This window comes from Staurois parvus, unplaced genomic scaffold, assembly GCF_062004578.1.
Source record: "Staurois parvus isolate SC_StPar_1 unplaced genomic scaffold, SC_StPar_1.0 ptg001432l, whole genome shotgun sequence".
Taxonomy (NCBI): domain Eukaryota; kingdom Metazoa; phylum Chordata; class Amphibia; order Anura; family Ranidae; genus Staurois; species Staurois parvus.
Genome location: NW_028319228.1, coordinates 9,858,364 through 9,930,452, shown reverse-complemented (window position 1 = coordinate 9,930,452; position 72,089 = coordinate 9,858,364). Strand labels below are relative to the sequence as shown.

Below are 72,089 nucleotides of genomic sequence, written 5' to 3'. Positions count from 1 at the left end.
CTGTGTCCCTCAGTAACAATTCTGTGTCTGTCCCTGAGTAACAATTCTGTGTCCCTGAGTAACAGTTCTGTGTCCCTGAGTAAGAATTCTGTGTCCCTGAGTAACAATTCTGTGTCCCTAAGTAACGATTCTGTGGCCCTAAAGTCTCTTTGGCCCTAACTCTGTCCCTAATACAGAGAGGTCTGTCTCTCTTGAATGACCGGAGGCTAATGGAGAATTCTAAGATGGCCGCAATTTATAGCTCGACCATTACACAGTGCTGGCTGGCTGGCTGCTGATTGGCTAATGCGATCACATGTCATGAATGAATGCATTATGGGTCAGCGCGCCTTGTCTGCGCGCCTTCCCAGAGGTCCCCGCTCCGTCGCCACACATGTCGCCGCCATTTTTGGAATTTTTCCTAAACGAATTCCACTTTGCCAAGTTCGATTCGCTCATCTCTAATTATAATGTAATGGGAATTCTATGCTCACTCAATAACGTCAGCATCTGCTCTATAATATATTGTTATACAGTATAACTGTGTACTATCAGTAAGCTGTGATAAGCTTTATATATCACAATCCAACCTTAGCCTTTGTTGTCCATTTTAATAACTGATAATGTTATTCTACATCACTGAATAGTCAGTCCTTATATATAGAAGGATGACAAAAAAACAAAAACAAAAAAGCAACAACAACAGAACAAATCACTTAAACACTGCTGATAAACACACTGTCTCCACATGGATGGAAAGACTCATTATTTCCTATGACAGAAAGTCTCTCTCCCAGGACAGGACATCAGCAGGAATTTTATTTGGTAGTAACGGAGGTTTGGACTTGAACTGTGTATACTATCACTTAGGTCATTTCAGCTACTTGAATTTAGCATTAGCTTCCCTTGAATGATTTCCAATTAGTTCATTCAAGTGAGAAGCCATCACTCAGGTTAAGGGGCTAGATATTAATGTAAATGTCAACCTTGACAGCACCTATGACCAAGGTCCATCTTGGGAAGGCTAGCTTAGGAGTAGTAAATTTCCCATTTATAAAAGTGGACCCGTTTTTAAAAGAGATGTGCCCATCCTCACTGCCATCACAGAACTGATGAACACACCAATCCTTCTCTTTCCTTCTCTTCCTGATATGAACAGTTTTAACCTCATTGGTAAAGAATTGCTTTTATTTTCCTAAAGCAGTCAAATAGATTTCCCAACATGTAATCATGTTGGGAATCACCACAGATCTACACAGATAACTGACCACCTAGAATGGTAGGTCAAATATTGCATAAGATGGTGGCTGTCTGTGTGGTCTTGATACCTTTATACGCTGATGACAGACTCCATAGTGGAAACACCTCTAGACAAATCGTTTGCGACAAAACTCCTCCAGAACATCCACGGTAGTCAGTCTTTGAGATCTGTTATCTGACACAAACAGCTTGTGCAAGACCCCCAAAATATAGATGAACCGAAAGAGTTTTGAACACAGGAACATGACAAACACCTCTTAAACTCAAAGTCTCAGCAACCAAAGCAAGTAATTGGTTGGAGTTATTTTGAAAAAGGTTGTTCTTCTTGTAACAGAATGTAAAAATTAACAAACTATTATTGATCAATGAGGTTCATGGCTCAGATAATTTGTACAGTACATATATGGTATTGTAAAATGTTGTATCCTGTTTTTCCAGCCTTTATTATTATGGCTTACATGAATAGAACCCCAATGCTCAAGATTGTGTTTCAGTTATGTGCTAGCATTTTATGCTGTGGTCTATTTTTTTTTCCTTAATACTAATACTTCTATAGGACCAAAGCATGTTAAGAGGTATTCTGGGTCTCCAAAAATGTTTGCTGTCGTAGGTCTAGCCTTTCCACAATTTGCATGTAAACGTGCACATGACTACATCAGCTGATGATCAGATATATATCACAAGTTACATATCGTATGCTTAAAGTGACAATTTTGTGTTAGGTTTACACACTCTATAATGAGAAATATGCTGTTTTGACTTTTTTGCAGTGTTTTATAGTGTCCAATTCCTTAAATAAGCAGTAAAAAAAATAGTGTGCACTACTTTGATTCAGGTATTTTATAATGGAAATAAATTAATTTACTGTTAAAATATCATTGATGTTGATTGTAAGGAAATGCAACAAATCAAGGCAGAGAAGCATACTAGGCCAGACAACCTTGCCACTAACCCATAGAAAAGACAAAGAAGTCCAGTTTTGAAATGTGACGGACTGAAAAAAATGAACATTTTGACTTTCATGCCAAATAAGTCTTTGCAAGGAGTTTCATCTGAACACTCACAAACACACATACAAATGCAACGTGCAAGGCCATTATTATACTAGTGTCATGATCTGGGTAATATATCTGCCAGAATGTGGTTAATGTACTGTGCATGAAATAAATGAAGCTAGATGCCAGTCTGAGAAAGGAAACATAAAATACTTCTTTTAACTGATCTACATATTCCATCAATACATTAAAGGAGTAACAAACCTAAAAAAAATCTATATCCTTGCAGGGTTTGGAACTGATATGTTGATTGCTCTTATTATATACTGTATGTATCTTACTATTACAATATTTACATTTTAAGTCACAAGAACAAAAATATAATCTGTATTTGTTGTTTTTTCACCTTAATTCTACCAAGGCATGGTCACCTTCCGATTGTATCATCTTGATTTATCCCTTGTAGAGTTTGTGTCAATCCTTCACCAGAAATATGTTATTTAATAATGGCAATATTGCGTCACCATAACAATTTCCAAATTTAGCACATTAAACCTTACCAAGGTAAACAAAAGAGACATAACTTATTTTAAGAGTTTTTTTGGAATAAATACATCTCAAAACTCTGTCATGACACTGCAACTATATTTGTATCAATACAAGATTCTTACACACTAAAACATGAAAAGGAGGTTGGCAGGAATGGCTCACATAGCATATCTAACAATGGAGTACTATAGGTCCTTTTCTATTCTCTCCACCTTTTACCAGGAGATTTTGTTAATTTATTGCAATTAAAAATTATTGCATGCTCACCAACCTGGTGGTTTTTTCCTTGACGTGCCTGCTCCATTCACTGTAACTGACAGGGAGAGCTTTAGTTCAGCTTAGAACAGCTTTACAAGGACCACATAAAAATGATTGCATATATAAAATGAATGCTTGTAGCTCAGGCATTTTATGCATATCAGATTGATAGTCCTGTTGTCCCTGCTCTGAATGCCACCTTCACAGTGCAACTGGGGAATCCTGCTGGACCTAGGTTGAAATTACTAAGCACTGGGAGTTCCTATACACAGAGTGTTTTAAACAATTAAGAGTTCATCTTTCTTGGAATGGCCTTGTCTATTTGACTTTCTTGAAGGGCCATACAGTTCATTTTTTTTTAAAAGTTACTTAATAATAGAATGTTACCTAATATTAAACATTTACATATTGTAAAGTGCTGCGCAAACTATATAAATCCTGTATAATAATAATAATTTACATAACAAAAACAATAATATAGTCTTAAAAAATATATCAAACTCTTTTTTGAACTCTCTTCAGCTAGGAATCCAAATCTGAATTTGTAGTTGCAGCCTGACAGGTCAGAGTGCACTGATCAAAATCTAAGAGGGAAGACACTGTCTGCAACCTGTGATGTGCAGTTGCAGGTGAAGTGTTACTGATTCAACTTGCCCTTCATTTTTGGAGACATTGTTTTTCTCACATCTAAAGAGCTCCTACATGTCACACATTGTTGAAAGAAAAACTGCAAGTAAAAATGCCAAGAAAATAGAGACCAAGATATAAATGAAGAGGAGACCTACAGATTATGTACCAAGGACCAGAGTAACAGCACAGGAATAATTTGATTTGTAATGGAAATTACCTTAATATTAACTCAAAAATAAACTTTCAGTTTAAATCAGCTAAATACTGTATATAAAAAGATTATCCAAAACAAGAAGAGTTCAAAGTTTCTTTCTTTAGAAAGCAACCACAGTCTGCATAGAAAAATATGTCCTGAAAGCATGCTATAGAAAAAAAGACCACTACTATGAGAATTAAACCAGTGTTCTTCCTGCAGTGATACCACTCTCCCCTTGTATGTCAGGCCTCTGCAGAAAGACCACTACTTCCACACAGAAAGCATCATAATGACAGGCATTTCTATCCGGGATGTGACTGCAACCTATAGAAAAGTAACTTTAAGACTTTGAACACCTTTTGTTTTTCAGTACCCAGAATATGTTAGGCTGATTTAAACTGAAAGTTGGTCTTTTTTTAAAGAATGGGTTGACAGCTAAAATCATGCCTTTTGGTGAGAGGGTACAGCAAATCATTGTTACGGAAAGCCTTTAAGTCGGATAGGACCTGTCTACTGTTTAAAACTAAGGAAGCCGATAGTAATTTTACTACTGTAAAATTTGTCACTAGATTTTCCTCACAACATCAGGACTTGTATAATGTATTGCAAAAAACATTGGCACATGTTACAAGATGACCTTATTGTCTCTAGATACATCAAAAAATATCTCGAGATAGTATTTAGTAGAGTACAGTCCATACGTGACACTCTAATTGAGAGTCATCACTCACCCAGAGTGCATAAAGATAAACAACTCAAAGGTATATACCAATGTAACCAAAATTACAGGTACCAATGTGGTACCTGTAATTTTTGCCCTTGGGTTGTCTATGGCATCCAATTTCTTCTCCTTAATAGGGATATGTTTACCCCCAAGTTCTATCTGGATTGTAACACACAAGAGGTAATATGCTTGATGATGTGCCAGTGCAGATCATTCTATGTGAGGGAAACTATCCATCACTTTAAACAAAGACTCAATGATCAACTATATTATTTTTCCAATGGGAAAATGATTACACCAGTTAGCCTACACTTAGATCTGCATCATGGTTTTGATACCTCAGTAGCATCTTTCTTAGTCCTACAGGTAATTCCCCAGAGGGGGTAACTGAGATAAATTCTGCAAAAGGAAACATTATGGATAGAGAGAATAAATGCCACCAAACCTCCTGGACTGAATGAAATATTATCATACAAACCTTTTTTGTGATTAGTAAACTCCCTATAATGGTCAAATTGTTTTAAAACTCCAACAAGATTTGTTGAATGTAACTAGAGCTATATATGCTCAATGGTCCCAATTTGTATACTGTTCTTACATTTGAAATTATATAAATATAGAAGTCCATATGCATGGGTATTTTGTATTTTACTTAATTTTTCTTTAATGTATTTTTGTATTTGCATTTATGGTTATGGTAATTGTATTTGCATTATAGGGGATGGGAAGGGTTAATGCTGCCGATCCTTGTTTTGAATGTGTGGCTGTAAATGATGCCCCTCCCATTCCATGCTTGTACTGCTGTAGCTGTGCATGGTTTTGGGATGGGGGTGCGGTATATGGAGGTAGACACTTGAGGGTGCTAGCCTAGGTTGTCAGCCTCATGGCTGCGGTTGCGGGATCTCTCCGCTGGCTGGTATGACTTCCGCATCCTTCGTTTGAGAGGGGACTGAAGTGCACATGCGTGGGTGGGGTCTGTGTATGTGTGGTGTTTTTGGCCAGGTGATGTCACACGCCTGCACCATGTGGGTGTGTGCGTTTTCCGGTTGAGGCACATATATATATATGGGGGGACGACGAAGGGGGATATAGGATGGAACAACAGTAAGAGACAGCACAGAGATACATATCCCACTAAGAGCAGTGAAGGGGTAAGCAATTAGCTTTAAACCCATATGGGTATGGTTCTGTTCAGTCTGATTTTTAATTACTTCTATTTGATTACAATCGTAGATGGATGTCAATGCCTTTGGGCTAATATGAAGGGGGCCTTTTGGCAAAAAATCTAATGGCTATAAATCTTTTTGAAGACTTTGGCAATGCTGTTGATTATACAGTATAATAAGTGAGCAATCGTTTTTTTTATAATAGCATGATGCATATACATTTATGGGTTATAATAATGATTAACATCCTAGGGGTAATGATTATGGGGAAGTTCTTTCTCCCCCCCCTGGTTACCAGTGATTGGTACATTTAAAGAGATATATATTATATACACTATATTTCAGCAAACAGCTTTGGGTATTCAAATGATGCATGTACAGTATCTATATAGATATGAATATTTTCTGTTGTTCTGCTCACACACTTTTGACGGTTTCGTTATAGATGTGCCCCTGCATTTGAGGGTAGGACATGCCATTGACCTGACTATCTTCACCTTGTGTTGTATACTCACATTGGTATATTGTAAGTAAACTACTATGCAGGGGTGGACTGACCATTTGGAAACTGGGGCACTGCCCGAGGGCCAGGGGTCAGTAGGGTGCCCCATGAGATGCCCCTGGTACCTTTTTCATAGGCTTTTTTGAGTGTGGGCAAGGACACAGGGGCCCCATGATCTCCTATTGCCCGGGGGCCCCATGAGTTGTCAGCCTGCCCCTGCTACTATGTACAGTAGAACTATGTTGAAAATAACATGTTTTCATTGAACCTGAGTTAATCTTTTTTGTATCTCACTTAACTAGACATTATATTAAATCTCCTGAAGATGCACTCTGTGCAAAACATGTCAAGCTGAAGGTTGTACCTATAGGCTGTGGCTTCCCCAAATTGTATGACACTTTGTGGAATGTATTGATGACGAAAAATCCTTACCTTCGGCAGAAATCTGCACACTACAAGAAAAGTATAATACCAATCTGATAATCTGTTAGTGAATTTTTTTAAAGAGAATGCAATATATTGATTGTACTCTTATGATGTTCTGATTTTTGGAATAAAAATTGAATTTTAATTATTTGGTCTAGTTAAATGCCTAAAAAGTCCATCTTCTCTTTCCTTTTAAAATAACAACCATTTGAAAGGGTTGAACTTAGGGGGCCTGCCTCTAATGAAATGTTTAGTGTTATGATGTTTAAAGTTGATTGGGCTATAGGTATACGTACTTGTCTGGCACTGGGTTGCTTTTATCAACTAATTTCTTTCAAAGACAGAAAGCCGACATTGTAATTCCTAAGATCGCCATGTATGGCTAGATAATTGAAAGGTTGCTACCATCTAGAGCAGGTCCTTTCAAATGTTGGAAGCAGTTTTCATTACACAAATGGCTTGTGCTACACAATAGTTACCCTTTAACCAGTTTAATAATGGGGACTTTTACTCCCTTCCTGCCCAGGCCAATTTTCAGCTTTCAGCAATGTCACACTTTAAATGACAGCTGCACAGTCATGCAACACTGTACTAAAAGGACATTTCTATCATTTTGTTCACATAAATAGAGCTTTATTTTGGTGGTATTTAATCACCACTGGGTTTTCTTTTTTGTTTCTGTTATAAAATTTAGCAAATACCATAAGTCATCTTTCTTCATAAATTTAGGCCAAAATGTATTCTGCTAAATTTTTTTGGTAACAATAACCCAAATCAGTGTATATCATTCAGTCTGTAGGAAAGTTATAGAGTCCAGAAATTCAATCCTGATGTTCTGATGGACAATTTCATTTCTTGAGACCCAAAAACACCAGGACAGTAGACATATCCCCTAAATTACCCATTTTTGGAAAGTAGACAGTCCAAGGTATTTATTAAGAGGCATGGCGAGTTTTTTGAATTTTAATTTTTTGCCACAATTTTTTTAAAATTTAAGATTTTTTTTCTTACATATAATGTAGTACAGCATCATCATATAACTGGTGTGGTGGTGATCAGGGACACTGACCCATGACAGTATGTAAAAAAGAAACAAAAAAATGTTTTAAATAATTTTTTTATTTTTTTACATTTTTTTTCCTTTTTTGTAATCATATGACATCCACCCAGAATGAGAGAGATCTCGGGCATCTGTCATTTGTCTATAGCCCAAGTGGGAACTAGTTAAATAGCAATCCATGGTGGATCACTTTTCAGAGGCTGTTTTAAAGGCAGGGAGCAGGTGATATGTCACCTCTTTACTGCCTGTTTTAACCCTTAAAAGCCCAAACTACCATGCCGCAGCCATGTGCATTGCACAGTTGCTGGGCAGCTGCAGCACAACCCCATTCACTTATACACCATGACAGGGGAATCACTTTTGCTTTGCATAGTGGCCACACTATGAGCATGCCCCTTGTATGACTGCATTGCAATTTAGGGGGTGGGTAGTAGCAGAGAGATAAAAATGTGGCTCAACAGGGTGTTTTTACCACCACCCCTCTCCCAACTGAAAGTGTAAACTAAGTCAAATAGATTTGTCACCAGCATCTTTCCATCTATGGCCACCTTTAAGTTAAACAGGCAGAGCTGTATTTATGAAGCAAGCTAAGTGTCTCTTAGAAACTGCACAAAACACTCTGTTCTTATGTTTCCTGATCACGTTATGAGCAAGAGGTAGACTCCCTTGGTTAATGACAGACTAGCAGAATATAGCTAAAATTTTCATTAAATTCTATACCAATTACATTTGCATGGAAAAGAAGAGAAAAGAATTGCTGAAGTGATATCTCCGATCCTTAATGGAAAATTAATAAAGTACAAACTTTAGAAACACTGAAACACCTTTGTTGGAACTTAAGATAAAATAGCACAAAACTCTTCATAGCATATTTGAACCTGTTGAGGAGAGAGGGTTTATACAGCTGCATTACATTCTGTGTTCCATTACATTACTTTGATACAATATATCAGTGCCTAACGTGGACCGATACCAAATACACTAGCAAGGAAAAAATCAAATGATAATCCTAATTTGGTTGCATCATGTTAAAGGCATGGACATAAAAAAAAAAGAAAAATACACCCATATAAAAATACATTGTGAAACAGACATCCATATTGCATGTTTGAGTGGTAGCCAGGGGAAGACTGACAACTCATGGGGCCCCCGGGCAATAGGGGATCATGTGGCCCCTGTGTCCTTCCCCAAACTCAAAAACGCCTATGAAAAAGGTACCAGGGGCATCTCATGGGGCCCCCTACTGACCCCAGGCCCTGGGGCAGTGCCCAAGTTTCCAGATGGTCAGTCCACCCCTGGTGGTAGCAACAACCTGTATTAGGATAATTCTCTAATTCAAAGTGACCTTTTTGTGAAAAATGCATACTAAAAACCTCTGTTGTCTATAAAAGAAGACTATAAATACTGACTTTTCTTGATGCCCAAACCACCCACCACCATTCTATGAGTTATGAGTTCTAGGGGTGTTGATCTGGTGGATAACCACAGCTTTTCTTGTTCCTTCTGATGAATTATAGTGATGTAGAAGTCACCAGTGAGAGGTGCAGGGAGAATCTGCAAGCAGACAGCTGGAAGCAATGGTTTTTCCACCTGACATCATGGGCAAAGCACTCCTGACCGGTGTGGTGTGCGGCACTGTTGGCATCAGGAAAGGTGAGTATTTACATTCTTTGCTTACAGGTAATAGAGGTTTTATTATTAATTTTTCAGACAAAACTGAAAAAAGAGTACCCCTGATGTTTTAATGTAATTGCATTTGGCATCAGATCTGAGCAAGACAAAGAGGTCATTACAGAAGGGGATTATTTTTTTCTTTCTTTCTGTTGGTGTGATGTAAATGCATCTACATCTCTATTCTGAAGCAAATGACGGGTCCTTTTTCCAGAGGCCTCACTTCTAAATTCTCATTACCAATAAGTGTTTCAATCAATGTGGCTCTGTAATCAGATTGCTGAGCTGAAACTATTGTTTAATGTTTTGTGTATTTTAAATCGACTATTCTCTTTAATCAATAATAATTATATTTCTCCTGATTGTGTTTAAAATAGATATTGATAGAAAGAAAAGAAAAGGCCAATTCCCTTTACATAGCTCAATGCTACCTATGTTTCGGGCAAAGTTTGCAACTGTTTGTTGCAAATGTCAGGAGTTCGGTGAGAAAACATACTTCAAAAGGTCACCTGCTTCAAATGTTAGGTCTTTCATGTATAACATATTGTTAGATTTCAAATATAATTAAAGTCGGAAACTTTTGTTGTATTATTTTTTTTTTAATTACCAAAACAATGAAGGGGTCTATAAATAACAACCAGAACTACATTTTTCTTTTATTTCCCTTACTTTATCAGCTGGATTTATAATTCAGGCATGTTTTATAGATCTCTCAATTACTAAGTGAACTGGCCAATTTAAAGCTGATCTCAGGGCTTCAAGTGCTCCCCAACTACACCCTGCCCCTTGTAATTACCCAAACTCTTGGTCACATTATAAACCAGGTCCTGAGCCTTCTATCATCAAAACTGCAAAGTTCTTCTTTAGGTGTCCATGTTGATGTAGGGGATGTGGACACTTCTTATTGGCCTTACAGCAGTGAGCTCTTTCAAGCTCCAGAAGAGTGCATGACATGCTGAAATCACAATGAGTAGAACTGGATCAGCTCCCAAGAGGAGATGCAAACAAGAGACATGTAATGGCAGATTTAAGTGTATGAGAAACTATTTTAAAGGTTCCATAAACCTTTAATAAGGGAAGGACATATATGGAACAATCTGAATCCTATAGCAACCTATCATTATTCACTTTTTACTCTTTTGATATTGGCAAATTCAACTATAATTAGTTGAATTGAATTGCCATATTTTATTATCATCCTTTATAGTTATTATACATGTAGCCTTGGGTCAATATCCCACATACTGCAGTCTGGTTACGGGTGCAGGAATCACACCTGTTCCCTCACCCGCAACCACCCACAACTGCATAGCATTTCTCTTGTGAGACGTGCGGGGGGTGCCATTCATTCTGAATGGCAGCCTCACGCATTTCATCCTGCAGCGCGATCACTTTGACAATGTGGTTCCCGTCCAGGTGTGGCAAAGCAGCCAATTCAAATGAATGGGCTGCAATGGTCACACTACTGTGAACTGGGCCTCAATAAACCAAAGAATGTTATCTACCTAATTATGATTTCATTTGAATCTTTCACAAACCCATGTGTGCCAGTCGTGTTAGATATTGTAACATGCTTCTTCTGGTAACATGGAGCTTTTCTGACTATGGTGACATGGCTGTTTTATAACAGTGGTGTCATGATATCATTATTCTGATTCCCATAGCAACACAAATATTTTATTCTTGGTAAATACTATGACTGCAGCAATAATAGCTAGAGCTATGGGATGATATTTTGCTGCAACAGCTTGTATGCATATTTAAGATTACATGTCTGGTCACTTAATGGGCAGAGATTAAAGGTGGTGGACATTCTATACATACGAGCTGCTGAGTTGTGAATTTAATTATCTGATATACTGGCATGGAATTTTTAACAAATTAGAACTCAGTCAAGCTTACATTGAAAGGATGGACAACATATTGTACAGTTCCCACATGGAAGAAAAATATATTTTAAAAATATTCTTCCGATTAAAAAAACAAATTTTGAATGCTACAATTCTGGCCATATTCAATATATTTCAAAATATATTTCAATAAATATATATATATATATATATATATATATATATATATATATATATATATAATATATACTACATGGTGAAATGTGTTTTTATTACAAAACACAGTATATGAAAAATATTTTTAAAAATAAATTTTAAATATACTGTATGTCTTTAAAAATACAAATCTGCATTTTTGGAATGCATTTACAAATATATGTAAAAATATATGTTAAAATGACTTTTTTATATGTTAAAAAAATCTGAGGAATATATTTAAAAAATATATATTTTTTAAAATATATGTTATTTTAAATATATTCTTCAGATTTTATTTAACATATTTTTACATATATTTGTAAATGCATTCCAAAAATGTAGATTTGTATTTTTAAAGACATACAGTATATTTGAAATGTATTTTTAAAAAATCTATTTCATATTTTTTGTAATAAAAACACATCTCAACATAAAGTATATATATATATATATATATATATATATATATATATATATATATATATATATATATATAAATTTATTGAATATGGCCAAAATTGTAGCATTTCAAATATGTGGCAATATATTTGGGAACAGTATTTTTAAATGTATTTCAAATATATTTTTCTCACATATGGGTTTACATATTTACAAACCAAACTACATACAAAAAAAACAATCATTAAAACATCAACATTCCATGATACATTTATTTAAAGTAAGCTGAAAACATCAATGTATATAAAAGAAAAATGTGTATAGAAAGCACACTCTAGTACCTCTACTTAACTTTCCCTCTCTTGTTTGCCTATGTACACCCTGCAAGAATCTCTAAAAACTATCCACATCACACCCTTGTATGTTTGCACATAGTTGGGGTTTGTCATATTTGCTTTAAGACATTTGGCAGGAACATCAGAAATTGAATTTTATTTGTGACATTTGCCATCTTGTAGTAAAAACACTGGTATAATGGTAGCCATAGCAGTCCATGCAGCTGCTGTGGGACCCAAGGGTGGAAAGAGGGCCCCACTAGGGAGCTTGCTTGATGTTTCCATTTCAGAAGAGCTGACATTGGATACATAGGATCATGCTTGTGCTAGTCAGAGATCTCCTGTGCATCCACTCATCTATGAGCAGATTTATTGCCTTCAGAGGTTCTTGTCATCCTAGCCAGCACTTTGCTATTAAAACTGTATGTGCAGTGGCTAAATGGTTAGCACTTCCGCTTAGCAGTACTAGGGTTGTTAGTTCAAATCCCAGCCACGGCACCACCTGCCTGGAGTTTGCATGTTCTCCCTGTACCTCTGTGGGTTTTGTTAGGGATCCGGGTATGACCAGAAATGTGTGGACTAACACAGGGAAACACAGGCTCCAGGTATAGTATAAACAATACAATTTATTAAAGACTAAACAATACATAAACACAGTGCAAAACTAAACATAAACACAGTGCAACCAAACCTCCAACAGATAACAATAACAACAATACTAAACGTAGTCGGGCAGGCCGGGTCGGTAGCAAACGGGCAGGCAAGGTACAAGGAGCAGGTGGAAGCGTAGTCAGGAATAGCCGAGGTCAGGCCAGGCAGAGTTCATGCAGAGTCAGGATTAAAGCAGAATCAGGATCAGGCAGGAAGCAGACAGGATGCAGGTACAGGGGCTCATGGGAAACATACACCAAGGCCCTGATCACAGGCCTGGCCATTCCTTAAATACACCTGCTGTAATCAGCCTCAGGTGATGGCTCATTGCAGGAGTGAGCCTCTGGTTGCTGAGAGCACCCGCTGGCCAGCCCTGGTACTGCAGCCCACAAGGCAGGTGCGTCCCACCACCACTGGCAAGTCCATTCCTGACAGGTTTCCTCCATGTACTCTAGTTTCCTCCCACACTCCAAAGACATGCTGGTAGGTTATTTAGGTCCTGTCTAATTTGGTCCTAGTATGTGTATGTATGAATGTGAGTTAGGGACCTTAGATTGTACACCCCTTGAGGGTTAGGGATTGATGTGAATGTACAATATATATGTAAAGCGCTGTGTAAATTGACAGTGCTATATAAGTAACTGAATTAATAATAACCCACTTTTCCTGAGGCTGAAAAATCCCAGAGTACCTTAATTTCAGAGTGATTAAAAAGTGACAAGAAAAGTTTGCAATTCTTAAAAAAAGCCACAGTTTAAAGAAATTTGTATTAGGTTTATAGAGTAATTGTGCACAGGAGGACAAACAATTATGTAATAGTACAAACTTAAAATTATACTTTTTTTTTTGTTTACAGACTACTAAACTACGTTGTTCAGCACTCACTGGCTGGTTTTGGAAAAAGGGTCATTTACAGCAAATCCCTCTTATCTTATAATCTTAAAATCAGTTGATGCATAATAATGCTGGTGAGCTACTGAATAGCTAACTGGAGAATTGAGGTTAAAAGTGAATTCCTTTACAGGTGCTCTTCTCTGGCAACTTTTATTATCCCTATTAGTATATTGACTATGTTAACAACTCTCCTGCTGCTGTCCTTGATTTAGATATGCTTTATGTTAGGATCAATTACACTATTGTCCCAAATGACATGACATGTTAAATCTTGACATGTTTGGTAACTATTTACTCAATGCAACCCCCATCTTTTATATGTTACCAAAAATAGGGTACTGCATTGTGTGTGTTTTCACTAAAATTAATTTTATTATATTAATTCCTTAAAATATGTATTTGATAAACAGTTGCACAAAAATCATAAAACATTGCAGCTGCTATCACTTTATTCCACAAAGCCTCTATTCTGCTCATGTTTAATGTTCTGGTGGTTTTAAGTCATTTTATGGCTAAAAATGCAGATCTTTACATGTGCGCGAAAAAATGCTCTAGAGCAGAAGTTATTAAATTTACAATATTTAGCACAAATTACTTATAAGACCATAAACACAGTACCGTAGTGTTTGCATCACTTGTACAGATATTGGGTACATATAGGTAGTGGTAGTGATAGAAAGGATTATTGTTACTTAAATTGGGCAGGGCCCTTAATTTTGGTTTTAAATGCTTTTAAAACTGCACTTCTTCACTAACCGTCTTTGTAAGGGATCATTTCTTCATCAATGTAATGGGGCATTTTTCCAGAAACCATCAATATTAGGGTGCACTTCTCTACTGACCAACAATGTAAGTGGTACCCCTTACTGACCATCAATTTAAATGGGCATTTTTCAACTGACCACCAATCTATTGACCAATAATGTAAGTAAATAATTGGTTGATAATGGTCTGCATTTCTTTTTTATTGTTGTTTGTTTAATTCAATGATTATTATTGAAAATATTTTTGTTGTATAGAAGAGGGCGGCTAAAGATCCACCAGGTGCCAAGTGAGCAATGTCAGCCATTGTTCTGACCTCTTAGCCTTAGGGTGTATTTATATTTGTTTAAAAATATTCTCCTTCATTCACTGGAAGTGATTAAGAAGATTAAGAGGGACCCTTTACCTATTCCAGGCTCCATGCACACTGGCTTAACAAAAATGCCAATGCTCTTGGCAGAAAAAAATACGCAAATTTAAGCAGCTTTTGTACTAGCATTTAGGTGCGTTCTGCCAGGAAGACGCAAAGAGCCTCAATGTGGCTCCTAAATGCAAACATGAGATATATTCATACAGTGGGCACACATCTGTACATTGTGTAAATTGGATATTATATAAACAGAACTAATAATTATTTTTTTCAATGACAAATCAATCTATTGACCTAACATAGCATTTATTGAGGAGTTGTACTGTTGCTGTTGGAGTATAAATTTTTTTCAAGTGGGAGTTTTATTTTCAGCTTTATCCACTTGTTAGTGGTGTTGACATTGAGTATGTTATAGTGATGTTACATGTTTTAAAGTCAATAATTACATATGGTATTGATATGAGATATGTGATTTGTGAAATAAGTCTCTAATCAGCCATTTAAACATTTTAGGTATATGATGTTCCTGTGTTAGTTTTAGTGATGCATCAAATGCAGATAGCTATAATAAGAATAAAGAATTACATTTCTAATACTGGTTTACTTTACTCTGTTTCCAAACACTAAACAGTTATTGAGCAACAGCCATGATAGAAGCAGTCATAAGAATTATAAACATCCTGGGAAAAAAAATGTGTTTGGCCATGAAAAGACCATTGGCACATTAACAAGCATAAGTAAAGAGCCAAATATGTGAGTCAGTCCTGGGCATCGGACGATTTGTTAGCGCCATTCTGGATGATGATTTATGACTTTGCCTTAAGTGGAAGATCTCTGAGACTCTGCAATCTGTTGCCTCAGTGCTAAAGTCAGTCTAATTAGCTATCTGGGTGGATTCTTCAAGATGGTACACCATCTGCTCTTACTAACAAGCAAAACAATCATATTGAAAGGGGATGGCAAAAATAAATAATAATGAATCCTGAAGGCCAGTTGGTAAAACAGGTCAAAACTGTTAAACTACAGGATACAAATGACTGCAGCTGATTGCTAGGAAGAAAGGCAACAGGTGTGACATATGGAAGAATGGGTCAGGAACTCCAGTATATTAACATTTGATGCCTAGACATGAGCCTTAATGAACTTGAGGAGGCTTAATAAATTTTAAAAAAGATAGAATGAATTTAGACATTGCAAGCATGTTGCTATATTCAATAAATGTTAAATGCCACTTGAGTATGTTAGCTTTTAAAAATCTTATCTATCGGAATAGCTTATGAGGTTTTCTTTGTATATTGCATATAAATAAAGATAAAATGTGTTGAAAGCATTTTATCATGTATTTTCAATCAGTTATATTTGTTGCTGCCCATGTGTTAAATATTTGCTTCCTGTTGTATTGCTTCTCAGTTTAGTGCAAGCAATGTTTTGTGTTTGCAGTGCCTGAAACATCAAACCTTTGTTCTATAAGTCCTAGTGACAGGTGAACAGAGATTGCCTAACACATTCAGCTCTGTTTCCGGCATCTTTTATTACAACTGCTAGTGCAGAATCTACCACTATGAGCCCCCTTAATAATTACATGATAGGCTGTGAAAAAACACATGTCCATCCAGTCCAGTGTGTGTCTGTGTAGCTTACATTTTCTGAATTTGTCAATATTCCTAGCTGATATCACTACCTGGAAAAAAAAGTGCCATATTTTTTGCTCTGACCCCCTCCACATTTTCAGAATAAACCTCTTTACCTAAACCCTAATTTGTATCCATTTGTATATTTACTTACTTAACTTACTTAATCATTCGTCGTAGCTGAGGTCCTCCAGCCCCCTTATTAATTTTTGTTGCTCTTTGTTGGACACGTTCTAATTCCAGGACACCTATTCTTTTGATTGGGGGCCAAAACTGATATGCATACGCAAGATGTTTTGGAAAGGGGTAAAAGAATGGATTTTTCCCACACATAAATACAATTTTAATGCATGTGAGTAGTCTGCTTACTTTGGTAGCAACAGCCTGCATGTTTTTTATTAAGTCTGTAGTCCACTATGACCCCCAAATCTTTTTCCATGACTGATTCTACTAGTGTAACCCTGCCTATTAAAAATTGTGACTGCGAGTTCTTAGAACTGCACAACTGCATTTTTCAACATTAAATCTCATAAGCCAAGCCTCCACCCAATCCTTATTTTATCCAGGTCCTTTTGTAATGTTGCTAAATCTTGTGTAGAAGTACCTATGTACAGCACATAATTTTAGACCATCAGCACATATAGAAATTGAACTGTTAATTCCAAACTCAGGGTTGTTTAGAAACAAGTTTAACAGCAAGCCTGGTACCAAGACAGAATCCTGGAGGACACCACTCACATTTGTCCACTTAAAAGTCATTTTGAAAAAAGTAATCCTCATGTTCCTAACCCCAGAAACCACTAAACAGCTCATCCACTCCCTCATCATATCACAACTCGATTACTGCAACTCTGTCCTCACTGGCCTGCCACGCCACAGGCTATCCCCGCTTCAGTCGATCCTGAATATGGCAGCCAGACTCATTCACCTTACCAACCATTCCGTTTCCACCACCCCCCTCTGCCAATCCCTCCACTAGCTTCTGATTGCACAACGGATCAAATTCAAAATCCTAACACTGACGTACAAAGCTGTCCATCATACTGCCCCAAATTACATCACCGACCTAATATCCAAGTACCACCCATCACGCACACTCCGCTCCTCTCAAGACCTCCTTCTCTCTAGTTCCCTGGTCTCCTCCTCCCATGTCCGCCTCCAGGATTTCTCCAGAGCGTCACCCATCCTCTGGAACTCCCTACCCCAATCCATCAGACTATCACCTACTCTCCGCTCATTTAGGCGCACCCTGAAAACCCACCTCTTCAGGGAAGCCTACCCCACCCCCTGCTAATTGCCGATCTCTTCCACTCTTCCTACCACTCCATCCCCCACAGCTATCTCCTCCTGTACCACTATCCTCTCCCTCCTAGATTGTAAGCTCGAAGGAGCAGGGCCCTCGAACCCCTCGTGTATCACATTGCATTGTTATTGTACTGTCGCATGTTCTGTCTACCTTTGTAATGTACAGCGCTGAGTGAACTGTTGGCGCTTTATAAATACTGTATAATAATAATAATAATTTACCAATACACTTTTTCACCCATTCTTTATGTCTGCTTTTTATTCAAATACGTATCCTTGTCTCCACTCTAATAGACCTTAGTTTATAAATTAAGTGTTTCTGGGCCATGATTTCAAATGCCTTTGCAAATTCTAGAAAGTTTAAGTATACGACCCTTCCGTTTATCTAAGTTACTTACTTCTTCATAGAATGTTAAAAGGTTGGACTGACAAGAGGGGCCTTTAGGAAATACATGTTGATTGTTATCTATAATAATTTTCAATAACAATTTTCCAATGGAAAATAATCAAAATTGCAGAAATTACAAAAAAAAATACATTCTGTGCAAAATTCAGTCAGTGATTCTTATTAATGACATTTATTATAAAAAGTTCATCAACAGTTCAATATTAATGTGAAATCTTCAAGTCTGATATTTCACTTGTGACCACAAATATATTCACTGCCTTCCCCTACACCACAGTGCTCACAAACCGCTCATCTAAATAATTTTGACCTACAGTATATGTAAGGTCAAACAATGCATGTGTTAATTTTCAGCAGCTGTCACTCTGGTGCATACAATGTCTTCTCTGTGCTTGATCTCCCACTCCTCCTGTCCACTAGGGTGCCTGTCTCTTTCTGGGTGCTCTTTCAGAGTAATTGTGTGGGCCCCTTTATTATTATTATTATTATTATACAGGATTTATATAGCACCAACGGTTTGCTCAGCACTTTACAAAATGAAGGGAGACATTACAGTTACAATACAATTTGGTACAAGAGGAAACAGAGGGCCCTGCTCGTAAGAGCTTACTTTGTTGCATACCCATACTGCCATAAAGACTCATTCCATTAGCATGTCAAAACAATAGAGGATAGAACATGCCTCCAATAGTGTAGTATGACTGTAAAAATGCTTTATTTACTGAAACCGCACTCACATTCTATTAAAAATAAACTGGCATATCATAAACTGTACATGGATACCACTGTGGCTTGTAATGACATCACTTCCTGTTCGAGATCCCACCCTACGTGTTACATCATGGGTCACATATATCTATACTGTATAAAATGTTATGTATTTTATAAATATATATATATATATATATATATATATACACTTTTTAAAAACATTACAGTTTGAAAACACTTCAGATCTCAATGGGGAAAAATATCATGCTGGATATCTATACTGATATGGATTGGGAAATGTGTTAGGAATGTAAGGATGCCCCATCGTTTGATAGAAATGAAAATTATCAACCTACAGAGGACTGAGTTCAAAGACACCCTGAAAATCAAAGTGAAAAAAATGATGCAGCAGGCTAGTGCACTTTGCTGAAATTTAATTGTAGCAACTCAAAATGGTACTCAGTAGTTTGTATGGCCCCCACTTGCTTGTGTGCTGACTACATCTGGGCATGCTCCTAATGAGATGATGAATGGTGTCCTGGGGTATTTCTTCCCAGATATGGACCAGGGCATCACTGAGTTCCTGGAAAGTCTGAGGTGCAACCTAGTGGTGTCAGATGGACCGAAATATGATATACCAGAGGTGTTCTACTGGATGTAGGTCAGGCGACCATGGGGGCCATTCAATGGTATCAAATCCTTCATCCTCCAGGAACTGCCTGCATACTCTCACCACATGACGCCAGGCATTGTTGTGCACCAGGAGGAACCCAGGACCCACTGCACCAGCATAGGCTCTGACAATGGATCCAAGGATTGCATCCCGATACCTAATGGCAGTCAGGGTGCCATTGTCTATCCAGTAGAGGTCTGTGTGTCCCTCCATGGATATGCCTCCCCAGACCATTGCTGACCCACCACCAAAATGGTCATGCTGAACGATATTACAGGCAGCATAACATTCGCCACTGCTTCTCCAGACCCTTTCACATTTGTCACATGTGCTCAGGGTGAACCTGCTTTCATGTGTGAAAAGTACAGGGCAGCAGTTGTGGACCTGCCAATTCCAGTGTTCAATTGCAAATGCTAATTGAGCTCTTTGGGGCAAGGCAGTGAGCACAGGGCCCACTAGGGGACATCGGGCCCTCAGGCTACCCTCATGAAGTCTGTTTCTGATTGTTTGGTCAGAGACATTCACACCAGTGGCCTGCTGGAGGTCATTTTGTAGGGCACTGGCAGTTCCTCCTTGCACAAATGAGCAGATACTGGTCCTGATGATGGGTTAAGGACCTTCTACAGCTTTGTCCAGCTCTCCTAGAGTAACTGCCTGTCTCCTGGAATCTCCTCCATGCTCTTGAGACTGTGCTAGGAGACACAGCAAACCTTCTGGCAATGGCACATATTGATTTGCCATCCTGAAGGAGTTGGACTGCCTGTACAACCTCTGTAGAGTCCAAGTATTCCCTTATGCTACCAGTAGTGACACTGACCCTAGCCAAATGCAAACCTAGTGAAAAACAGTCAGACAAGATGAGTAGGGAAAAAAATGTCAGTGGCCTCCACCTGTAAAACCATTCCTGTTTTGGGGGTTGTCTCATTGTTGCACATCTAGTGCACCTGTTGTTAATTTCATTAACACCAAAGCAGCTTAAACTGATTAACAGCCCCCTCTGCTACTTAACTGACCAGATCAATATGCCAGGAGTTTAATTCACTTGATGCTATAGTCTGATTAAAAAGTGTTAGTTTTTTTGAGCAGTGTATATATATATATATATATATATATATATATAAATATATTCACATTACACACAAACAACAGTTTTTAGATTTTTTTATAAACTTATATATTAATATATCTTAAAGAAGACACACAAATTTAACCCAACCTTATCCCATTAAAAATCCATTAAAAATGTTTTTGGTGACATTTCCCTGTATAAGGTTCTGGGAAGATAAGCATCTGGGACAGCAAGCCTTTCAATCACTTCACAGCTCTGGGGTATCTCACAATCTGGAACCTGCTACCTACTTGCCATTCTTAAATTCTTTATATATTTATGAAACGTCCTGTTTCATTGTATTTAGTATTTGCATTTCTCAATATGGAGGATTATTTGAGTTATGATAAATATTTACTAATACCTTCTATTAGAGAAAGGATGTATTATTATCTATATCTCTATTGAGGATATTTTTTTATGGAAAGGGGAAGGTTGTTTTTTTGGGATAAGGTAAGGTATACATTGGGTTAAACTTGTGAATCTTTGAGTCCTTTTGGTGAATATTGTTTACCACACCCTTAAAGCACTCACACTTCTCTTTGCGTTCTTTGTTAATATGTGGTCCCATTTAGTGTCAAGCAGAGCAGCTTGTTGAAATTGTTTTGTTTTTTTTTTTAATTAAGATTTTTACTGGTGGTCACATGTCTCTCCTTCCTCTGATATACATTATATATACATTACATTTTATTGGAAATCACCAGCTCTAGCAGGAATTATTTTTAACTGGGGCTTCTACCATTTATCCCATAAGCATTTTACTAAAGTGTGTTCAAGAACTGGCAAGCCTTAGTTAAATGTGCTGTATTATTTGTCCAATCAGTTTCTGGGTTATTGAAATCCCCCATAATAACAAGATTTCCCTGTTTCCCTGCTAATTTTATTTTTGAAAGTAGATTCTTCTCTTCCTCCTCAATGTCGGGCAGCTTGTAACATACTCTCAGAACTAATTTGCTGTTGCTGTTATTGTTACTCATATTCAACTTCAGCCAAAAAGACTCTACAACATCACAGCCCTCATTGCTGATATCTTCGCTTACACTCACTTTCAGATGGAGTTTGTCATATAACCATACCTTTCAACCTCTCCTTGTCACTTCTCAAGATAATGTAATATTTGCAGCTTAGCCCTGTGAGCAGTCCATCAAGGTTTCAGATATTTCCACAAAGCCAAAATTCTCCTAAAATAGTAGTACCAGCTAATCCATTTTTGGCAGGCGTTTGGTATTTGTGTACATGTCTTTGAATTTTGTTTTACGTAGAATGTAGCATTTTATTATTTATTGTTTTCATATTACAGTTTGTAAATGGGAGACTTCCTACATTAGTTTTATGTAATAATAATTCCCTTCTGTCTTGTTTATGCCCCACACCTCTATATCCTGTACCTTCATATATATATCATGTGTGGGCTGCTCATGATGTATACACAATGCTTGGATGCTTAATGATAATTAAACTTTGTCACAGTTTAAAAATGATAATATAAATACAATATACTTTAGATATGTATACTAAAATAAATATGCATACATGCACATACGTATATACTTAGGGGTTTATAAATATTTTCAACCAAGATTCACACAACTATTTACCCACCATTCACACATATCTCTAATTGGATTTGATTGTTAACATACTGTATATGACTCTTGGGTGTAAGTTGTGTGAAACCTAAATAGACTTAATGCTATACATTTACCTAGTGTTATAATTTATTATTTACATTTCCACAAACCTCTTTAACTTTTAATTTTGTTTTCTATGCATTTTATTGAGTTTATAAAGTTTTGGAAATATGATATACAATTAAGGACTATGGGAACACAGGCAAAAGTGTTTTTTTAACTACAGGAACCAACTGTGAAAATCAAGACATGGACTGAACAAGTGTATTATTAGTCAACAACTACTATTATATGTCACAAGAAGCAATTGTAAGTGGTATGATACACAATGTCAAAAACAACTTAAGGTACATAGTGTTCAATTAAGAATGTTTTATTTCTTACAGCAGACCACATCCACCTACAAGAATGCTCTCACAAATAAAAGTACCAATGCTCAATTATAGTACTTATAGGAAAGGGAAAATCTCTTAGAAGCATCTCTTGTTAACTGACTGTATCTGATTACAGAATACAGAGATTCCAACCTTGTATACAGGATGTATTCTGAAAAAGTTTATCCAAGCTAGGTTATACTAAAGCTGGATTGCTCAACTGCCATTTTAGCTCTGTGTATGTTCAGTAGGGATGAGGCTAGCATTTGCTCTGATTCAAGGTTTACAGCTAACTTTACCTGTGCACAGTTCACTGAACAGGAAAACTTAATGGCCAGATTTGACCTGTGTCCCTGTCTGAACCCCTGGCTTCTAGCCAGAAGTCATTCATTTAGTGGTGGTATTGCTACTGCTGCTAGATGACAGTTTATTGTGTGGGGTACAAGTATCTTTGGTTGCTAAGATGCAAGTGACCACACAGCAACGGTTGGTAGGATGCTGGTGACCTCCTGCATTCTAGCATCCAAGGAGCTGTGCTGGCTGGGCAAATGTGAACTAGCAACCAAATACATCATTGACTGGTAGGACACCAGCAGCCACATAGTCATTGTAAATGAAAAAAACAATCTGTGTCCCCATTCCATACCAGACCCTTATCCTATATAGGGGTCTGGTATGAATTTTGAGGGAAGACCCCATTCGCAACACTATATAGTGATGTGGGGTCCTCCCAAATTCAGTCAGGTAATGTCACAGTCCTGAAGTGGTTATACTGGGCTGATTGTGTTTGGGTGAGTAGTGCTGGAAGAATCCAATGGAAGTCTTGCACATTTCAAATGCCTGGGTATACCATAGCTGTTATTTAAACCAGGGGTAATTGTTGCCCTCAATTCCCAAATCCATTTTGTCTCTTTTTTGGAGTATGATTTGGTCAAATTACCTCCTCTAGAACTGAGTTTAACAACCTCCAATATCCTACACTTCAGTGACCTATTGTTTCCATTGTGAGTCAAACACATGAGTCTTGCTACTCATTCTTTTAAATGAAAGGTGAAGATGTCATGTAGTGATTTTGCAACCTCCTACGAACTGTATGGATGGTGTTGCCTATAAAAATGGCACCACAGATACAACCTAAAACATAGATTACCCCAGATGTGTTACAATTAGCTTGCTTTCTGCATTTCAAAATTAGATAATGTAAGGTAATCACCCTCAAACATATATGTGCAAAAGTCACAGGCACTGCATCTCCTCAGGCCCCAATAACTCCCATAAAGGGGGGGGGGCTCCAAGATATATCACTGTGGATAAGCAAGTCACCCAAAGAATGGACTTTCCTGTAAATACATTGCAGATACACATAGTGTATTCATGCTATGGTATACCCAGGCATTTGAAATGTGCAAATCTTCCCTTGGAGTCTTCCAGCAATATTCACCCATACACAATATAATCTTTTGGAATAAGAGGTCTCAGCGAGCCTCAAGTTTATGACTTTTTTGCGATACTTTAAAATTTCATGTGCACTAGTTAAGAACCAGGACATGTGTGACAAGTGGTTCAATTTCAACTATAATTTGGGACTTTTCACACATGAACCCAGATATCTGTGAACCATTGCTTACTATATACCTGTTTTAGGATTAAAATATATTATATTGTTTTTAATTTATACTGTATGTGATACTGGTCAATAATTTGAAGGACTGTTTTCCTTTCTTGGGGGTTGCTTTTTTATTTGCTGTTGCTATGGGTTTTTATAATGACCCAATTATGGTTTTAGTTGTGGTATTTTGGTGGTTATGTTTTGTAGTTTGTTATACATTTGATACACAAATAAAATATATGATTTTATATATGATGCCAAATTGTCCTCTGTGTCTCATGAGATATATCAGTGGTCTTGGGAGGGTTTATAGTTTAATAGAAGAGGTAGAGCCCTTGTCAAGTTTTTTTTTCATTTAAAATATCAGGTCTACAATGTGAATTGTTCAAACCAAAAACATCCAAATAATTGGGTCAAGGTCCATTTAATTTTAGCATGGTGCAGTAGAAAACCAACATTCTTTGAGTTTTTATATTGAGTAATTTGGCTCAATGCTTTATTTCCATACCAGGCACTAAAATGTGTTCCTTGCTCCAGCTTTTGTACTTGTGTGTACTAGGCTTAAAGACAAAAAGGGAATGCATTGTAACACCAATTAGACCATTTCCAGTGAGTTTGTTTGCTAACCTGGATGTTTGTTATAAAACTGTAAACTATAAGTACAGAACATCCTATACAAAAGAAACATCAGACTGAAGTCAATGGATGACTCAAAAGCAACAGGATTTTACTATATTATATATGCAATGCTTTATTTCTGTAGATTGAAAACATCTGTTTTAAATAAGGAATAATATATTTTACTACAACTCATGTAATCATAGATCTAATTATATGCTAATCAAATTATTTTCATCAAATTCTGCCAAACATTTAATTACATATTGCCAGTATTCATTTTAAATGATCACATTATCTGAAGGCACAAAGGCTTTGTAGTATATGATTTCATGTCAACCTTGGCATAATGTATGTTAGCAGAGCCACATTCCACAATTTGTAAAAAGAAGAAGCCTTCCTTTAAGTTGTTCTTTAACTTCGGGAGACAAAGAATTAAGCTGTTGCTCCTTGACATTGAGAATGTCCTCATGTGCCTCTTTGAAGACTTCTGGACCCAATGCTTCCTCTACTCTTTGTTTCCAGGCTTCAAGCTTTGGCATTTGCTGAAACACAGGGACTCCACTTGCAACTACCTACAAAACAAAGAACTGCTGAATCAATGTGTACTTTTTTTAAACTCTGTCACTCTACCCCCCCCCCCCCCCATCCTCAGTCTTCAGTATTCTGCAAACGTAAAAAAATATAGTTTCATACAAATAGTAATAGTTAATTTATTATGAACCCCTACAATAGCTGATGTCCCAGTCCTCAGTACTCAGTAATGATGGAATGTAGATGGATGCTTCTAGCAGACTCCACATTCCATCATGATGTATAAGTGATGATAAAAGCTATAGTGGAAGCTACAAGATTGGGCAGAGACCACTAAAAAGATTGGCTTTGGCAGACTAGTTGTCAAGATATGGTGTTTTCATCACATTACTGGAGTTATGCTTTATGGTGCTGCCCCAGGAAAATGTAAATACACTGCTCAAAAAAATTAAAGGAACACTTTGAAAACACATCAGATCTCAATGGGGAAATATGTCATGCTGGATATCTATAGAGATACGGACTGGGTAATGTGTTAGGAATGTAAGGAAGTCCCATTGTTTGATAGAAATGAAAATTATCAACCTACAGAGGACTGAATTCAAAGACACTCTGAAAATCAAAGTGAAAAAATGATGCAGCAGGCTAGTCCATTTTGCTGAAATTTCATTGCAGCAACTCAAAATGGTACTCAGTAGTCTGTATGGCCCGCACATGCTTGTATGCATCCCTGACAACATCGGGGAATGCTCCTAATAAGATGACTGATGGTGTCCAGGGGTATTTCCTCCCAGATCTGGACAAGGGCATCACTGAGCTCCTGAACAGTCTAAGGTGCAAACTGGTGGCATCAGATGGACCAAAATATGATATACCAGAGGTGTTCTATTGGATTTAGGTCAGCCGAGCGTGGGGGCCATTCAATGGTATCAATTCCTTCATCCTCCAGGAACTGCCTGCATACTCTCGCCACATGAGGCCGGGCATTGTCATGCACCAGGAGGAACCCAGGACCCACTGCACCAGCATAGGGTCTGACAATGGGTTCAAGGATTTCATCCCGATACCTAATGGCAGTCAGGGTGCCATTGTCTAGCCTGTAGAGGTCTGTGCATCCATGGATATGCCTCCCCAGACCATCACTGACCCACCACCAAAACGGTCATGCTGAACGATGTTATAGGCAGCATAATGTTCTCAACCGCTTCTCTAGACCCTTTCACATTTGTTACGTGCTCAGGGTGAACCTGTTCTCATCTATGAAAAGCACAGAGAGCCAGTGGTGGACCTGCCAATTCTAGTGTTCAATGGCAAATGCCAATCAAGCCCTCATGAAGTCTGTTTCTGATTGGTCAGAGACATTCACACCAGTGGCCTGCTGGAGGTCATTTTGTAAGACTCTGGCAGTGCTCATCCTGTTCCTCCTTGCACAAAGGAGCTGATACTGGTCCTGATGATGGGTTAAGGCAGTGTTTCTCAACTCCAGTCCTCATGAACCCCCAACAGGTCATGTTTTCAGGATTTCCATTATTTTGCACAGGTGATTTGATCAGTTTCACTGCCTTAGTAATTACCACAGCTGTTTCATCTGAGGGAAATCCTGAAAACATGACCTGTTGGGGGTCCATGAAGACTGGAGTTGAGAAACACTGGGTTAAGGACCTTCTACAGCCCTGTCCAGCTCTCCTAGAGTAACTGCCTGTCTCCTGGAATCTCCTCCATGCTCTTGAGACTGTGCTGGGAGACAGAAGGAACTTTCTGGCAATGGTACATATTGATGTGCTATCCTGGAGGAGCTGGACTGCCTGTACAACCTCTGTAGGGTCCAGGTATTGCTTCATGCTACCAGTAGTGACACTGGCTCTAGCCGAATGCAAAACTAGTGAAAAACAGTCAGAAAAGATGAGTAGGAAAAAAAATGTCAGTGACCTCCACTTGTAAAACCATTCCTGTTTTGGGGGTCGTCTCATTGTTGCCCATCTAGTGCATCTGTTGTTAATTTAATTAACACCAAAGCAATTGAAACTGATTAACAACCCCCTCTGCTACTTAACTAACCAGATCAATATCCCATGAGTTTAACTGACTTGATGCTATACTCTGATTAAAAAGTGTTCCTTTAATTTTTTTGAGCAGTGTATCATAAGGTATTTAGCAAATGTCATTAGGGTTTTCTTTAGACACATTAATTAGGCTTTGCCAAAGTCTTACTAAAACTGAAAAGCTCAGTTTCATCCCATTTTTTTTAGTTTTGGACACAGCTGCCAAGAGATAGATACCTATCAGGTTTTTACAGTGGTCTATGCTTTCCAGCTGAGATACAGACTGAAACTAAATACATTTTTCTCAGTAAAATGAGGAAGGGTTAGAACCTCTATCAAGCTAATATAGTATGCATCCTCCTATTCTGGCAACAATAAATTCTTTAATTTCTAATCCTGCTATCACAGGAACAATAAATGGGTTAGTTTGCCTTTACTGCACCTTCCTGATCAGTTTTAGTTTTTAATGAAAAAGTAACAACCTCAAAATTCCTTTACATGTGCAGAAATATTTAAAGGTTTCTCACCAAAGAAGAAACCCCTATTGTGGGGATGCCTGTAAATTGATTTCCAGGTCTCTACAGGTGCTTGAAAAGCAGCAAGACAATCACATTAGTAGGTGGATAGCAAATATGAGGGCAGTTCAAAGTAGGGCTCTGTTTTAATGGAAATGTGTTCTGATGGGAAAAAGACTAAGGGGTCTGTCTGTAAAAATTTGCTGGATGAATGTCACAAGCAGTAATGCATTTTCTCAGTATTTTGTCTAATAAGTTTTTTACTTTGATCATTATGCCCGTCTAGTAGCTATAATATGTTATTTTCCTGGAATACCTTGATCATTAAAATACCATATTATGATTGGAGCTGATGATCTAATCACATTAGACAAAATACAAGGATAATTTATTATGGCTGGGCAAGTGCTTGTGACATTTGACCAATTATTTTTTGATACAATGACCTAAAGAAGTTTGATCATTTAGAAATGGCAGGTCAGATTTGTTTTCTAGCACCCTCACTTTTAGCTAAGATTATGTAGAATTGTCTAAACTGGTTAAGTAACGGCATTTAAGAATGACCTTTTCATCAAAATGTATTTTTAATTAATGTCCACGCATAGTGATCAAGCAGAGGAATTGCTTTGTCCAACAATTGTTACCCTCTAAACCCAAATGAATCTTGCTTGGATGTCCCTCACCTTACTACACAATTAATTGTAATTAGGGATGAGGATGAGGTCCAGTCCAAACTTTTGCACTTTTGGCCCCCTGTTCAGGAGGAGTCAAAAATCATAAATAGAAGTGGTATTGCTACCACTTCTATATGTGACAGTTTCCCGCTGTCACTGTTTGCCCTCATTGAGTCCCTAGGAACAGCTGAAGCCACTGGGAATCCCAACCCTGCAAAGGTGCAGGGATTGCCATATTTCGTCAGCAGTAATGTTATCAACATCTCTTTCTCATCTCTTATATAAGTGATGAGCTTTTCTTGTTATTGTGAATGAATAAGGGTACTATGTAACTCCTACTCATTCAACAAGAGCTTTTCTTGTTATTGTGAATGAATAAGGGTACTATGTAACTCCTACTCATTCATTATCTGCCCCCCCCCCAAATTATTAAAGGGGGCTTGCAGATTCCCACAACTACCAGCTAAGGTTGTGGGGAAGAGACCCTTGTCCTGATCAACATGGGGACAATGTGCTTTGCCAGGGGACATCACCCCTGGTAGACCACCCCCCATGTTAAGGGCTTGTGACTTGATATGGTTCAAGAGGAGGGCCACACACTTTCCCTCTCTCTCTTTCCTAGCCAGCCAAGCTGCATGCTTAGATTAAGGGTCTGGGATGGATTACCTGGGGGCTCTCACAGTTTTTTTTTTGCATGTTGTAAAATCTATGCCAGACTCAAAAGGTATGTATTTTAGGGGAACTTTTTTTTTGGGGGGGGGGTAATTTTTTCATTCATGCTGTAGGATCCGCAAAGGAATACAATTACACAGTTTAAATTGACAGGAAATTACGCTTCATTGCCAGCATCTTAAAAAAAAGGGCACAGACCCCTACAAAGGTCCCCAAAATACATAGCAGACCATTGTAGATGATTGTGTGCTACTTAAAAAAAATTAAGCTTAGAATGAAATGGTATGGTCAGCAATTTTAAACACTTTTTTCCCTATGTAAATGTCAGTATTGCTCCAGCGCGTTCTGTACATCATAGAGATGCACCTCTTCACAGGCAGAATTGAGGCACTGGATAGGCATGCTATTTAAAGGAATTGGGCTCCTGGACAAATGGAAACAATAAAAAATGTTTTTGCATTTGTATATGCTCCCCAGGGCAGTGCCCCCTCTCCCATACTAATTTTTACACCCCCTTACCTATTAGCCTAGCTCAGCTCCTATTGATTTCAGTGGGGTTCCAGCTTGACATCCACTTTTTTTCAAGCTTACTAAACCTTGCTAAAGCCACACTCAGGTCAGTGTGGCTCATCTCTAAGGGCTCTTTCACACAAACCCAGTCTGTGTCCATCAGCAGGGGATCTATGAGCAGATCCCCTGCAGAATCAGAGCAGAACAGGATGGATTTCTCTTTTTTACCTTGAACCCTTTACGTTTGTCCCATGGACACTAGCATCCTCTGATTCATCACGTTTAAGTCCAGAAATATATTTAAAAAAAGTTGCAGTTTTTTTCCTTTTTTCCAGGCCTGGATAGACTCAGAGGTAGGCAAATATAAATGGGCACAAATCCAATTACATCTGCCTGTCCATAATAGATGCATGAAGTTTCTAATCAGGCTCGCCTGGAAAACTGACAGGCAGACCTAAATGGAAAGCCCTTGTGAATGGGCCCTAATTGTAATAAATGTGTTCTGAGCAAAGTTAAATTAATAACTATAATGATTACGTCAATTTTGGGGGGGGGGAGATTTCAAAAGGTTGTTTTTTATGTTTTTTCAGCTGTCACACTAATGACACAGGATTTCTAGAACTTTATAGGGAGAGAGAAAGAAATTCCACTGCTCTGGTTCATTCAGTTGTGCAATTTGAGTTATTGAGATATTGAACTTGGTGAACAATAGGTGGTAAGGAGACTGGAAAATATGTGACAGAAGTCTAAAGTGTCACCCGCTAGATATATTACTATTTAATATTTACCTAACCCAAAAACATATTTTTATCAAATCTATTTTTTATTCCTGACTCAAATAAATAAAACATGTGTAAAACCACTATGCATTCCCTTTATCACATAGAGTAGACACCCAAGATTTGAAGATGAAAGTTCTTGAGCACAGTTCCTTGTGCCCACAAAACATTTACCTACATTCCATTTTAGAATTAGGAGCTTATCAGCTGCTGATTAACACTAATGATCCAGAGTCAATCAGTGTGGTTCCCAATCATGTAATCACCATGACTGCCAGCCATGGTGCACACATGCTTCTATATAGAATCAAACCTACCAGGTGTCACTGCTTCTCACAAGAAGAGACCTGAGGCTTCTGCTGGGCGCCATCATCTTGAATGTAACAATAGCAGCCCCAGACAAACTCAGAGCAGTCACTCAAATGCTCTGTAATATTCATCTGCTATGTGTTTATGTTTGGAGCTCACTGAACAGTCTCTCATTTATCTGAAGAGAGGATAGAAAGGCTGATAGCTGTACTTTACACAGTAAAGATACATTTATTCTGCTCTGAACATACAATAATCAGTTCATGCTTACGTTACATTTTTGTTCACTGTGCTCCAATGGGCACTTCCTTTTTATTAGTTTGTAGATGCACAGATCACAGATTTTGCCTAAAATCTTTACATTTTATACAAATTAGTAGCACAAGTTCCTGCTATCTGGTTATATAGGACCAGGGAGAGAAATTAGAAGCAGGAGCAAGGACAGACAGTAGTTCATGTGGGTAATAACAGAAAAAAAATATTTATTTTTAACCAGTTCCCAACAGAGGTACGCATGTATGCGGCCTCTCGGTGGGTGGGCTTTAACACTGAGAGGCTGCATATATGCTTCCCTATGTAAACATTTTCCAGAGCTGAGAGGGCACTCCCTGCATGCTCCCAGCACAGTAACTGGGTACTGGAAATCTCCCTATGCATACTTGCAAACGAGAACTTTCCGATCATGTGAGCGCTGTGACTGTCAATCACAGTGGTCACATGATCAAAATGCCTGTCCTCTTAAAGGGCCTAGAGGTGGTGGCTTGAAGGGGTTAATAAAGTGGGGAAGTTATTTAGGTGGTCAAAATTAGTGTAATTAGTCAAAGAATTACTAATAAGTTTGACGCTTATTGACATTACTAAATTTGGCATCTACATCTCTCTGGTCAGAAAAGTGTTAAAGTAATAATATACTTGTATTGACATTATCTCACCTGCATAATCTCCACAATAGCCACAAGATCTGCCAGTGATATTTCATCACCAGCAAGAAAAAGTCCATCCTTCAAATATGTCTCTTCCAGATGTTTCATGACAGCAATGAACTCAGCAAGGACCTGGTTTAGTTTATCTGCTTCAGCATTCCGACCCAGAATTGCTGGAGTCATACACTGTAAAAAGAAGTATGCAGGTTTTAACTTTTTTCCTCAAATTTATATAAGTATACAAAGTATGAAAGTCCATTAAATAACGAAAAGTATGAAATGCTGATACCTTTTCTATGTCAAAGAATACCTATACTGAAAGAAATATTGAGTGAGCCATATTCTAGTGCTCTCAGTTGGGGTTGCCTTGCTCTGTTGGCTTCAAGACTTTGAGATGCTGACTAGGTGTGAGCTCAAAGTCCAGTTTAAACACAAGTTTGGACTGAACTTTGGCTGGTCAGACATTTTTTATGAACACCAGACTTTTTACCCATTTGGCAACAGCTGAACATCATATATAATTGCAGTGTTTCTACCACTACTATCTATGAGAGCTTCCTGTGAATGGTTGCCAAGAAAATTGTAGGTGCCGACACCTGCTGAGTCCTTAGGAACTGGTGGAGTCAACAGTACCCATTTATTTACTGGCTGGGAATCCCTGGTCATGCACAAAAAAGGGACTGGGATATCTCTGACATCATTGTCCAAATATGGCTACACTACTGCACTACTAAAATCTCTGCTCCCTGACAAATGAAATAAAAAAAAAACTGTTTTGCTTGGATGCATGTTCCCATTGGAGGTGCTAAGCCCCAATGTCATTTGTTTGACAGTCCCTTGTCTATTAGCTTAGAAAATAGCCATTACTGCTTTTTACTATTTAGTTCACATTCACTTCAAAGGGGTTCGGACTCTACACCCAAACTTTAGCATTATTTGCTGAAATTGTCTCCAACCAAACCTATTTATTTTCAGCTCATCTCTAACGCTGACCTGGTACAAGTATGCAGAACAAGGATTTTAATCTGCATAGTTTTTCTACATCAGTAAATGTAAAGCAGCTTCTGGATCATCTTGAAAGCAGGAAACTGACAGCCTTCTTACGTTCTCATACATATTTCCCTAAATATTCCTAGCTAAGGGGATTGAGGCAAATGGGGCTTTTTTTTCACGGGAACACCTCCAGCACTGGATGTATGTAATAGCAGGGAGTGCTGGGATGTGCTGGAAGGTCTTTTGATGCTGGCTGCTGGGGGATCTATTGTCACTAGTGGGGATACATTTTTGTGTGGTGGTCTATTGTTGCTAAGTAGGTCTATTGTTGATGGTGGGGGGTCTAGTGTTGCTGGGGGGTCAATTGTTGCTGGAAGGGGTCTACTGTTGAGAGAGGGGTATTTGCTGCTGGTTGCTGGACAGTCTATTGATGCTGGGTACTGGGAGATCTGATGTTGCTGTTGGGGTCTATTGTTGATGACTTTTTTTTTGTTATTTTGTTGCAGAATCCATTATTGGTGGGGAATCTATTGTTGCTGTGAGGGTCTGTTGTTGCTGGCTGCGGGGAATCTGTTTTATTGCTGGTCTTGTTATCATTTAAAAATTCCATGCAAATTACTTAGCACCACAAAATTATACTTGGCTCAGTACTCTCTAAAAGGAGTGGTACTGGAAGGTGGGTAGAGGGTGGAACCAAGGGACAGTGCTCGGAGGTGGGAAGCGGAGACATGAAGTGACTAAGAAGTGACTAAGAAGGTTGGAGTTTCTGCACCTATTCCCTGGAGGCAAGTATTTCTTGCTAATTATCAATCTATATGCACAAGACTTACAGTATTAGTACTTATTCAAGATTGTATGAATCTATGACATTCAGAGAGAATATGTGTGGGTATGTGCAGTCACACCAAATGTAATTTGAGCATGTAAATGGAACCATGATTTTATATTCAGACTTTAACATGGGCTGTGAAGGACAATTTACTAGTATAGGTCTATGCACCAAAAAAAGTAACAGGAAGAATAGTTTGCTAAAACAACCCCAATGCAGCATGCTATTGTGAACGTGAAATTGATACAATTCACTTATCTTGTTACAAAAAAAAATAAGATCCTTTCACCCGCAATCTGTGGATTGATGTTTCCCCATACATTGCTCCATACTGGGGATACTTTATTCTGTGTCTTTCTTTTGAGGGCTAGGTGTCAGATTGACTGTCACAGACTCTGGTTCCCACTAACAATCAAGAACTAATTTAGTTCCAAATTATATGAGTACTAGTGATAGGTTCTAAATGTCTAGTGTACTAAATATGCATAGGTTCAATTTGTCTTCATATCCTCTGAAATTTGCATATTTTAATATGAACCCTACTGAGGTTTATTGGAAGTGAATATTTTAAAATCAATTCTTTCAATTTTCAAGCCTAATAGGCAAGAGATTGTCAAAGAGCAAGAGGAACCTGAGGGTCATGTATCAGTGCAAAGTTCATTTTCTATGTTGCTATGACACTGGTGACCACCTGTTTCCTATAAACCAAAAAGGATTTGTGGCCTCTTGCATCCTAGCAACTAATTATATTGGCAGCTCCCACACAGGAAAGTTGTCATTTGGTGGCAGTAGTATACTACCACTATCTGAATGACTCCCTAATGAACACTATGTTATCTCTGACATATTGATCACAGGCTATCACAAAGTAAGCTTTCAACCTATACTGTAGATGGCATTGCATACTGAAGATGAATGTGTGTCTTTGCTTAATACTGTAATTTTTAGATACAGTTATAGTATTTTAAAAAGTTAACTAAAATATGCATTTGTTATCCTGTAATGGAAACAGAAAATAATTATTATTAAAATAGTGTACTAAATAAAACCCTCATACATCTTTAAAAAAATATAAAAATGATTAAGATGGGCAGATTAGTCAAGACAGCCAAAACATGGTGAAGCTGCTATATATGTACTGGACACCTTGGCCTTAACCACTTCAATACCAGGCTACTTTTACCCCCTTCCTGCCCAGGCCAATTTTTAGCTTTCAGTGTTGTCACACTTTGAATGACAATTGCGTGGTCATGCAACACTATACCCATAAAACATTTTTAACACTTCTTTCACACAAATATAGCTTTCTTTTTGTGGTTTTTAACCACCACTGAGTTTTAAATTTTTTGCTAAATAAACAAAAAAACTCAAACATTTGAAAAAAATTATTTTTTGTTAATTTCGGTTATACAATTTTGCAAATAAATAAAATGTCTTCATAAATTTAGGTCAAAAAGTATTCTGCTACATTTCTTTGGTGAAAATGCCCCAAATTAGTGTATATTATTTAGTCTGTAGGAAAGTTATAGAGTCCGTAAACCATGGTATATATATCTGACAATCGATTGATCAATCCTGATGTACTGTACTGATGGCCCATGTCTTGAGGCCCGAAAACACCAGAATAGTACAAATACCCCCCAAATTGTCCATTTTTGGAAAATACATACTCTAAAGTATTTAGTAAGAGGCATGGTGAGTTTTTTTGAGGTTGTAATTTTTTGTTACAATTTCTTGGAAAATGTAGAAATTTAAAAAAATCTAACTTTTTTCTTATTTACATATTGTCACCAGTCCAGTACAGCGTTATTATATAACTGGTCTGGCGGTGATCAGGGACACTTACTGGTGACAGTATGTAAAGAAATAAAAATAATAATAATATATTTCTTTTTTTTTTTTCTTTTTTATTACACTATTTCTTCTTTTTTTTACTATTTTTTTTTTCAACATGTGAGATGGGTAAAGAGCTCTCATTGTTTGAACACTGTTTGTGTGGAAGTAAATTATTGTGTGGAGTAAATTAAATGTTTTGACTGACATTCTACGGTTTAGCCACAAGACGTCACTGTTTTTCTAACACAGCCTCAGACTGCTTAGATATTTGTATATTCATGAAGAGATGGAGTTTTCACACAGAGTGGAGAGAGAACAGGAAGGAGAAAGAGAAGCCATATTTTGGTGCATGGTGAATAAGGGGCCCTGTGAGCTGAGAATCTGATGACATCCAAATGTGAAAGCATCCCTCAGTAACCAGAACTGCAGCTAAGTGAAGCTGATTGTGTCCAAGACCCTGATCCTGTTCAGAGAAAGGAAGATTGCTGCCAGGAATGCTGATGAAAGCAGAGGAACTAAGCAGCATAAACTGCGATACCGCATGCTTGTTGGAGATACATTTGTTCTGTTCAGAGTCACCAGCGGATGCAAAGCAAACCCGGGTCAGTAAGATCGTGCACGCACCTCATTTCAGTGTTGGTGCCTGGAGACTGAGGCCAGGCCTATAGTTAGTTAGTTAGGGTCTCTGTTTGTGTCAGGCCACAAGTGTTGTTACTGATTTTTGGAAGGACTCCACAACTTAAAGTGACATTTCACATTGGAGAGCTGATAAAATCCCACAAACTCAAGCCAGACTGGCGTTTTGCTCAGAAGGAATACTCAGGCACGTGCTACAGGACCAGTTATGGGAGGGGGAATAATGTAGATTTGTGTAAGGTTGTAAGCTGTTGTGCTGCACCGCAGGCTAGCCCATACCGTACACCCATACACTGATTCCTGCTCTTTTAGGGTAATAACAGGTAAGGTGTGGCAGCTTATTAGTGCCCACCAGTAGGTAAATTACTACACTTTCTTCCTTCATCCATCAGGAGGCGCCATGCTGTGCAGCACAAGGGTCTCAGCCTTTGGGCTGGGTGTATGTAAATTTATTGTATGTTTCCAGTATTTATGGTTGTGTTTATCTGCCACATCTAAGTAAAATTCTGTTGTGGCAAAAGCTGGTGTTGAGGTTGCTTTCCTCGTTCGTGACTTCACTGTATCCTGGGGAGCCCACCCCGGTACATGGCTTACAAACACACTGTGACCAAAGCAATACAATTTTACCATTCTAACATTGAATTACTCTGGGCAAAAAAGGATTCGGTTTTAAACATGGGCAAGTTGATATTGTTCTATAACCTGAAGACCATTCATCCATGAACTTGCTCATTACCCCAGTTCCTTAGAAATCATAATCTGCCATATAGCTTAAAAAATGTAATTTGCGGTTTAAGAAAATTTACTCTTAATTGTATATGTGCAATCTGAAAGATTATGACATTCAGGTACAGCATAAAGTGTTACATAACTTTGGAATGTTAAAAATCTATAGTACTGCCAATGTTAGCAGTTACCATCTTTGCTGTGTGGTTTTCAACTGAAGTCTATGACCACTTTGGATTCTATCTTGAAAAAGGACTCTCACCCAGTTCCTGCTTTAAGGTGGTTCCATTGCTTGCAGGATTCCATGGAACCACCTTTGTGTGCTTATTCCTATCTGGAACTGTAGTTGTGTGTACCTAGTGTACATCATTTCTTCACACATTTAATAGGAGAAGACTGAAGTGGCAAGCTCCTCCCCTGCTCCTCACACCTCCATCAGCTTGAGCCTGCACTACCCAAGCAACTGGTGCCTTGTGATGGGTTCAATGTGTGCAGTTCTCTATCCAGAAGTTCATGGAAGTGGTGAAGAATGCTCTGGAGCTGAGGGGCAGTTATGGCTGTTGACCAAAAATTATAGTAAAGAAAGTACTGTAATTTTTTTTTACATCATTGAAAAAAGTGGATTAAAAACATGATTTAATACTACTTTTATGGATGAGGTCTACACTATGTAGACCTCTCACTCATATTATTTCCTATGCTGGCTTAATGTTCTTAGAGCTTTTTGCTCGGGAAGGGCAACAAAGAAACTATTATACAGATTATGAGTATTATTTGTTATGCTTGCACAAATATTGAGACATTAGAAAAGTGTTTTTTTTTTAAATAAATAGCCCCTTAAGTGTATGTTCACTGAGTATAGTAAAAATATGAAGCCGTGTTCAAGTCTAAATAGTTAACCATGTGCAAAGAGAAAAATAAACAGAATTTGTACTTGCATGTGACTTAAGCTGGTCATAGATTATTATTATTATTATACATGATTTATATAGCACCAACGGTTTGCTCAGCGCTTTACAATATAACGGGAGACAATACAGCAACAATACAGTTCAATACAAGAGGGTTAGGAGGGTTAGGATTCCTGCTCCTTGGACCTTACAATCTAAGAGGAAGGGGCTGGTGGTACAAAAGGTAGTAACTGTGGGGGATGGACTGGTAGAAGGAGTAGAAGATTCCATTATTAGCTGAGGGCAGGATAGGCTTCCCTGAAGAGATAGGTTTTCAGAGATTGCCTAAAAGTGAGCAGAGTAGGCAATAGTCTGACAACTTGGGGTAGACAGTTCCAGAGGATGAGGGAAGCTCTGGAGAAGTCCTGGAGACGAGCATGGGAGGAGGAGACAAGGGAGCTAGAGAGCAGGAGGTCGTGTGAGGAGCGGAGAGTACAGTTCGGGAGATATATAGATGGATCAAAATACGGCCAGTTGAGCAGGGACCAGCCAAATTTAATTCCATCTGTGGGCAGGATGGTTGTACAGAAGTTGATCTCTCAATCGATTTCTGTACAACCAGCCTGCCAAGTTTTATGCACCTGATCATTTTATGTTTTTATTCAACCAACTTGTTGGATGAAAAAAATAAAAAAATGTATATATATTGTGGGAACTCGCTTCAAAGTGGTAGAGCTTCTTCAAAGCACAAAGCAACTCGCTTCTTTTTCAGGGCCTTTTTGCCCAATTTTATTAAAAGAATGTCCCGTAACATAAAGGTTTCCCGCACAGGGGTATCCACCATCAAACAAAACAATGATTCAGCCTCCTGGCTTACACTCAGCTTGATGTCTGCCTCCTGCAGACTTCTTCAAGAATTATGGCTCTTGCTCACAGCTGGCCACTAGCACAGAGCTAGTCTCTAGCAGCCCCTTGCTGCTTTTGGCTTCCACCTCTCCTAGGCGAAGCCCTCCTGACTCCTGTCTGCCGGGGTGGAGCCCAGAACCCTGGTCCTGACTCTATGAAGAGGCCCGCACACACCTGTGCAATCAGTCTCCTGGCCATTTCCAAAACCTGGTCCCAGGATTGGAGATTTCATCCCTCCCAGATCTCTTTGAAATCTCCAGGCTCCAGATCCCAAAATGGACCGTACAAACAAAGGAGGACAGTGAAAAGCCACTTTCCTCCGTATCAAACACTTACCCTGGAGCCCCTCAACCTGCCTCGTTGAGAATCCTGGGTGACAGATCGCCCTACTGTCACAATATATATATATATATATATATATATATATATATATATATATATAGTATGGCCTTCCTTATTCTTTGAAGTGAACACAGCTTCACTTTATCCACAAAGATAAGTGAACAATTGCTATAGTTTGGTAATTCTTTAACCTCCCTGGCGGTATTCCCGAGTGTAGCTCGGGGTAACATTTCAGTACCAAAAGTGGTAACCCCGAGCTACACTCGGGAATACCATGCGGCACTGCTCCGGCATGTGTTCTTCACTTACCTTACCCTGCGCTCCCACGATGTGTCCCCTGCAGCGTCCCCGGCCATCTCCTCCGGCCGATGCCGGCATCCGGCTTCTGTGTCCTGTCCCTGTGACGTCGGGACGTACGGGCGCCGCCGCCGCCGCCGGGAAATTTAAAAATTTTAAAAAATGTCATTTTTTTTTTTTTACATTTTACATAGTAAAACATTGCTGTCTCAACCAATTTCACATACATATTGTCCCTAGTGCTTTGTCCTGCGCCCTGCCTGCATTTTTACTGTTCTTTCTGCCTGGAAACTGAGAAATGTCCATGGCGTCCAAAAAGTGTCCCTTTAGGTCAAAAGCGGTTTAGATCAGCTAGAGAACAGCGATAGTAAATCAGAACCACTTGCAGAATTGAGTGATAATGATTCGTGGGGAAAATTCGTCATCAGACACTGAAAACGATTTTGCGACTGAGCTCAGCAATGTGCGAACTTGGCGCTCTATTTCACATTTCAGTGTTTTTGGTTTGATTATATTATTGAATTAAATTTTTTATTATTTTTATATTATTTTATGATTATTTATTAAATTATAATTTATGATTTTGTGTTTCAAATTTTATCATACCCGGGATGTTTACTAGACTCTTGTTCGGACAGATTTCAGTGAGTTTTTCCTAAAAATTACAGCCTACAATAAAAAAAATACATATTTCCATGCAAAAAAATGGTACCGCTTTCAGCACCAAAAATCTGAAATAATCATACCGCCAGGGAGGTTAACCTAGTTTAGCACAGGTAACTAGGTTGCTTTAAAAAAAGAGTTCAGGCTGTTCACTTAGCACCATGCATGTTAATTTTGAATAAATTACTGCATGTCAGTAAATAATGTAAAGCCTGTGGTCATTTTGCACACTCCATCAGAAACTAGTATAAAAATACTGTTCTTTTTAACTTTTAGCCTACATTATTGAGTATTTAAAATTATAACAGGTACACCTTGTATACTAATATTTACTTCGCTAGGTCAACAGCATTTACTCCATTTTAGTAAATCAACCTCATAACATTGCAATCAAAGTCAGGTAGTTGTAATATGCAATGAGCAAGTAGGGCTTCCCCCACACTTGTGTGTTGTTACAAATTAGACATGAAAACGTGTTTAAAACATTAACACATATTGGTAAGATTGCTTTCATTATGCTCTTTTCCTTTTTGCCTAAAACATTAAGACTACACATTCCTGTTGACAACATTAAATAAATCCACTAATCATGCAAAAAAGTAATAACAATAAAAACCACAATATTAATGCATTAGTAATAATTTAAACATTAGAAAAAGTGAAGGGATAAGGCTCTGAAGCTGTTCCAGTATGCAATCTTGTAATAGTACAGTGAAGATGTGTGATACTACAAAACAATACAATAACCAAAAAGATTTGAGATTTTCTTGGTCAAATCTAGTGATAACATGAAGTTAGTTCACTAATTGCAAATCTGTGTAAGGATTTTTACCATAGCCTGCACAGCTAACACACATTTTCTCACAGCAGAATGTTTGTAAAGGAGATATAAACTGAGAAATTTGCCTCCAGGAATATAAAACATCTATATCAGCATTTGCATTTGCAGACGATGAAGCTTTCTATGGAATGTGCTGAATCACAAATAGCATAATATTTTACTAGGTCATATTAAAACAGTTGACTTATATTACCTGGCACTGAAGACCGTCAATTGAATAACAAACAACTAGGGAAGGGGTTGGGGGTCCCTGCTACCATGGGTTCGTAGTGAATCCTGCTTCTTCATGGTTCACAAATATAACAAATGTGGAAAATCTCCCTAGTTGCTCCCTAGTTGCTAATACAATGCCTGGCCTTTGAACTTGGGACATACTGCTGACATAAAAGGACCTGTAAGGGGAATTTTGAATCAACCAGTCCCTCAGTCGAATATGGTGGGTTCACAGCAGCCATATTGACAATGTACTCTAGCTGTTATAGGAATAAAACAGGGAATGCTATCTATAAAGTATATAAGGATAAATAAATGTAAAGTTGGGTACAAATTTTGTGGGTTTTTTTTTTTGCTGCTCTATTGTATTTTGACAGTGTGGACTATACCCCCCCCCCCCTCATACACTGATCAGCATTGCAACCATTAACTGCAGAACTTAACCGAATGCTGGTTTTCCCGCAAGACCGTTTGACAGAAGCCAGTCTAGCGATTGGCTTCTGCAAAACAGATAGGTCTACTTACAGATCAAAATTCGTCTAGTGCCTGTTACACTGGCCGAATTTTTCTTGTTCAAGTAATTTTACTTTAGAATAAGGAATACAAAGAGTGTTGGCAGTCAGACTTCAGAAATCAAATTAATGGAGTAGGTACATTTGTTTGCAGATAAGGGGGACACAGCCCCTAACATAGGGAGAGTGTACAGTTACAGGAATTAAAGACAACGTGTTAATGCATCAATTCTGACCAATAAAAGAAGATAGGAACAATGTGTTGTGGATTCTCTTAAAAACAAAGCTAGGTATATAGCTGTGCACAATGTGGGGGGACACTCACAATAATGAATTGCCAGTGATAGTCATAACTCATAATATGAAGAGAAGAAACGAGAAAGAGTGAAAAGGAGAAAGCAGGAGTAAGAGAGAAGTAGGCTCTAGTGGGCCGTAGAGGTAAAGAAGTAGTTCGATGGAAGGAAGGGGGGGAAAGGGGGTGGGCGAGCCAATTGTAGTGTCAAATTAGGCCTAGGGGTATATACCTATCATTAAGATGGGAGGAGCAGGGAATCATCAAAGTCGGATGGGAGATAATGGTCTAACCATGGTCTCCATAATAGCTCATATTTTCGTACTTTTCTATAAGGACTGCTTCAACCTTTGCATGTATCATGGCTCTGGTAATTCTATTTTTGGTTTCTGTGACATTTAGATGAGGTGATTTCTAGGCTCTGGCAATAGTTTGCTTTGCTGATGTTGCAACTTGTAGGAGAAGTTTAAATTGTCGCTTTGACAGATCTGGTGGTTGTTTGCTGAGGAGGACTGGACTGGATCAGGTGTTAAAGGGCATGAAAACATAGTGGAGAGGATATGGAAAATTTCAGCCAAGAATTGTACTGTAGGGCAGTTCCACCATGTGTGGAGATGTGTGCCAGGGTTGGAGCAGCCCCTGAAACAAGTGGAAGAGTAGGTAGGGAGGTATTTGGCTAACTGAGCAGGGACCAGGTACATCTTATGAGTACTTTGTAATTTGTTTCAAGAGCAACTCTATTCTGGGATGTGAATGTAGTTGCTGACCAGATGTCATCCCAATCCATGGTGTCCAGAGGACACCCAAATCCTTCTCCCATCTAAGCACATAGGGTATAGAGGCGTGAGGCTGTGGAGCCAGTAACTGGGTATAAAGTGTAGTGATCAGACCTCGAGTGTGAGGGTCAATTTTACAGATTCGTTCAAATCAGGTTATATCAGGAAGCGAGACATCTGTATGCAGGTATGGGGTGAGAAAATACTTCATTTTTAGGTAATGAAAATTTTCAGACCAAGGGAGGCCATGGGTCTCACAAAGGGTTGAAAATGATTTGAAAGTGTTTTGGGGTCATGAGTTTGTGGGCCCTAATGAGATTAGCAGATAACCAATTGTGGAATGAGAGTGGGGACATCAGGCTGGATAAAAGGCTGGATTGTGGAGGAAGGAAAGGAGCGGGTTGTTAAGGGACTGTAGGCCATAGCGTGACATGAGGGAATCACATAAAGATAAGCAATGCTTAGTGATGGGGTTTTGGAGGGCATGGCGGTCTTTTGAGTGATGCCACAGCAAGTTTTCAACTGAGAGTGGATCGCAGTCTACGGAATCTAAAGTGACCCAGAGTGGCACCTCATGAATTGCATGGTATTTTTGAAGTTGGGCTAGTTGGAATGCTTGGTAGTATATAGAGAAGTGTGGGAGTCCCAGGCTGTCTTTGAGTCTAGGGGAAAATAGGGTTGTGTTTGTAACTCAGGCTTGGTTTTGCTCCAAACATAAGTTAGAGTACAACGCAGTTATATCTGTAGAAAGTGCAAAGGGAACTGGGATAGGTAAGACATGGAAAAGGTATAGTATTTTGGGTAGAATGGATATTTTGATTACTGTAATGCAACCCATCCACACAAATGGTAAAGAAGACCAGGAGGTCATAAGGTTGGTCAGGTGCATCAGCATAGGAGGGAAGTTGGCGGAGTAGAGAGAAGAGGGGTTGACGGTGAGTTTTATACCCAAATAGGGTACATGGTGGGGTGACCAGGTAAATGGGAGGGTGTGTTGAAATTGTGTAAGCGTAGGTGGGGACAATGAGATATTGAGAGCCCTGGACTTCTGTAGGTTAACCTGTAGACCAGAGATTGCTGCAAACTGCTCTAAAATAACTAGAAGATCGGGGGTGGAGATAAGAGGAGCGGTCATAAAAAGAAGTATGTCATCTGCAAAAAGGCTTAGTTTGTGGTGATGGCTACCCAACTCTAGGCCTTGAATGTTGGGGTGGTTGTGTATCAACTGGGCCAGGGGTTCAATGGCTAGAGCGAAGAGTAGTGGAGATAGTGGGCAGCCCTAGTGTGTCCCTCGTAAGATCGGGAATGTATCAGATTTATATCCTGCATATTTCAAGTACGCTGATTGTGAGATTTTGGTGGTTTGGTTTACATCTACTTTAACAAACTATGTTTGAGTTTTTATAAATTTCTGGGCTGGGGTAGATTTTTTTATTTCCCTGCCTATGTGCACAGATCTCTACACCCAAGACCAATATCTGTCTTCTGATCAATAGCTAACGTTTCAATTGCTATTTTTTTGCACATGCTGGATCACAGAACAGTATAATTCTCCAGTACAGCATCAATGACACCATACAGTATACTGGCATCACCGAATATGTATGTGTAATACTTTTTTTTAATTAAACATTATTCCTGTGAAACCACATAGTATTTTCTACAAAGTTAAAAAAAATGACTGGGGATTATATACCCACCATGCAGCCTGCAAGCTTGGTAGGGGTGTGGACCAAAATGCAGAGTCTGTGGATCCATTGGTGTTTACCAGAGTTCATAGTGGTAGAAATGCCTTTTGCTGTGGGTGACACCCAGGTTGCAGCCCTCAACAACATCCATGCAGGCTGCAGCTGCCTAAATAGAGAAAAGCACAAGAATGCTAAACTCGTATAAGAGACTGAAGTGCTAGGGTGTCTATAGCACCAAAGAGTTGCAACTGCAGGAAGGCAGAAGTACAGGTGTATCATGCAGCCGTGGGATGCTTTACTTTATTGGAAGGCAAGGGTTCCCGGGGGCACACAGAGGCACTGGAGAAAAGTGAAGAGTACAAGGTCACTTCTGACAGTACTGGGTTGCAAGAATTGCTAAAGATACTGGGACACATCCCAGTGGAGGAAGTTATGCTTAGTATTGCACAGGGAACACACTGGAGGTGAAAGACTGGCTGGAGTAAATGGGAAGTTGGGAACATTTGAGTTGAATACAGACAAGAACACACAGAGACAGAGGATCCGAACACAGGGTTTAATTCAAAGGGTCACAGGGGCAGGAGCAGGCTGAGGTGAACACATTGGAGCTGGAAGGCTGGCTGGAGTCCTTGGGGTCACTGAAGCATGATACAGGCAAGAATGCAAGGAGACACAGTAGCAGAAAGCAGGCTGTAAAACACAGTGTCACAGGATCAGGGTGTAGGCTGAAAACTCACACTGGGCCAAAGGATGCATGGCTGTGGGAACACTGAGGGTTGCTAGAGGGTGGATGTGTGAGCACAGGAGCCTGGAACTGGGAACACTACTTGCCGATCAAGCATGATGTGTGAGAATGAGCCCAGCTTAAAAAGCTGAGAAAATGGACACAATGCAGAAAAAACAAAAAGATACTGGACTGTTCACCAAAAGGGGCCATATAACGGATCCTCTGGGCATAAATTTACAGGTAGTTATACACAGAAATAATAGAAAAAATCTTCATTAAAATTAACAAAATCTATACAATAAAACTGTAAAAAATAATAAACCACCTTCCACCACCTTAAATACAAGACAACGTTGCCTTACTATGAAAGAGCATGTGTAGATGTCACATGCACCTTCATACAGCTCACATTATGTTATATCAAAGCATTCAATTGTGCAGTAAAAGGCTATATATATCCTCCACCTAAGGGTATCCTATCAGTGAGACTGTAGTATCATGGTGACCCATAATCAGTTAAATGAGCCAGAGGTGAATACTTGTAATCACAAAGCTATAATAGCTCTTGGCAACCAAAATACAGCTCACTCAAGCTTAATAAGAAGCTTAACAGGATCACACACAATGGGCACACTGGGCTTTGGACTGGTAAGTAGTTGACTGATTTTCCCATCTACCATCACTTTTTTAAAGTTTATTATTTACAAATGCAATTTTTTTTAGATTTTTTTTATATATATAATTTTAATGTTTTTTCCTGTAGGACTAAAACAAGCAATCATATCCATCTGCATGTCAAGAGTATACCACTGACTGGAGGTGGTCTCCTATGCACTTCAAGTAATATCCTGTCATGCCAGAGAGGACCAATGGGGAGTTCAATCTGTGACTGCGAAGCTCACTTAATAAAACAAATTAGACCTGCATTACAGAGGACAAGCAAACATCCAGAAATGTTACTGATACCAATACATTAATTTTACATACTTTTAACTAAGAAAAAATTTTTACGGGCATACAACCAGGAGTTTCAGTACACCCGGGGTATGAGGTGTGGAACAGTGTTTTTACCTTTTTTTTTCCATATCATTTAGTAAGCTACTGAGCAATAAAAGTTAGCTCTTAAACAATCAGCAGCAATTACCTGATGCACTCTATTCAACATCAAAAAAGGGAAAATACACCACATAACAGGAAAAATGTAGCAAAGGTGCCAAAAATTGTTGAGCTATCAGTCAGACTGTTCTGTTGGGGAAAGATATTGGTCCTTAACAATTTCCCTACCGGGCCAATTCTGACATTTCTCTCATACGTGTGAAAATCTTTTTTTTTGCCATAAACAAATTATTCAGACATCCCCCCCCCCCCAAACATTTTATATATATATTTTCTCTATGCCCCTGGTGCCCAACACATAGACTGACAGCCCTCTGCCTATTGGGCACCATATACTAAGCAGAGTGGCAGCGAGGAGCCAGGCCCTGGAACACTCTCTTTGTTCCAGCACTCGACACTGTAAGGGAGCTATCTCTACCCATAGTACAAGTATATTTCCTGCTTGAGGAGTGTGAGAGTGGCGTGGAAGCATGTGATCAAGTAAGCAAGATGGGGAGGGTGCTAAACTTTCAATGTTACCTTTCGCTGCCATGTGCAGCAATGGAGGGTTTTTTGGGGGTTAAACGTTCGCTGCCCTGGCCTCCTTCAATGGAAGGGATTAATGGGGGTGAACATTCATTGCACATGGCCAGCAATGGAGAGGATTATTGGAGGTTACATTTCACTGCCTTGGCCAGCAGTGGAGGAGATTATAGGGAGTTAACTTTCACTGCCATGACCAGCAATGGAGAGGAATATGGAGACTAACTTTCACTGCCATAACAAGTATGGAGGGGATTATTGGGGGTTACTTTTGCTGCCACTGACCACCAATGCAAGAATGGGAGTTAACTTTCACTGCCAGTGACTACCAATTTAAGCGGGAGGGGGTTAGTAGTACCAACACCAGTGCTTGGAGCTTTTACTACATCCACTGACACCACTGTTGGGGTTATTATTGTGCTCACAGACTCTGCAGTAGGACCAACATTTTTGAACATTGAGGTGCGAAAATGCTTTGCTATTGTGCAGCCCTCTGGAAGTGGCACTTGAGGCCCTCTATAATTTTCAGATTGACCACAACTGCTGTATGAACTTTATTAGAAGAACTTCCTATGCAATTCCTACCACAGTTAAAGTATATTGTCAGCTGGCTTATTGGCCCCTCTACAATGAACCAACTGACAAAGCTCAGCTGACAAAGTCCAGGCAGTTTATTAAAGTTACTCTGGCAATATTTCTGCATTAGTTTGCCAGGTCCACAAACTTCAAACACACAGAGTTTGCCTCAAACCAATGTTAATAGTGAACTCAGACCTCATCCCTATGCTGCAATAGGATACTACAGATTGGAGTGTTCAATGATGATGGCAGCAGGAAAAGTACATTTTAACATTGTTCCTTCATAGATATGAATTTGAAAAAATAGTGAAGGTTCTCTAACCACTTGCTGTCATAATACATAAATGACAAAATGGATGTCATCCATAAGCCCTCTAGCATTCATGAGCATGCTCTTAGATTGTTCTTTGTATTGGATATATCGGATCACAAAGCTCCATGTTGCAGCCACCAATCTGTTTTCTTTCGCATACCAATTGGCTGCTAGAGGAAACAGAATATTTCCTACAGTGCTTACACCAGAGTTTCTAGTACTGTGTCACCAAACCAGTGCAGCCAGCCACAGTGTGCCTGATCACTATCATTCCAGTTCAGTGTCCCCAGACCAGTGTAAGCCAGAAACAGTGTTGCTGTTCACCATCACACCAGTCCCTGTGATGCCTGACCAGTACAACCAGCAACAGTGTTCCCAATTACAAACCACACCAGTCACAGTGACACCAGACCAGTGTAAGCCAGCAACAGAGTTCCTGATTACTAACCATGCCAGTTGTAGTGTCACCATGCCAGCGTAAACCAGCAACTGTGTTCCTGATGAGAATGATGCCAGACCAGCATAAGTCAGCCACAGTGGCCCTGAAAGCTAGCCACAACAGTACATTGTCACCAGACCAGTGCAGCCAGATAAGAGTGCTTCTGATCAGTAGCCACACCAGCCATCAAGCCACTGTGAGCCAACAACAGCATTCCTAATCACTGCCACACCAGTCACAATTTGTCAAGGAAGGCTTGCCCATAGTGCAGGTGAAGGTTCTCGACGAAAAGATATGCACATGGGCAGATGTGCATGGCCATAGGCACATGTGCGTGCCTATCACTAATGCTGACACCAAATAGGTTATTTAATCAGGCTGCAATATTGTCCCATTGCTCTTTGGTTTATTATTATCCTCGGGGACTTCAACATCCCCATCAACGACAACACCCTGGCTACTTCCCAATTCCTCCACCTAACCTCCTCCTTCGCGCTCACACAGCACACTCAATCCTCCACCCACTTCAGAGGGAACACCCTGGACCTTGTCTTCTCCCACCTCTGTACCCTCAACCAGTTCTCGAACACCCCCTTCCCTCTCTCCGACCACCACCTCCTCACCTTCTCCATCTCCCCTTCCCCCAACTCCCCCCCTCAAAAACGCCAAACCATCACCAGCCGCAACCTCCGCAACCTGAACCCGGCCCCCCTCCACTCTGCCGCCGACTGCCTACACGACAGCATCCTCCCACTGTCATGTCCTGACATAGCCACCACCTTGTACAATGACTCACTGTCAACTGCCCTAGACTCTCTGGCACCCCTAACCACACGCATCATCAAACCCAGACCGCTTCAACCCTGGCAGACCGACAGCACTAAACGCCTCAAACGTCGCAGTCGTGCACTGGAGAGACTGTGGCGCAAAACCAGGTCCCCTCATACTTTCTCCCTCTACAAATCTGCATTTCTTATCTACACCTCCTCCCTCCACGCCGCCAAGCAGGCCTACTTTGTTAACCTAATAAACACCCTCTCCTCCTGCCCCCGCCGACTCTTCTCCACCTTCAACTCCCAGCTCTCCCCCCCCCTCCTCCACTCAGTACCTCTCTCACCGCCCATGAGATTGCCACCCATTTCCACAACAAGATTGACGCTATCCGTAAGGACATCGTCAACTTGCAATCTACCTCCCCACCTAGCCTCCTCGCCCCCGTCACCCCTTCATCTCCCCTCTCCTCTGCCCTCACAACCGCACTGCCCCCCTCCTCTCCCAATGCCCCACCCACCATAACCCCCCCCGCACTGCACTCCCTCAGCCCTGTCACTACTGAGGAAGTCGCCAAAGTCCTCTCAAAAGCCCGCCTCACTACCTGCCCCCTGGACCCTATCCCCTCTCAACTCCTCCGGTCACCCCCCTCTTCCCTCATCCGCTCCCTCACCCACATCTTCAATCTCTCCCTCTCTACTGGCGTATTCCCCTCCCCCCTAAAGCACGCGCATATCACCCCCATCCTCAAAAAGCCCTCCCTGGATCCCGCGGACCCCAACAACCTCAGACCCATCTCCCTGCTGCCACTCACCTCCAAGCTCCTTGAACGCATAGTCTACGATCGCCTAAGCGCCCACCTTACAGACAATAACCTCCTTGACCCTCTACAGTCCGGCTTCCGTCCCCTACACTCCACTGAAACTGCCCTCCTCAAAATCACTAACGACCTACTCAACGCCAAAGCCAAGGGCGACTACTCTGTCCTCCTTCTCCTGGACCTCTCTGCGGCCTTCGACACAGTTGACCACCCCCTCCTCCTTAATAAACTACTCTCCCTTGGCATCGGAGATACTGCTCTCTCTTGGTTCTCATCCTACCTATCCCGACGCTCCTTCAGTGTCACCTACAATGGTGCCACCTCCCCCTCCCTCCCCCTCTCTGTTGGGGTCCCCCAAGGCTCTGTCCTTGGACCCCTTCTCTTCTCCATCTACACCTCCTCCCTGGGCAAACTCATACAATCTCACGGCTTCAACTATCACCTCTATGCTGACGACACCCAAATCTACCTCTCCACCCCTCACCTCACCCCCACTATCTCCGCCCGCATCACTCACCTCCTAAATGACATCTCAGACTGGATGTCGCTACATTTCCTCAAGCTCAACCTCTCCAAAACCGAGCTCCTCATCTTTCCCCCTGCCAACACCCCCCCCCCCATCCTATCCATCATCACCAACAACTCCACTATCACTCCCGCCCCGCAAGCCAAAGTCCTTGGCGTCATTCTTGACGCGAACCTCTCCCTCCAACCGCATGTCAAATCACTCACAAACACATGCAGGCTCCATCTTCGCAACATTGCCAAGATACGCTCCTTCCTCACCCCAGACACCACCAAACTTCTAGTACACTCCCTCATCATCTCACGCCTTGACTACTGCAACTCCCTCCTCACTGGCCTACCCAAGTGCAGGCTCTCCCCGCTCCAGACCATCCTGAACTCAGCTGCCAGACTCATCCACCTCACCACCCGCTCCACCTCTGCCACCCCCCTCTGCCTCTCCCTCCACTGGCTCCCGATTGCCCAACGTATCAAATTTAAACTCCTAACCCTGACCTACAAAGCCGTTCACAACACTGCCCCTGACTACCTCACCAACCTGATCACCAAGTACCACCCTACCCGTACCCTTCGCTCCTCACAGGACCTCCTTCTATCCTGCTCTCTGGTCTCCTCCTCCCATGCACGACTGCAGGACTTCTCCAGGTCCTCCCCCATCCTCTGGAACTCACTGCCCCAATCCATCAGACTGTCGCCTTCCCTATTCACATTCAGGCGCTCCCTCAAAACCCATCTCTTCAGGGAAGCCTACCCCACCCTCACCTAACGGCCATCCTCCCTCATTCCTCCCACCACTTCATCCCCCTCAGCCACTTCCTACTGTACCTTTACCCCCTCCCTCCTAGATTGTAAGCTCGTAAGAGTAGGGCCCTCTTACCCCTCGTACGTTGTTTGTTGTTGTTGTACTGTGCCATGTATTGTCCCCCCTATTGTACAGCGCTGAGCAAACCCTTTGGCGCTATATAAACTCGTAGTAATAATAATAATAATAATAATTATTATTATTATTATACAGGATTTATATAGCTCCAACAGTTTGCACAGCGCTTTACAAAATTAAGGTAGACATTACAGTTACAATACAATTTTGTACATGAGGAAACAGAGGGTCCTGTTCGTTAGAGCATATAATTTGGAAGAAGGGTTACTTAGTTGCACAGTTAGTCTGGCTGAAAAAGACAAAAGTCCATCCAGTTCAACCATAGAGAAAAGAAAGTTATAATCCTACACCCACAGTTGATCCAGAAGAAGGCAAAAAACCCAGCAAAGCATGTCTCAATTTGCTCCTGCAGGGGAAAAAATTCCTTCCTGATCCCCTGAGAAGCAATCGGATATTCCCTGGATCAACTTTACCTATAAATGTGAGTAACCAGTTACATTCTGTGTATCCAAGAAAGAATCCAGACCTTTTTTAAAGCAATCCATTGAGCTGGGCAGAACCAACTCTTGAGGGAGTCTATTCCACATTTTCACAGCTCTTACTGTTTTGAATCAATGGAAAGTACATAGAGACCAAGTAAATTGAGAAGGAGGGAGTGGTCAACTGTGTCAAAGGCAGCAGAGAGGTCCATGAGTAAGAGTACAGAATATTGACCATTGGTTTTAGGGGTTAGTAAGTCGTTTGTGAGTTTTAGGAGAACAGTTTCTGTGGAGGGTTGTGGGTGAAATCCAGACTGAAGGGGATCAAGAAGGTTATTCTCAATAAGGTGGCAGCTCAGCTGGTTGTAGACTAGACTTTCAAGGAGTTTGGAGGCAAAAGGGAGTAAGGAGATGGGTCTTAGGTTGCTAAGATTGGTGGGGTCCAGTGAGGCCTTTTTAAGTATGGCGGTAACTAACGCATGTTTTAGAGAGTTGGGGAAGATGCCAGTAGAAAGGGAGAGATTGAAGTTATGAGTTAAAGAATAAAGGATAGAGCCAGAGGGTGACCGTAGTAATTGCGATGGAACAGGGTCCAGGACACAGGTGGTTAGGTGGGCTTTAGAAAAAAGCTTACCAACCTCCTCTATAGTAGCTGGGTTAAACAAGGTAAAGATAGATCGTGCAGGTGGACAAGGAGTGTAGGGTGAGGGAGATATCTGTACAGTGGAGATCTCATCACAAATTGTATCAATCTTATTTTTGAAGTGATTAGCGATCTTCTGGGCAGTGAGTGAGTTAGTGGGTGGAGGGGGGCCAATGTTTCCATGGTTGATGACAGTGAACTGTTGTATACAGAAGTGACCAGGTTGGGGCAAGACAGGGCTGAGATTTTGTCATAGAGACAATCTGTTGCCAAAGAAGGAAGAGAAGGGTTAAGATAGTGAAGGTTTCCAAGGGTAACTGTCTGGTAGTTGGAAGACAAGGAGGAGGAAGCCAAATAGAGTGAAGCTAATAAGGGAGTGATCAGAGAGAGGAAAAGGAAAGTTGGTGAGGTTGCAAGGAGTGCATAGGTAGGAGAATACAAGGTCAAGGCAGTTACCATTAGAGTGAATAGAAGCATGTGTCCATTGTTTTAGGTCAAAAGAAGTGGTTAGGCTCAGAAGTTTAGAGGTAGCAGGAGTCTTAAGATTAACAGGGATGTTGAAGTCACCAAGAATGATTATGGGAATTTCAGAGGAGAGAAAATAAGACAGCCAGACAGAGAAGTCATCAAGGAAGCTTGATACCAGTCCAAGAGGTCAATAGATCACAGCAATTCTTAAAGAAACTGAAGAGAATAGACAAATACAGTGAACTTCAAATGAGGAGAGGGGCAGAGAGTGAGGTGAATGAAGGACCTGAAAAGTGATTAGGGATAGGAGGATTTCAACCCCACCTCTTTTCCGTCCACTAGGCCTGGGAGAGTGAGTCCAGAGGAGACCACCATGGGAGAGGGCAACAGGAGAGGGAAAGTCAGATTCATAAAGCCAGGTTTCCATAATTGCCAGCAAGTTAAAGGAGTTTGTGATAAAATGGCCATGGACAGAGGTGAGTTTGTTACAGACAGAGTGGGCATTCCAGAGATCACAGGAAGAGGGGAGGCTGGTTCTAGGAAGAAGAGGAATAGTAACTAGATTGTGTGGATTGCGGCTGCTGTTAGAGGATTGGGGGTGCTAGGTGTGTTGATCAAAGGAAAAAGATGGCGGCCCAGGATTTGGGGAAATGTTTCCAGATGTTAGGATCAGTAGAAGGGTGAGAGAGGTAATATGGGAGTATGACTTATATGGAGGGACAAGTCTCAGTGTCCTGGAGGATTTATTAGTATGTGGGTTCAGAATTAGCAGGAGTTGATGAGTACAGTAATAAAGTGAAGACAGGAGTGAGGGTGATATATATATATAGAGCTTTTGAAGAGGGAGTATACAACTATGAGAGTGAGGAGTAGGGAGTGCATGTTACAGAGTGGTGAGATGAAGAAGCAGACTAGGTAAGAGATGAAAGAGCTGGATGGGGAAACAGATCACTTATAGTCTGTTTAGTAATTGAAATTACCTGCTTTTTGCTTTGTACTTTCGCTGAAGTGCAGAGCCTGAAGTGCAATGCTCAATACTTAATCCAAGATCAATACTTTAGCCAAGATGACAGTTGCCAATTCTACCCCTGGCTGTGCCTCCCCTAATTAAGGCCTAAATTTAGACCGAGTTGGGTGGGGGTATTGCCAAATAATCAATTAGGAATGCATAGCAGAGCCACATGGCTAGCAGAGCAAACTTCTCACACCAAAGGAGGAATACAAGAGAGCAGGAGGGCAGAGTTGTAAAGATTAGGATCAGCTCATAAATTTGGGTTAGACAATAGGAGGAAAATAAACCCCACAGTAATATGGACAGAGATAAAGATTTTTGAAGTAGTAAGAATTACCAATAAGAAAATTGACAGTTACGAACAGGGGCGGACTGACCATTTGGAAACTCGGGCACTGCCCGAGGGCCCGGGGTCAGTAGGGGGCCCCATGAGATGCCCCTGGTACCTTTTTCATAGGCTTTGTTGAATTTGGGGAAGGACACAGGGGCCCCAGGATCCCCTATTGCCCAGGGGCCCCATGAGTTGTCAGTCCGCCCCTGGTTATGAATCAGCTTCAGTTAGAGGTAAATTTTAAAAGCAGTATAGATTACACATATAGCAGTGCAGGGTGAATTAGCATTCATACATGGCATGGGTGATAGTACAGATGGATATTGCTTGCAGGCATTTACCACATAGCAGTGCAGGGTGAATTAGCATTCATACATGGCATGGGTGATAGTACAGATGGATATTGCTTGCAGGCATTTACCACATAGCATTTCAGGGTGAATTAGCATTCATAGATGGCATGTGTGATAGTACAGATGGATATTGCTCACAGACAATTACCATATAGCAGTGCAGGGTAAATTAGCATTTATACATGGCATGGGCGATAATACAGATGGATATTGCTCACAGGCATTTACCACATAGCAGTGCAGGGTGAATTAGCATTCATAAATGGCATGGATTTTGCTCACAGGCATTTACCTGTGATTGGACAGAGAAGATTTATCCAGATGATGCATGCCAAAGTGCAATGCTCAATACTTTATCCAGGATGATAGTTACCAATGCTGCCCATGAATTTGTGCCCTCTACAGTTTCTGTGTGTTATTTCTGATTCCTGTGCCTGACCTCTGATTATGACCTAGCTTGTTCCTGACCTCCGCTTGTCTGCTACCTGCCCTGACCTTGGCTTGTATTTTGATTCTGCTTCTGCCTCCTTTTCTTGCCTGATTGATCTTCCACTGCTGGCCTGGCCTGTGACCCGACTATTCTGCTGTTTATGCCTGATCTGCCCAACTATTACCGACCTGGCTTGTCTGACCCTGAATCTTGCTCACCCAACCTGCTACAGCTCTTCAGTTCAGCAAGTCCACATCTGGGTCCTGCTTCCTGCTGCTCTTCCACAGTCTGCTGTCAGCCAAAGCTCCATGCCAGATCATCTGCCACCAGCCTGTCCAGCTGCTACACCTACCTGCTAACAGACTACTGGACTGATCACAGGCACTCATACCTCGCCATGCTCTTGTGGCTGCTGATCCACTACCTGTGGCCCTTGAGCCAGAGCTGTACAAGAGGCCTTCCTCTTCACAACAGTCTCACTATCTGGGTACATGACACTGTGTCATCAAAACAATGTAAACCAGCAACGGTGTTCCTGATCGCTTCCAACCCTGTCACAGCATTACCAGACCAGACACAGCAGAAAGCAACAGTGTTGATGAGCCACACCAGTTCCAATGTAAACCAGAAACACTATTTTGAATACCTTCACACCTGTGCAGTGTCACCATAGCTAGTGCAAGGTAGTGGCATTGTCCTTATCGCTAGCCACCCCAGTTCTATTTCACCAGTGCCACTATAACCTAGCAAAACACTGTTCTGATTGCTAGCCACACCAGTGTCAATGTTACCAGAGCCAGCAAGACCAGCAACATTGTTCTGATCACTACTTATACCATTGCCAGCATCACCAGAGCCAATGTAAGTCATAAACAGTGTTTTAATCCTTGCCACACTAGTACTGTATTACCAGTGCCAATGTAAGCAAGGACCAGTAACCTGATCACCAACCAGCACAAGCACCAATTTCATCAGACCACAGCCAAAAATGCCCACAAAATGTACACAAAATGTAAATGTGAGCCTTTCAAATTCTGCGTATGATGAGACCAGCATAGAAAAGACAGCCTTAGATTTAGAGAATGATCTTGTTGAAAGCAATTGTTTGATAGTGGCAATCTCTGACTCAATGAATGAAGGAGTCCCTACTAAAAAAGTCAGGCATACTGTGTCACCAACCTGAACATCCATGCAGAAGGCAAACACCAGCTGCGCACTACATCTTGGTGAAAGGGCAAAACCTGGTAGAGGGCTGTTACAACGTCAACCATATAGAATTTGGACCCATGCTAGTGTCCCACAGGAACATTCTAATTGTTTGTGTCTACCCTCTACTTAGCGCCTGCCATCTAAACATTTACTTATTTGGGCTGAAACAGAATGTTATACCCATTCAATTTTTTTTTTTCAACAAAGAATTATTCAATTTAATTGTCTCGAGAAATGAGATAGGCAGTCAGAAAATCAGGGTTGAAAAATTTAAATATATATCTATACAGTATATCATAGTTTGTAGACTTTATATCTCTCACACTAATAACTAATTTACACCTATTTGTATTTTTTTTAACCAAAGAAATGTAGAAAAATACTTTTTGGCCTAAATTTATGAAAAAATATTTTTTATTTGCAAAGATGTCTACTAGAAACTAAGGGAAATTGTTTTTTTTTAAATGTAATTTTTTTCCTTTGTATGCAGCAGTAAGAAAAAATCAGTGGTGATTAAACATAATCTTTCTAAAAAAATTAAACATAATTCATTTGGATTTCACCGAGTAATTTTCTGTCAAACTGTCACAGTGCTGAAACTGTAAAAATACCTAGATGGCAAGGGGGTTTAACATGACGGTCTTTAGATTCATGATGGTCTTTTAATTTGTTAAAACCATTCTCTGCTGAGAGAAATATGAAGGCTGAAAATGCTAGTTGTCTGACTCATTTGTTCTGGATTAGCCAGAGTCAGCCAATCAACTTGTGTTCTCAGAAAGATGTCAGCAATGGCGGTTTTAATATTTTTCTAAGTACAGAACTGATTAGCAGTACAACAGTAACTAAATATATTCTGTTGTAATAGCTTGGTCAGTTAAAGGATAAGTTCATGTTTGAAACATGTTACATGTTCCACCTGTCTTTAGGGTGGAACATGTAACATGTTCCCATAGCTGCAGCCCCCCTCCTTCTGACAGATAGATAGTACGGGGAGAAGGTTCCCCGTACTATCTATCAGGTTTTGAAAACAGCGGGGCCCTGGGGTATTTGTCAACACACAGCTCTGTTCTCTCATTTGATCAGCCGATCAACAGGTCCTGGACATAAATTATTGGCTGGGACCCACTGATAGGCTTGTCCGTTAGCGAATGACAGCAGAGACAGGGCAGTGCGTGCATGCGTTCCCCTACCCGGAAAGGCTGGATCATGTACATGTATGTGAGCCAGACCAGCAGGGCCATTCTGTAGCAGTATATCTACGGTGGCTGGTCCGGAACTAGTTATAGGTATACACAAATGTTTTGCCGTTCATTTCTATTTTAAACTGAATGGGTTCTTTTACAAGATGAGGGGTCATATACTGTATACTTTAACATAAGCGTGCCCCAAATATCTGGATCTCTCCCTCTATGTGTTCGAGTAAGGGCTGAATAGTACCCCTTACTCAAAACAAAGTAAAATTGCAAAAAAACACAGAGACTGTTAAATCTCCTTTACTAAATATAAATAAATAAATATTGTCCCCATATGTAAATCCACAGCAATCGCATATCTCAGAGATGTACATTCATTGTCAATCCTGTTGAGCAAAGCCTTGATGACCCACAAACACGACAACCCACGCCACAACCACCCTCTTCCATTGCACTCCTGCCACAAATGACAACTCCCTAGCTGGCTGCTGAATGTCGACAAAGCACACAGGGATGCTGGCCAACATCACTGACCACATAAAATCATGACCATAAATGGTAATGGTAAATGGTAATTGGACATCACACAGGTGCATCATTTCATGTGTAGGTTTAAGACATCTCCCAAATACATTATTTATCCCCTTCACGCCTAAGGGTAAAACAAATCTAAATGCCTAAGCACAATTTTGCAGCATTGACATGTGCTAGTAAAACCGTACATATCATCACAACTACTTTGTACATCTGGGTTGATTATACCTTGTTTTTTTCAGGACAAATTGGGCTTTCATTTGGTGGTAAATGGTAATGGATAGCTCCTAATTTTTTTTATTATCAAAGGAAAACTGGCCCAAAATAGTAAAAAAAAAAAATCGTTTTTTTTTAATTTAGCTGTGCGTTTCTTGTTACAACCATAACCTTCCTCCATAGAACAACCCAAAATACATTCTCCAGCTCTTGACGATCGCAGCGATACCATATATGTGTATGTTATTTGTTGTTTGTACCCGTAGTACAGCCCAGAAACAATAGTGCGCATTTTGTTTTGTCTTTTTTTTTTTTTTTTTACCTAAAACACACTGACAATAACACTAACTGACAATGATACCAATTTTTTTTTAAATCCTGACCTTTGACCCTGACCTTGACCCAAACACTAACCCTGGTACTGAACTAGATCAAACCTTGATCTAGGTATTTTTCTTTATTTTTTCTTTTATTTTTTAATATTTCTTTATTTATTTATTCATCTTCTCTTTTTTTTTTTACAAACATTTTTTTTATCTCTCTATGTCAGGAGATACAATGTATCTCTCTTCTCCATTTATGGAGAGAGAAAAAACAGGGGGGCCGGGCTGCACAGTGACTGATCACTGTGACAGCCAATCAGAGGCTATCACATCGATCACGTGACCTGGAATCGGGAGTCTCGGGTCCCAATCGTTAGAACGGGACCCGGGGCTCTTAGTGACACTGCGGTCTCTGTGCTGGGAGCACACCGAGCGGCGCACTCCCAGCCCAAAGACAGGAACACAAATATGCTGCCCCACAGAAAAAAGCCCAGTTTCGTGAGGCCGCATATTTGTGTGCCGTCGGCGTCAAGGGGTTAAAGCAATTGTGCTTTTATTGTTGCTCTATGAACCACATTAAAATACTCAGTTCCTGCTAAAAGATATTTTTTAAAGCATAGTTTACAATGCTACATGCAGGGGCGTATTCACCCAAAGGCAAACAAGGCATTTGCCTAGGGCAGCATTTTTCAGGTCGGGCAGCACTGCCCCCTGGAAGAAGTGACATTTGCAGCATGGGGACCAAGGGGGAGTCAAGAGAGGCTGCGGACTGCTTTATGGTGTATGCAGAGCCGGACTCAGTTGCGGGGGCAGGGGTGTTGTTGGTCAATGTTAGGCTCTCTGTGCTGGGGTGGTCCGATTTTTGTGTTGTCTAGGGCAGCACAAAACCTAAATACACCACTGGCTACATGTCCCCAGCTGCCTTCCAACTTTTGTTATCGCAAGCTTGCAAATGGACCTTGAAAAAGGCCCCAAAAGTGCAATATTTGGATTTCATAGACTTCAATAGGATTCAGTCAAATTTTTTCAAGTGTTTGGTGAAAGTCCAGCGAACCAAATTTGGTTCTCTCTTAACTTTCACCAAGTTTCTTGTTAAGTTTTTTTATTTTAATATGGGAAGTGTTTAGCTTTCTGGATGCTAATCAGAAGCTATTGTATGTTTCACACCTTTTTACTAAATTAATACATCGAAAATGCTGTAGCTGTAGTTAGATGGTCCACAGGAATAAATTACTTTCTTCACTTCTATCTACATTATTTACTTAGTTCTGCCAGACATAATGTACAGACAAAAGAATTCATTTACGAATAAACATCTGAGACATTTTATTATTACCTTTACCCAGAAGACTCTGCAACCATTGGGACGTGTAGTAGTGTGTTGCCAAGCTAGGTATTCATCAACACGGGCACGCTTCTGTGGATCAGATGGGTACCAGTGATCAGGAGTGTTATATTTCTGTACTAGGTAGCGCAAGATTGCAGTACTAAAGGTAAAACAAAATAAGTTATCTTGCCTTTCTTTTTCTAAACAATGATTAACAATCTATTTGAGAGCTATAGAATATACCTTTCAATTATTTATATATTTATTTTACCTCTCAACAAGCATGAATTCTCCTTCTATTAGAACAGGCACTTTGTGCATTGGATTCACCTTCTTAAACTCATCAGTCAGATGATCCCCTAGTGAGACATAATGTTACATAGATAAGATGTAATTACTGTGGCTTACACAGGATATATATATATATATATATATATATATGATATACAGTTTTATATATATATATATATATATATATATTTATATATATTCTTGATGTTTATCATATATTACTGAGAATAATACATTTTAAAAAAACAATAATGAATACAAATTTTTTTTCCTAAAGTAAATATGGCTGATAACCTTTCACGGTTGTATTGCTGCTTTTACCCTCACAGTAGAGATCCCATCGCTTTCGTATTTCTGGTTTGCCAGGAGAGGAAGTGAGCTAAAATCTCCTTAAGGGCCGGTTCACACCAGAGAAACGCAGTCCAGATGCGTTCCGGATTCGTTTCCACATGCACGTTTTTGGCATGTTCAGGTGCATTTTTTGACATGTTCTAGTGCGTTTTTGATGCATTTCGGTTTTTTTGCTCCCTCTCTTTTTCTTCAATTTAAATAGGGACACGTGCATTCAAATGCACTTTATGGTGCCTTTTGGTGCGTTCCAGTGCGTTTTTGATGGGTTTTACAGCGTTCCAGTACAGTTCTGTGCAGGAAAAATGCAGCGTGTTCTACTTTTTTTTCTGCAACTGGAACATACTGGAACTGCAAGCACTGATGTGAACTATGACATTGACAAACATATAACCTACTTTCTGTGCGTTTTGGATGCAGAAAAAAGCAACTGAAACGCATGTAGTGTGAACTGGCTCTAAAGGTACCAAGATTGCAATACAAACCTAACAGAGGTTCTACCCATTCTAAGCTAAGCAAAAGCAAAAATTATGTTTTGGATTGAGCTGGGCTTTAACCACTTGACCTCCTGAGGATTTAGGATGTTTGAAGACAATACATAATGGGGGGGATTTACTAAACTGGGCATTCAGAATCTGGTGCAGCTGTACATAGTAGCCAATCAACTTTTAACTTCAGCTTGCTCAATTAAGCTTTGACAATAAAACTTGGAAGCCGATTGGTTTCTATGCAGAAAAGCACCAGCTTTTGCATGTTCCAGTTTTACTAAATCTCCTCCAATAAGTAATCCAATTCCTGTGACTACAATGCAGTGAGCTTAACAGTAATGATTTCACATCACAAAGCATACCTTAGATAAGTACTGTTTAGAAAATCAATAAAGGAGTGTCTAAATGTAAAGTGCAAGATGAATATTCTTTAGCGTAGAAACATGGGAAATGTTCTGCTAGCTGCTTACACAGCATTCTACTGGATGCTGCCCCCAGGTTAGTAATTAACCTGTTCCAACTCATATACTAGCAAAACGCTCTCAGAAATATAGTGTACCTAGATGTAAAGTTCACCTTTACTGATGCAAAGGAAATACTGCAGGCATGCGAAAACAATACAGCTAAACTCTAAATTCTGCTCTGAGCTTCTGATCATTGCCATTTGTCTGATGTCATGCCCAAAGGCACCAGGAAAGCAAAGAAGTTGACAGTCTTTTGTAATTGAGGGAGGCTTGTCATCAACATGACAAATGTACAGTACGGACCCAGTAGATGTTTTCATGGATTTTTCACAGTATTGTAATTCTTGAACACAGCTGGTACTGGATACAGTTAGATTTTTATGTTCCACTGGCAAAATGCCAAACTGAACAGATAAGTAAGTATGCAGAAGTAAATCACAAATTCTTCAGTTACAATTCTTTCATTTAATTTGCTTTTCTCTGTCTATGGACAAACAAGTGCAAGAAATGAAAACACTTTTTTTACATCCTAAAAATACTTTAAGATTCACTTAAAAGAGAGTAGGAAAAAAGAGTGAAGTTTTCTTTTGCAGTTTATAACAGGTTTATAACATGTTTCATGCATATGTGCTCAGCCAATTCATCTGTTCCTTCCATGAGATGTTAGTGTCATTAGGCTTTAGTATACATGAATTCATGTTAGCATAAATGTGCCATATAAGAAGAACTGTTGCTAACAGTAGGTATGATAACAACTACATAATAAATCAACATGATCTTCATTGCTGACCTTTAAAAAGTTTCACCTCATGGTGCTTGAAGGGGATGTTGTTGACCTTAGCAAACAGATACACAGAACGGCATGGCTGGGATAGAAGATCCAAGTATAATTCCAATTCTGACATTCTTATAGTGACTGTTGAGACCTGCTATGCAGTTAATGACAACCTGCAAAAGTTTATCTAATTTCTCAGGTCACGCCTCTGAGAAATCCTGCCTATTGCCACTCCCATCATACGTATATTCTTTCAACAGAATGTACAGTAAGTGTATGGAACAGCTTTTGCTGAAAAAAAAAATACAATTTGTGTGTATAGACAATCATTTGCAAAGACCACTTTCCCCCTCTACAGTCTTATAAATTAATAATACATATTATTATGAAACCAAGAGAGGTTGCAGCACAAATTGTCCTATTTGATGAAGTCTGTGTTGCATCCTTACTTCATTTCATATATACCATATTGCCAAAAGTATTTGGACACCCCTCCAAACCATTGGATTCAGGTGTTGCAATCACCTCCATGGCCACAGGTGTATAAAATCAAGCAACTAGGCATGCAGACTGCTTCTACAAACATTTATGAAAGAATGGGTCACTCTGAGTAGTTCAGTGAATTCAAATGTGGTGCCGTGATAGGTTGCCACCTGTGCAATGTCCATCCATGAAAGTCTATAAAGACATGGATGAGCGAGTTTGGAGTGGAGGAACTTTACTGACCTGCACCCAATAAAACACCTTTGGGATGAATTAGAGTGGAGACTGTGAGTTAGGCCTTCTCGTCCGACATCAGTGCCTGACCTCACAAACGTACTTCTGGAAGAATGGTCAAACATTCCCATAGACACACTCCTAATCCTCCATTAAAGTTCATGTGCTGTGTAAAGGCAGATGTGTGTGTGTGTGTGTGTATATATATATATATATATATATATATACAGTCATGGCCGAAATTGTTGGCACCCTTGATATTTTTCCTGAAAATCAAGTATTTCACACAAAAAAGGTATTGCATTAACACATGTTTTGCTATACACATGTTTATTCCCTTTGTATGTATTGGAACAAATATAAAACAGAGGCAGAAAAGCAAATATGACATAATGTCACACAAAACCCCAAAAATGGGCTGGACAAAAGTATTGGCACCCTTAACTTAATATTTGGTTGCACACCCTTTGGAAAACATAACTGAAATCAGTCGCTTCCTATAACCATCAATAAGCTTCTGACACCTCTCACCCGGAATTTTGGACCACTCTTCCTTTGCAAACAGCTCCAGGTCTCTCTTATTGGAAGGACACCTTTTCCCAACAGCAATTTTAAGATCTCTCCACAGGTGTTCAATGGGATTTAGATCTGGGCTCATTGCTGGCCACTTCAGAACTCTCCAGCGCTTCTTTGCCATCCATTTCTGAGTGCTTTTTGACGTATGTTTGGGGTCATTGTCCTGCTGGAAGACCCAGGATCTTGGACGCAAACCCAGCTTTCTGACACTGGGCCCTACAGTGCGACCCAAAATCCTTTGGTAATCCTCAGATTTCATGATGCCTTGCACACAGTCAAGGCACCCAGTGCCAGAGGCAGCAAAACAACCCCAAAACATCATTGAACCTCCACCATATTTTACCGTAGGTACTGTGTTTTGTTCTTTGTAGGCCTCATTCCGTTTTCGGTAAACAGTAGAATGATGTGCTTTACCGAAAAGCTCTATCTTGGTCTCATCTGTCCACAAGACGTTTTCCCAGAAGGCTTTTGGCTTACTCAAGTACATTTTGGCAAACTGTAGTCTTGCTTTTTTATGTCTCTGTGTCAGCAGTGGGGTCCTCCTGGGTCTCCTGCCATAGCGTTTCATTTCATTTAAATGTCGACGGATAGTTCGCGCTGACACTGATGCTCCCTGAGCCTGCAGGACAGCTTGAATGTCTTTGGAACATGTTTGGGGCTGCTTATCCACCATCCGGACTATTCTGCGTTGCAATCTTTCATCAATTTTCCTCATCCGTCCACGACCAGGGAGATTAGCTACAGTGCCATGGGTTGCAAACTTCTTGATAATGTTGCGCACTGTGGACAAAGGCAAATCTAGTTCTCTGGAGATGGACTTGTAACCTTGAGATTGTTGATATTTTGCCACAATTTTGGTTCTCAGGTCCTCAGACAGTTCTCGTCTCCTCTTTCTGTTGTCCATGCTTAGTGTGGCACAGACAGACACACAATGCAAAGGTTAAGTGAACGTCTCTCCTTTTTATCTGCTTTCAGGTGTGATTTCTATATTGCCCACACCTGTTACTTGCCCCAGGTGAGTTTACAGGAGCATCACATGCTTGTAACATTCTTATTTATCCGCAGTTGTGAAAGGGTGCCAATACTTTTGTCCAGCCCATTTTTGGAGGTTTGTGTGACATTATGTCGAATTTGCTTTCTTTCCTCCCTTTTTTTGTTTTGTCCCAATACACACAAAGGGAATAAACATGTGTATAGCAAAACATGTGTTAATGCAATACGTTTCGTGAGAAATACATGATTTCCTGGAGAAATATCAAGGGTGCCAACAATTTCGGCCATGACTGTATATACTGTATACACTATATTGCCAAAAGTATTGGGATGCCTGCCTTTACATGTGCATAAACTTTAACGGCAACCCAGTCTTAGTCCGTAGGAACCAATATTGAGTTGGCCCACCCTTTGCACCTATAACAGCTTCAACTCTTCTTGGAAGGCTGTCCACAAGGTTTAGAAGCATGTCTATGAGAATGTTTGACCATTCTTCCAGAAGTGCATTTGTGAGGTCAGGCACTGATGGTGGAAAGTGAAGGCCTGGCTAGCAGTCTCTGCTCTAATTCATCCCAAAAGGTGTTCTGCCGGGTTGAGGTCAGTACTTTGTGCAGGCCAGTCAAGTTCCTCCACCCCAACCTCGCTCATCCATGTCTTTATGGACCTTGCTTTGTGCACTGATGTGCAGTCATGTTGGAATAGGAATGGGCCATCCCCAAACTGTTCCCACAATGCTGGGAGCATGAAATTGTTCAAAATGTCTTGGTATGCTGATGCTGTAAGAGTTCCCTTCACTGAAGCTAAGGGACAAGCCCAACCACTGAAAAACAACCCCACACCATAATCCCCCCTCCACCAAACCCAGATACGTCCATCGGATTGTCAGAAAGAGAAGCATGATTCATCACTCCAGAGAATATGTCTCCACTGCTCTAGAGTGCAGTGCAAGGTGCTTTACACCACTGCATCCAACGCTTTTCATTGCACTTGGTGATGTAAGGCTTGGATGCAGCTGAAACCGATTCCATGAAGCTCCCTGCGCACTGTTTTTGTGCTAATCTGAAGGCCACATGAAGTTTGGAGGTCTTTAGCTATTGACTCTGCAGACAGTTGGCGACTTCTTCCCACTTCAGAATGCACGGACTCTGCTCTCTCATTTTATGTGGCCTACCACTTTGTGGCTGATTTGCTGTTGTTTCCAGTTGCTTTCACTTTGTTATAATATTACTAACAGTTGACCATGGAATATTTAGTAGCAAGGAAATTTCACGGATGGACTTTTTGCACAGGTGGCAACCTATCACGGTACCACGCTTGAATTCACTGAGTCCCAGAGTGCGACCCATTCTTTTTTAACAGATGTTTGTAGAAGCAGTCTGCATGCCTAGGAGCTTGATTTTATACACCTGAATCCAATAATTTGGAGGGGTGTTCCAATACTTTTGGCAATATAGTGTACATGTACAGTTGCAAGAAAAAGTATGTGAACCCCTTGGGATTACGTGGAGTTTTGCATGAATGGAGCATAAAATGTGCTCTGAATGTCATCTAAGTCACAACAATAGAAGAACACAGTCTGCTGAACATAATACTACACAAACATTAGATGTTGCCATGGTTTAATTGCACATAACATGTAAACATTCACAGTGCAGGGAGGAAAAAGTATGTGAACCTTTGGACTTAATAACTGGTTGACCCTCCTTTGGCAGCAATAACCTCAACCAAACGTATCCTGTAGTTGCAGATCAGACCTGCACAACGATCTGGAGTAATTTTGGACCACTCCTCTTCACAAAACTGTTTCAGTGTAGCAATATTCTTGGGATGTCTGGTGTGAATCACTCTCTTAAGGTCATGCCACAGCATTTCAATCGGGTTGAGGTCAGGACTCTGACTGGGCCACTCCAGAAGGCATATTCTGTGCTGTTGCAGCCATTGTTTTGTTGAATTACTTGTATGCTTTGGGTCATTGTCCTGTTGCATCACTCATCCTCTGCGGAGCTTCAGTTGGTGGACAGATGGTCGTACGTTTTCCTGCAAAATATCTTGATAAACTCTGGAATTAATTTTCCCATCAATGACAACAATCCGTCCAGGCCCTGAGGCAGCAAAGCAGCCCCAAACCATGATGCTCCCTCCGCCATGTTTTACAGTGGGGATGAGGTTTTGATGTTGGTGTGCTGTGCCTTTTTTTCTCCACACATAGTGTTGTGTGTTCTTCCCAAACAACTCAATCTTGGTTTCATCTGTCCACAGTATATTTTGCCAGTAGTGCTGTGGAACATCCAGGTGCTCTTTTGCAAACTTCAAACGTGCTGCAATCTTCTTTTTGGACAGCAATGGCTTCCTCCGTGGTGTTCTCCCATGTACTCCATTCTTGTTTAATGTTTTCCTTATTGTAGATGTGTCAACAAAAATGTTAGCATGTGCCAGAGATTTCTGTAGGTCTTTAGCTGACACTCTGGGATTCGTCTTTACCTCACGCAGCATTCTGTGCTGTGCTCTTGCAGTCATTTTTACAGGACAACCATGCCTAGGGAGAGTAGCAACAGTGCTAAACTTTCTCCATTTGTAGACAGTCTGTCTTACCGTGGACACATGAACATCAAGGCTTTTGAAGATACTTTTGTAACCCTTTCCAGCTTCATGCAAGTCAGCAATTCTTGATCGTAGGTCTTCTGAGAGCTCTTTTCTGCTCGGCATGGTTCACATCAGACAGTGCTTCTTGAAACCAGTAAACCCAAAACAGGTGTGTGTTTTTTAAGGGCAGGACAGCTGTCAGCAACACATCCAATATCATCACACTGATTGGAGTCAAGGTTGGCTAACTCCTGGCTCCAATTAGCTCTGGGAGAAGTCATTAAGCTAGGGCCTCACATACTTTTTCCTCCCTGCACTGTGAATGTTTACATGTTATGTGCAATTAAACCATGGCAACATCTGATGTTTGTGTAGTATTATGTTTAGCAGACTGTGTTCTTCTATTGTTGTGACTTAGATGATGTTCAGAGCACATTTTATGCACAATTCATGCAAAACTCCACGTAATCTTAAGGGGTTCACATACTTTTTCTTGCAACTGTATATACAGTATATATACACACATATACTCTATGTCACTACAATGTAGGCATCATTGCAATTATAATAAGTATGGTGCAAGCACAGAAGAAATGGAGTGTATCCAAACTCCCCTATATATAGAAATCCAAACAGTCCTTCTGCAGCATCTTGTAAATTAATTTAGCAATCTTGTGTCATAAATTTCTAAAGAAGCTTCGGACTGGTAAACATCCTTTCTCAGGTATGACAAGCATGTGTAACATCCCCCATTGCTACATACCTTACTGAAAACAAGTATTACCTTATTAATCAATGTAGTACACATTCAAAAAATAAAGGGAAACACTGTAATGGCAGTGTCCATTGAGTGTTCAAACAGATAACACCTAAATGATAAAAAGGGCTGAAAGAATCCATTCTAAATAATGCATACAGTATCACAAAAGTAAATGTATATCAAAATTATTGTTTAATCTTTTAGGTGCTTGCTATGGTATTCATAATTGATAATGGCTTTACTTCTCACTTTCTGAGTAACAATTTCTTACCATCTCCTCTTTGGTGTTGTGGAACATGATCAATGACTATGAATCTTATATGAGTAACTGAATGTCCACACCGAATGGAATGTTACTCTAATGATAATTCTAATTGTGGGGATCAAATAAAATATTTATGCTATGCTAGTCTTTCCTTGTTTTTTTGTGGTTTCCTCCACATAGTAAAAACTGAAGAGACATTTCAGAAGGTATGACAAATGAGGTCTGGCACATGTTATACCCTTTTGTATGGATTTTCTTCTCTGTGTGAGAAGGTGTGAAAAACTTACTTTTAATCATGCTTGAACATTGAATGCATGGAAGAAAGGGGTAGGATCCATTTTTCATCCGGACTTAAGAAAGTAGGTATGTGGAGCCTTAATGGCTTGAAAGATTGATCTAACAACAAAATTTGTATTTGATTTGCTTCTCTCAAACTAAAAAGGTAGTTGTTACAATTCTTTGATATTGGAATAATTCTCCCTTAAAATATTTTAACATCTTTTAATGATGTCAAAACTGTACTGGGAGGCAACATGATTTTGGGACACAAAGGGACTCCTGTACTTTTTATATCTAGAAACAGGGTTCATCACATCACTTTCCATTAATTCCTCAATCCTCCACATCTCAGATTCCAACATGTTTAAAGAATAACCCATACTGCTTAACTTTTGTTGAATCTCCAATCTTTTTGCTTCTACTTTGTTTATCACTTACTATTCTTCCCATCCATGTATTGTCTGCTGTATCAAATTAATCACCACTGGAAGGTGACAGCTAGAATACAACATTATTTATATGTATTCTGTGTACTCATTATTATACAACAGTGGGTTTCAAATACAAATCAGTCTCCATCGTATCCTTGTCACTTTTAGAGTTAGGGTTTATAGCAAGACAGTTTACATGAAAGGTGTCATACATGCCAGAGCTCAGTTGTCATATACATTTTAAAATGTCTATGTTTTTTAAACTACATGGAGGAACCGCATAAACATCAAGGATAGACTAGAACAAAATAAATATTCTATCTGGTCCCCACAAATAAAGTTAATATTAGCACGACATTTCATTCCGTTTGGACTTTCAGTGTCTCAAATTAAATTCATGGCCATGATCATGTTCCACGACAGGAAATTATTACTCAGCAAGAAAGGCATAAAGGAGCTGATTTACTAAAACTGGAGAGTGTCAAATCTGGTTCAGCTAGGCATGACAGCAAATCAGCTTCTAACTTCAGCTTGTTCAATTAAGCTTTGACAAAACATTCTGGAAGCTAATTGGTTTATATGCAGAGTTGCACCAAATTTTGCACTCGCCAATTTTAGTAAATCAACTATAAAGTGAACATATGTTATGAATACCACAGAGCCTAAAGGGTTAAACACACATGTTTTTAGATTATATATATATATATATATATATATATATATATTTCCTGGACCTCCCCATGTCAGCCTACCATGGGTTAGCTCCGCCCCCTCTGACCCCTTCCAGGACAACCTCTTTCCTAGCCTATAGGAGCGGCTGTCTCCCCTCACTCTGAACACCTCGTAAAATCTCTCTCCTATGGCCTTCCCAGGTTCAGCCTCTCCTGGGTAAGAAGACCCCTTGTTTGGGCTGTAAACCTCCCTGTGCAGTGGGTTTCCTTGGTGCGGGGATTGTTATGCATGTTTTAAAAATTTCTAAGGCGGGGTAATTTACCTGTGCAGAGATTGGCTGGCTTGTAGTCCCATATCTCAGTACATTGGTCCATATCTTAGCAGGTCTGTGGGATGGCTGACACTTGTAGTCCATATCTCAGCAGTTCTTTGGGCTGGTTGACACTTGTAGTCCATATCTCAGCAGGTCTGCGGGCTGGCTGACTCTTGTAGTCCATATCTCAGCAGGTCTGTGGGCTGGCTGACACTTATAGTCCATATTTCAGCAGGTCTGTGGGCTTGCTGACACTTGTAGTCCATATCTTAGCAGATTTACAGTCTGGCTGACACTTGTAGTCCGTATCTCAGCAGGTTTGTGGTCTGGCTGGCATCTGGGGCTGGTAATCTCCACATTCATGGTGGCTGTGTTTGTTCTGGCTACAGAGCAGGCTAGATGGTACACGTGCGGGTGCTGAACTTCCCGAGTTGCCATGTAGTTGCCGGGACGCTCTGTGACACAGTAAGCTACTGCGTTATCTAGAGGCTGTCTCTCTCTCATGTTGCAGCTCTGTGGCTACTACAGAGGCTGATGTGTCTCTATGAGCTCCACCTGATATCTAATCTCTCTACTGCTCCAACCTGGATCTTTATGCTGCTCTGCTCCCTCTAGGTCGCCTCAGCTGTTTGCCTGTTTAATTTGGATGCAAGCACATGTCATGTATTATGACTCTCAGATGTGGGTTTGGTGATATCCCCCCTTAAGCTGTTGCTAAAAGCTGCCGCTTCGAGCACTGAAGATCTAATAGAGAGGTATTTTTTTTCTTTTTATTTGTTTATTTATTTCATTAATTTTTTGCGACTTTTTAAAAGAGTGCTATCTGCGTACCTTTTTTGGCAGAAAGAAGACTCCAGCGCGGAATAAAGCATCCGCCAAGAGCTTGGTCCTAAGCAATCCTGTCTCCTGTTGTCCAGGACAAGTTGCTTCACCAGAACAGTCCAGGGTGGATTAAACATCCACCAAGTAGTCATTCAAGGATGCCATCGCCAGTGGCCCATTGTAGTTGTATGAAAATGGGGCGAGGAATTTCTAGTCACCGAAGCACTTCCAAGAAATGTAAATCCTCTGGCCAGTACAGGAAAAGGTCTTCTAACTCTTCCAGAGCCTCTTCTCCAACCTACCCTGAAGTGGTAGCTTGTTGGGGCTGTTCAGCTGAGGCATTGCAAGGCAAATTGGTGGGCAAATTGGTGTGCACATCCTATCTTAAGTAGGGGCCATGTGACAAAGCTGCAGATGCACAGCAAGTAAAATTGTACATTAGAGACACAGCAAAAAGAGTTCTCCACCCAAAAGACAGAACAAAAATATGTCAAAGGGATGGCAAATTATGGAACATCGTTCCCAAAGTAGCCACCTCTTTACAGAGATTGGCCAGCCACATAACACTTCCACTTGAAGGTTCGGTGTCTTTTAGGGATCAAAAGGACTGCAATATTGATACAGATCTGAAGAGGATGTACAGTGTGGCAGGACCATCCCCTATGGCCCTCAAACTTTGGGTGACAGAATCCTGTGGTTCGGGAGAAGTGCAATTCTTCAGGATAGCTGCGGACTTTATTGCTGAATCGGCAGTGGATCTAGTCAGAATGACAGAAAATTAATGGCTCATGCAGTAACACCAAAAGCGCCTTATGGCTAAAGCATTGGTCTGCTGACAGTGCCTCTAAACACAGCCTTGGCTCAATTCTGTTTTATGGGAAGGCCCATTTTGTCAATACCTTTAAAGCTGCCATTCAGCAGGTATCTGATGGGAAGTCAGGCCTTATCCTGCAGGAGAAGAGATGGCAACGTCAATCTTTTCGCTCTTTCAGAAGAGTTAAGAATCATTAAAAAAAAGCCAGTGCGTACAGGCCTGGTGGACCATTTTTCAAGCCAGCCAGTTAGGTCTTCTGACAAGACCTTCAGAAGGAGTCTCTGCCCAATCCTCTCAAGTGGGAGCAAAATCAGCTCTATTCAGGGAGGTCTGGGTGGAAGAAGTGGAGGATGCTTGAATTCTGGATATCATTCAAAGTGGATATCTGCTAGAATTTGCAAAAAGGCCCCTCAGTATTACTTCGGGGGGAATTCAGGTACCAATGTATCCAGATAAACTGAATTGTTTGCACACATATATAAAGGAATTGTTAACAGATTAAGCTATTTTTCCTGTACCAACACAAGAATGGGGTGAAGAAAAGTGTTCCTCAGTGGATTTGGCAGGCACCTATCTACATGCCCCCATAGTTCTGGGTATTATCGCTTTCTCAGGTTTACGTACAAGGGACACTTTTCCAGTTCGTTCTTTGCTATTCGGGCTTTGCACAACTCCCAGAACCTTAACAAGGCTGCTGTCAGCCATCATAGCTGTTCTGACACTCAGGGGTCTTCAGATATTTCATTACCTCAATGACATCCACCTCTTAGCCCTGTCAAGGAGTCTTCTGATGGATCATTTGTCTCTAACCTGTAACAGGCTCAAATGCTTTGGGTGGATAATCAACCATCAAAAGAGTCAACTGCAATAAACACTGTTCCTGCTATATCTTTCTCCACCAGAAGAAAGTTCAAAACACCCAGACTTGGATGAGGGAAGTAATGAGAAG

The 72,089-nt window shown here is 40.2% G+C and overlaps 1 protein-coding gene across 1 annotated transcript; it reads right to left on the bottom strand.

The window, feature by feature from the left end:
* Positions 1-22,697: 22,697 nt before the first annotated feature.
* LOC149436049 (glutathione S-transferase theta-1-like) lies at positions 22,698-62,088 on the bottom strand. The gene is made up of 5 exons (XM_089662158.1): positions 61,931-62,088; positions 59,821-59,908; positions 59,559-59,709; positions 31,909-32,085; positions 22,698-25,516 (listed from the first exon to the last, which is right to left on the bottom strand). Exons 1-5 carry the CDS (start codon positions 62,043-62,045, stop codon positions 25,298-25,300), a joined length of 750 nt encoding a protein of 249 aa, XP_089518284.1. The 5' UTR covers positions 62,046-62,088; the 3' UTR covers positions 22,698-25,297.
* Positions 62,089-72,089: the final 10,001 nt, after the last annotated feature.

Coding starts and splice junctions, on each gene's coding strand:
- LOC149436049 (XM_089662158.1), bottom strand. CDS start 62,045: ATGTCAGAATTGGAATTATACTTGGATCTTCTATCCCAGCCATGCCGT. Junction 59,710..59,820: donor GAATTCATGCTTGTTGAGAG/GTAAAATAAATA, acceptor TTTTACCTTTAG/TACTGCAATCTTGCGCTACC. Junction 32,086..59,558: donor GCAGAGTCTTCTGGGTAAAG/GTAATAATAAAA, acceptor TTCTTTTTACAG/TGTATGACTCCAGCAATTCT.